The following is a 72,089-nucleotide window of genomic DNA, read 5'->3' as shown; positions in this document are numbered from 1 at the left end:
AATAGGTCTTCAATGCAGCGAGAAACTCCCGCACATGGAGGCATACTTCAGCTGGCCCCTAAAACAGGTTTAAGTTGAAGAGCATTGAGGATCCAAATTTCCAAAAAGTTGTGCCAAACACGGCTAAGGTTATCTATATCTGGGATTGGAAACTAAAGGAGTAGGTCAGGTAATGGCGCATGTTGGCCTCAAATTTCAGATTCATCTGATGAAAGATTTTGTACACTTTTTAAACATTTAAGGTCAAGTTACAGTAAATGGGCTATGTCACAGATTTAAGTAAAATTTTGCATACAACTCTTGCTCGATGAACTCCAAATAAAAATCGAAAAAATAATGCATTTATCTCATTTATCATTTTAAATATTACTGATTGAATTATTACAAAATTGATGAGTATTTGTATAGAAAGCACAAAAAATCGGCATAAAACCTTCTAAAATTTGACTAAAAATCGCCAAATCTCTTATTCTACTCCATAGATTTTTCTTAAAAAACTATATGTTGTTGATACATAAATTACCGTTATAATGATGTAAAATAAAGATAGGGTCACCGACTTCGTGTTTTCGGTACACATCATTCAATGTTGTGTTCTTTGTGAAAAAATCCTATAAAACGTCGAAATTATCGTAACGTCGCCGTGTTGCAGGCCGTAAAACGTTGATTTTTGACGTTTTTCACTACCAACAAGGTGACAAAATGATATTTAGACAACAAACGAAATCAATCTGCAATATTTCAGATAATAAAAGAGATAAATGCATTATTTTTTCGATTGTCAGTTGTAGTTCACCGAGCAAAGATTGTATGCAAAATTTGAGCAAAATCTGCGACATAGCCCATTTACTGTTCCTTGACCTTAAGTGTCTTCTTCAGTCGATTCGATTAGTAAGAGAAAGATTTGAACTGATTTAGTCAATTCAGATGCTCATATTCAAGCTTGAATATCAAAAATCAATCAAATATGCCATAAAATGCCACTTTTCAGATAGTTTTTGTAAAAAAAGAAAGTGGTCGCATCCGTGTTCATCCTCAACCATTATATATGTTACGTATTATCATCAAATACAACTAAACTTAAAATATTAAGGATGAACACGAATGCGACCACTTCCGTTTCAGACAAAAACCGTCCCAAATTTAACGCAAATGCTAAAATTGTGAAGATTTCAGTAATTTAGCACGTCTTTATGACGCTAGTACCCAATATCTGTGCATTGTATTATCAAAAACAGCCAATATTGATGTAGCAGAAGTTTTCTCCTTTCCAATTAATAGCTAAAAGATTACATTATACCAATTTTGTAAAACTGAATATTTTTGGGACCAAAAAGAGGTCTTACTGAACCCACTCCTTTGACAGTTTATCTTTTGAAACAAATAATGTGATGTTCTCTAATATATCACTACGATAAACGGACGTAATGGGATATCAAATAAATAATGCAAAGAGTTTTGGTAACACTTTTCAGCGGTAGGTCAAATGAAAAAGGACAATAACAATTAATTTTTCATATGAAAAAGTCGACAAAATCATAGCAAACCAACACTGATGACGATAATCACTGGTGTTAAACTGATCACTGTAACTGGTTATCATGGTAATCCCAACATGACGGAGCACAATAAGGTAAATACTAGTATGTCTTTGTGTAATTTATCCGTGCACACGCATTGTTTAAAAAATTTACCCAATCGCTAGTTTGATATGTACGGTATTATTGTATGTGTGTGTGTTCTTAGCATCACATGTGACCTTGTAACTGAATTAATAGCCATTGAAAATTTCAGAAGATCCAAAAAGAAAATAGTTGTAACTTGTGGACAAATAACTTGAAATGTAACCGTAACTGTATAATAATGTCTATGGTCATGGTAACCAATTTTATCAGTAAACTCTGCTAACGGAATATTTGATTAACAAACTTTGTTAAAAGAATAGGGATATCTGCCTATTTCAGTTCATTTCTACAATCGTAAAAAAGAAGCCATTGTAGGGATATTAATTACGCGCTGATAATTTAGCTGGTGAAAACAGATAAATTATCAATATTATTTATGTATGTGCCTGTCCCAAGTCAGGAGCCTGTAATTCAGTGGTTGTCGTTTGTTTATGTGTTACATATTTATTTTTCGTTCATTTTTTTTTAACATAAATAAGGCCGTTAGTTTTCTCGTTAGAATTGTTTTACATTGTCTTCTCGGGGCCTTTTATAGCTGACTATATGCGGTATGGGCTTTGCTCATTGTTGAAGGCCGTACGGTGACCTATAATTGTTAATGTTTGTGTCATTTTGGTCTTTTGGGAATAGTTGTCTCATTGGCAATCATACCACATCTTCTTTTATATATATAGCACCATTACGATCCTTATAAGCTAGTTGAATTTTAAAGACAAAATGTAATAACTAACTGATGAGCATCTGTTAAAGTACTTGTATGTTTTCATTGAAACTATTGCCTGATCGGTTGTCAGGTCGAACTTTCTAAAATTCATAAATATCTAAAAAAAATAATAGAATTAAATATTTCGTGGAAGGGCAGACTTAAAATATTTAATGGTCGATGACTAAAAACTCTTACTATCACACACATTGTATTTTTCTCTCGATGATTTGAATTTTTAAGATCCAGCCTATAAAAAGACTCTCGTCAAGCACTTGTAGTAAAAAAAAACCAACTCTGTTTTTGAAAGGTATTTCGCTTGACCCATATATTTCATGTGTTAGTGATGTAGCCTTGATATATAGAAATGAGCAAAGATTGTATGCAAAATTTGAGCAAAATCTGCGACATAGCCCATTTACTGTTCCTTGACCTTAAGTGTCTTCTTCAGTCGATTCGATTAGTAAGTGAAAGATTTGAACTGATTTAGTCAATTCAGATGCTCATATTCAAGCTTGAATATCAAAAATCAATCAAATATGCCATAAAATGCCACTTTTCAGATAGTTTTTGTAAAAAAAGAAAGTGGTCGCATCCGTGTTCATCCTCAACCATTATATATGTTACGTATAATCATCAAATACAACTAAACTTAAAATATTAAGGATGAACACGAATGCGGCCACTTCCGTTTCAGACAAAAACCGTCCCAAATTTAACGCAAATGCTAAAATTGTGAAGATTTCAGTAATTTAGTACGTCTTTATGACGCTAGTACCCAATATCTGTGCATTGTATTATCAAAAACAGCCAATATTGATGTAGCAGAAGTTTTCTCCTTTCCAATTAATAGCTAAAAGATTACATTATACCAATTTTGTAAAACTGAATATTTTTGGGACCAAAAAGAGGTCTTACTGAACCCACTCCTTTGACAGTTTATCTTTTGAAACAAATAATGTGATGTTCTCTAATATATCACTACGATAAACGGACGTAATGGGATATCAAATAAATAATGCAAAGAGTTTTGGTAACACTTTTCAGCGGTTGGTCAAATGAAAAAGGACAATAACAATTAATTTTTCATATGAAAAAGTCGACAAAATCATAGCAAACCAACACTGATGACGATAATCACTGGTGTTAAACTGATCACTGTAACTGGTTATCATGGTAATCCCAACATGACGGAGCACAATAAGGTAAATACTAGTATGTCTTTGTGTAATTTATCCGTGCACACGCATTGTTTAAAAAAATTACCCAGTCGCTAGTTTGATATGTACGGTATTATTGTATGTGTGTGTGTTCTTAGCATCACATGTGACCTTGTAACTGAATTAATAGCCATTGAAAATTTCAGAAGATCCAAAAAGAAAATAGTTGTAACTTGTGGACAAATAACTTGAAATGTAACCGTAACTGTATAATAATGTCTATGGTCATAGTAACCAATTTTATCAGTAAACTCTGCTAACGGAATATTTGATTAACAAACTTTGTGAATAGAATAGGGATATCTGCCTATTTCAGTTCATTTCTACAATCGTAAAAAAGAAGCCATTGTAGGGATATTAATTACGCGCTGATAATTTAGCTGGTGAAAACAGATAAATTATCAACATTATTTATGTATGTGCCTGTCCCAAGTCAGGAGCCTGTAATTCAGTGGTTGTCGTTTGTTTATGTGTTACATATTTGTTTTTCGATCATTTTTTTAACATAAATAAGGCCGTTAGTTTTCTCGTTAAATTGTTTTACATTGTCTTCTCGGGGCCTTTTATAGCTGACTATATGCGGTATGGTCTTTGCTCATTGTTGAAGGCCGTACGGTGACCTATAATTGTTAATGTTTGTGTCATTTTGGTCTTTTGGGGATAGTTGTCTCATTGGCAATCATACCACATCTTCCTTTATATATATAGCACCATTACGATCCTTATAAGCCAGTTGAATTTTAAAGACAAAATGTAATAACTAACTGATGAGCATCTGTTAAAGTACTTGTCTGTTTTCAGTCAAATTGAAACTATTGTCTGATCGGTTGTCAGGTCGAACTTTCTTAAATTCATAAATATCTAAAAAAAGTAATAGAATTAAATATTTCGTGGAAGGGCAGACTTAAAATATTTAATGGTCGATGACTAAAAACTCTTACTATCACACACATTGTATTTTTCTCTCGATGATTTGAATTTTTAAGATCCAGCCTATAAAAAGACTCTCGTCAAGCAGTTGTAGTAAAAAAAAAACCAACTCTGTTTTTGAAAGGTATTTCGCTTGACCCATATATTTCATGTGTTAGTGATGTAGCCTTGATATATAGAAATGATAGAATCTGATGATATATCAAATACTCTTGCTGTATACGGTTTCTAGACAAAATATTTAACTCAAACACGCTCTGACATATAATGGTGCACTCGATTTTCTCTTCGATTCTATTGTTACCTATATTTTGGAATTATTTTTTAAGATCCAACTTGATATTTAACCATGTCGTAGAATAAAAGTATAAAAAGAATAAAGTGTACTGCTTCATTATGGAATAGATCAAATGGAAACGTATGAAATTTTTTTTTTATGAAATTATCTAGTAATTTGGCCCAAAACTGTCATTTGATTTGTTTCTATTAATTTATTAAAAAAATTGTCACTAAAGTAAATATTACAGTAAGCATATATCGGTTTCCCTTACAAAAAGGTTCGATAATATGTTCTATTTCCGCCTGTATATAAATACATTGTATAACATGTATAGTTATGGCGATACATTAAAGTGAACCATGTACAAAACGGAACGAGATTTACAGCAAAATAAGATACAGTGCACTAAAACATACTTGAAAACAAACTTAATTTAAACATTATAGTTTCCTTTAATAATGTCAGAGACATATAATAAATACGTCTCTGAAATTGTAACAAGCTAAATGACTTTGTGGGACACTAAACAAAAGATGATGACCTGAATGTTCTTTGGATATTGTATGTACATAATGTTTTACATTCATTTTTATTATGTTTCTGAACATACATCGATATATACTACGTTTACTAAGTTACGAATATTCATACCTTTTTTTTTAAAAACTTGTCAATACGTTTCTTGACCATTCTCTATGACATTTTGTTAATGCTACTGTTTCAGCACCAGATGCGCCTATTGGGTAACGTTTCAGGCCAATATATATGAAGATCTGAACATAATTTGAAAATTGAAGAGCCAACACACCAAAAGAAAAAAAAGGGCAGACAAAGTCGTTCATTTAACAAGAGCATAGCATGAAAGCATTCCCTAATCTTGTTTTGGATTCAGTTGCAATGAAGACATTTACATAAATTGAAATACATCAGAACAGGAACTTACTATAATAATTCAATATGCACACAATCCTTCTTTAAATGGATTTTTTTTAATTTTTCATGCTTCTTCCCAGGCAAAATTCATTGACACAATTGAGGGATGGAATCATGTCAACAGATGTATACTGAAAACTTAGAGACAAACTCATATTTGTTACTCCCCATTGTTGACATCCAAACCACTTTATAAAAAGCACAACATACAGCCAATTTTACGGAAATAAAAGGTAAGATGATAAATAAAGATTGCGGACGATTGACAAAACTGGATCAGTGTTGGTAACTGACAATGTGTTATGCAAATTTCATATAGTTGTTTAGTACAATTGATACATTCATATGTTCTTTACGTCGTGACTTTAATATTCGTCCCTTTTCATGAATGTGGTCTACCGAATCAGACAATTTACCGGGTTTGTAATATCATGAGTCACATGACGGGTGCTACATATGGAGCAGGATCTGCTTACACTAACGGAGCACATGAGATATCCCCCATTTTTGTAGGGGGTTTGTGTTGCTTAGTCTTGAGTTTTCTATGCTATGTCATGTGTACTATTTTTTTGTAGTTTTGTCTTAAACATCTTACCCATGGTGTTTCTATCTATGAGTTTGACTGTCCCTCTTGTAGATTTTGCCACTCTCTCACTGATAGTGACTTTTTTCTTAAGATATATATGATATAGTAAGATGCTTATATGGGGTAATTTATGACATAATTGTCAAAAGATCGTTTGTATTCTTTTTATTAGGCACCTGTTTATTTTGGAAAGCCATAGAATAACAGTTATTATGTATGTTTTGTTGATGACCTTTGTTTCTAAATATCTGTCTAACTGTTTAAAAACCTTTATTTTGAAAATGAGATTATAAAGAATGGAAAAAGCTTTGATATATTTTAAAAACACGACGTTTATATTTGGTTCTGAATACTGATTCACAGAATTACATGTAATGTTTCATTTATTCGATATCAACGAAATTATGTTCCACTGTTGTTAGTCTGTAATATACATGATATATTAAGTAAGTGACATCTTTACAAATTACTATACAAACTTTCAGTTCTGCTGCTATAAAATCGAAGTTGTTTATTTAATACGTTTTGTAATATGCCCTGTTTACAAGAATATTTTGCGATATATATTTAAAAAAACATTTAAATGTATTTTTTTTGACATCAGAAGTAGTAAGTTTCAGTAAGGATTTCATAAGTAGCTAAAAATATTAAGTTAAATGATAAGACATTAAAAAAGAAATCTTTTAAGGCGACAAAAAGATGTGCGAGAAAAACAAATAGAAATACATTTTTATTTCATGGTGCTGATTTTTAGATGCATATAAGACTAACATAAAGATGTGGGTGAAATGTAAAGTTTTGTCGGGATACATTTTCTATATTTTCATTGAATTAGCTATGATGCATTGATACATTGGCTAAAGAAAAAAAATCATAATTTGACAGAGTAGCTAGAACTTATGTCCGTTTAGAGCTTTACAGATCCTAATCACTTTACTATAAACATTTGTGTCTTTTTATCGACAATGATTTGATAAATAGTTATTAAAGGTACCAGGATTATAATTTAGTACACCAGACGCGCGTTTCGTTTACATACAAAATGTAAGACTCATCATGGACGCTCATATCAAAATATTTAAAAAGCCAAACAATTACAAATTTGAAGAGCATTGAGGATCCAAAATTCCAAAAAAGGTTGTACCAAATACGGCTAAGGTAATCTATGCCTGGGATAATGAAATCCTCAGTTTCTTGAAAAAATCAAAGTTTTGTAAACAGAAAATTTATAAAAATTACCACATTATTTAAATTCATGTCAACACCGAACATCATGTTAGATTCTTACCAGATGAATATTTTACAAACTTTAAACTAATTTTGAAAACCAAAAAGCATCAGATTTTCTCGAACATGCAACTATTATCAAAACAAATTTAAACTTTTGGAAATATCATTCGAATAATATATAACCTATGCAGTTAAGGGGGCTCCTGGGTATAAATGAATTTTTTTTCCTAATATAGGATTTCGCTATATTTTTTCATAAATGAACTTTATCATATACTTAATGAAAAATGAAATAAAAAAATGGGGTCACCGTTTTTTTAAGCTAAAATCTGCCTCTGGAAGAAGCATACAGTTTTGTTAATGTCCTTTTTTTCTGTTGAACTAATAGGAGAAAAAGAGGAAATATCGCAATAAAAAAATAACCTAATATAAGAAATCGCTTAAATTTTACAATTATTTAGTTTATGTACAGCTTATTTGAAAACAATAATAAAAAATGTAGGTCACCGATGAGATAAAAAAGATATTTCAAATTTAAGGCAAAAAAATGACATTTTTGGACCAAAGGGAGATAATTTGGAGCTTTTTCAATTTTTAAAGTCATCTGGGGCCAAACCAAATCATTTTTTTGGGTTGTTTTTTGTACCATATCATAAGGTAACAACTAATAGTGTCATAAATAAAATTTGTAATGAAAAAATAAAGGTTTAATTTTTTGCTAAAATTTTTGTACCCACGAGCCACCTTAAGATGCTAAAAGAGGGACGAAATATACCAGAGGGACAGTCAAACTCATGAATCGATAATAAACTGACAACTCCTAGCTTAAAATGAAATGACAATCAGACAAACAATAGAACACATGACACAACATAGACAACTAAAGAATAAGCAATGTGAACCCAACAAAAAACTAGGGGTGATATCAGGTGTTCCGAAAGGGTCAGCAGATCCTGCTCAACACGAGGCACGTCGTGTTGCTTCTGTTTTAACGAAACCGGTAAATAGCCTAATTCGGTAGGTCACATTTATGAAAGGAGATGGGATTGTAGTTACGACGTAAGGAACTTATCCGATATCATTTGTGAAACGGTTATTCCATAACGGTCGCGTTGATTTTTGTGTGTGTGAAAACTCATCACTGTTTATAATCTTCAGTTAGTTTTATTGTTAACGCATACATGTTTGTCGATTTACTTTGTAAATTGAAATGAAAAAGTTGGTATATACATGCATAATAAATTTGCTAACAAAATCCCCTGTTTTATAGGATATCAATAATACATATTTGAAGTGTCATTGTTGTTGCAGTAAGGGACACTACAAAATCCCGCACTAGCCTTATTTCTAGGAGAGGACGTCTCTAATGTTGTTATAACTTATGTCCAATCCCTTTTGCTACTTTTGCAAATAGCATATGTTTAAACTAAAAAAATAGAGATATAGATTTTTTGTTAGAGTATGGAGGGATGTAGTATTGTTGTAGAAATAGTTTTACCGTTTATGTAATGTAACACACGGTTCTATAATTAAAATATACATTTTTGTAGATACAATGTTTGGCATATATAATTTTGTTCATTAAAACATATTAAAAGTATTCAATTATATGTATTAGTTAAAAGAGTTAATCAAAATCATTGTGGTTTATTTTCATCAAACAGATATCCGATCTGCGACTATGCCTCGTTAAGATGTTTGTTTTCCATTTAGCATGCTCAACTATTTTCAACATTTTAAAGTCCTTCTGTCTAACTGATTTTAGCTGTATGATAGTCTCTTTACTATATGAATTGAACTGACTTCCTTTTTATGTACTTTTTTTTCAAAATTTATTCGTAAATTAAAATTATGTTTTAATACCTTTGTACAATGTATAATGATGATACATGGTGTGCACTGAACTGATCAGCATAGCAGGTAATAATTTGTAGATTTGTATACCGGTATAAACCTGTTACACTGTAATCTTCAAAAGTAAAATCACAAAAATACAGAACTCCGAAGAAATCTTAAAAAAAAGTTGCAACGATATTATTCCTGACTTAGCACAGACATTTTCAGCTGTAGAAAATCGTGGATTAGTACTATTTAAGAAGATATGGCAATAGTGCCAATGAGACAGCTCTTAGATCACCCCTAGTTTTCGGTTGGGTTTGTGTTGCTTATTCTTTGGTTTTCTATGTTGTGTCATGTGTACTATTGTATGTATGTTCCTCTTTTTCATTTGTATGCCATGGCGTTGTCAGTTTATTTTCGATTTATGAGTTTGACTTTCTGGTGTCTTTCGTCCCTCTTTTAAGGTGGTACCCAACACCTTGATTAAATAATTTGGCTCGTTTAATTTTCATGAAATTTTAACAAAATATTTACATTGGCCCTTTGAAAAAGATATAAAAATTTGAACCAATCCTATCTTGGAAAAAAAAATGATTGAATAGATAGCAGTTTGACAAAAACTAATTTTAATCATTGAGAAGCTTAATATTTCCTTAACAATACGACGTGATTAAAGAATTTAGCTGATTTTACAGAGTTATCTCCCTGTAATGTTGGTACCTTATCTCCCTGTAGTGTTAGGTACCACTTTAATCACTATTAAAATTATTTTTTTTCAAATACCAGACCAAACAAAAAACTCAAATGAAAACAAATACGATAATCATTTCCAATGATATGACGTCAGCTTTAACATCGGATGATGTCAGAGCTTTGACGTCAGATGATGCTCGTCAACATCGTACTTTATTTGGCCTTTTTAACTTTTTAGGATTCGAGCGTCACTGATGAGTCTTTTGTAGACGAAACGCATCTGGCATATATACTAAATTTAGTGCTGGTATCTATGATGAGTTTATTTAATAATGTTTTAGCTTGATTAGAAATGTTTGGTTGGATTCGTGTCGATCATTCTTTTGAATGTGTATACTATTGTTTAGGTATTAGTTTTTTTTTATTTTATCTTATGGCGTTTTTTGGTTTATTACCGACTTTTGAGTCTAAATGTACATCTGGAATCTTTCGAATATCTTTTATGGCATTAATATGGCAACAGTATATATTATAAAACATACGAAACGACCAAACCTGTCGAAAGGATTACTACAACTGAGCTTAAGCAAACATTGTAAACACCGCTTAATGCTCAAACATTAAGTTGATAGTATAAACTTAAATATTCATATCTCGAAAAATCTAAGTAACAAAAACAAAAGCGAAAACAAAATTAATTGAATCCCATGGACACATGCCAGGAACCTCATTCCAGTGGTTGTGATTCTTGCCGTTTTCCATATTTGATTTTCGTTCATTGTAGTAATTTAAATCAATCAATTTTGTTTTTGATATGAAAGTTCAAGTTATCACATTTTGTAATACTCGGACCTTTAAAGCTTACTATACGGTATTGATCTCGATGTTTTTGGAAAGCCGTACAGGGATCTATAGTTAGTTGTTTTATGGTTAATTGTTTCATTTGCATCTATACTAAAACTCCTTATTTTTCAAGCATTTTAAAAATTTTGAGCGAGTTCACACATAAAAGTCTGCATCAATAATTTTCTACAAGTGAAAGGTTCAGCTACAAGTAGCTATAACCCCATGTTTAATCCATCAAAAATGTCTGAACCCGATGATTCTTTCATTTTCTCTTGATGTCTCAGAAAATAATGTGGAATGTTTCAATTTGAAAGGATAAAGCCTGTTCCTCGTACCATTAATAAAATTTAAGAATGGAAATGGGGAATGTGTTAAAGAGACAACAACCCGACTAAAGAGTAGAAAACTATTGGGTCTTCAACACAGCAAGAAAGTCACGCACTCGTAGGCGTGCTTTAGCTGTTTCCTTAAACAAAAATGTATACTAGTTCAGTAATGATGGACGTCAAACTGAACTTCAAAATATATATATAAACTGTAATTAAAAAATAATTCAAGTATACATTAATTACAATCACGGTGATTTGCCTTTCACAATCTAGACATTTTGTTTAAAGTGTTACAGAGCCTTGCACGATGGAGGTTGCACTTTCAGATGTAGTTCTACGAAATATTAGATAAAAAAAAAAGAAAGTGTCGTAAAATGTAGTCGGATTACTAATATAAAAAGTAAAATCACAAAAATACTGAACTCTGAGGAAAATTAAATCGGAAAGTCCCTAATTAAATGGCAAAATCAAATGACAAAACACATCAACCGAGTGGATGTCATATTCCTGACTTAGAAGGGGCATTTTCAAATGTAGAAAATGGTGGAATGAACCAGGTTTTATAGCGCTTAACCTCTCACTTGTACGACAGTCGCATCAGTTTTCATTATATTGATAATGATGAATGAAGTAAACGTCACAAATAGGGGTACAAAAACATCACTGACCCCACCCAAATTTACTGTTTAAATATATATATTTACTAATTATGTTTACTTAAAATCTTGACCCGAGCAGATAGACAAGTTGTCTAAGTTCTAATTAATTTTATGTTTTTTGGATTAACACTATCAATCAATATGCTGGACAATTGATCAGTCAGATTAATTACCACGACGATAATTTCTAGATAGGACAAAATTATTTAATCATTTCAATACACATTGATATTAAATCGTTTTGAATTGAAAAAAGTCCGGATAGCCGGTTTTGGTATTCAATATACGGTCCTTCCGCCGGTTAACCGGATAACCGTTTACATCATTAGTATTTTAAAAGCTTTTGATTTTGCAATTTGCTTGGGAAGTTCCGATTTCAATTACATTGAAGTTCGGTATTTGTTTTTTTTACATGCGTATTACTTATTTCAACTTAAAAAACCTCCAAAACACACACTATCTAAAACTTTGAAATAAATCCTTTTTGTAACTTTTTTAACGGGTCTATTTCTTTAAAAACTTTGATAATTGTGACGTGGTTAAACGGGTTCAAGTATACTCTGTATGGTTGCAATTACGCTCAATCACAAAATAATAAATAACACACAATACTTACATTATCTTGATCAAGAGAAAGACATTTTCCAATTAATCAATTTGTACAGAATTAAATTCAAACTTATAGTGCACATAATGATATGCAAAAAGTATAAGGAAGATGATTACTCATTCTAGAATGATGCATGTTTCATTGAAAAAAAATCATACTTGGCATGTCCTTAACAGATTGGCAATTCATATATTTTCAACAAAGAATATTTCGTCGAACTGGTAACCACAAAGATTAACAAAAACTTTATTTTCTAGAAAGATGTATTAGACATTGATAAACAATTTAATTTTTTGTTGGAATAAAACTTGCGCAAATTGTCAGTCAGGTTTGGATAGTACGGACGTTTACTGAAGTAACACATATGAAAGTAAGTATTTTGATTTCGTATAAGATTTTAGAGACGTAATATACTCGGAGAAACAATTAATAGTTCCTATTTATAATAGAAAAAAGGGCTAATAAAAGTAACAAAACTCTTTATAGGAAACTACAGATTGGGTTAGTTGATGTCATCCAATTACTGGAGATTAGGGGGAACTAAAAAAAGGATGACTTTAATTTCATGAGTTAGCTCTCTTGATGCAATAGCTATCTTATAAGCAGTAATTTTCTGTTAATGTAATCCAGTAAAGCGCTTTGGACGCATGAAGTTTTTCAAGGAATAAATTGCAGGAAACGCAAGCCTTAGAATACTGTACCAGCTAGTGTATCACCAGAACAGTAGACACTGCTTTGTCTATATGTCTTTGTGTGAATCTTTCTTACTTATGACGTGGGTCTGTACTTAAGGTGACAATAAATCATTAGATTTTATCGGCGCAACCATTTTATGAGCATAACATGGTATTCAGAATTAAGAATATAGCTAATCCTGATTGGTTGATATGTGAGTCCGTTAATTTTTGTTATTAGAAACTTCGTGCATTTGCATTATACCAAAAAGCCATATAATATTTTTTCTTAGACCTAACGAAACTGAGATGTCTTTTGAACGCTAGGTTGAGACACCTATTTTCAAGTGCAAAATTGATAGGCATAAGTACATATTGTGCTAGGAAAAGCAACGCGAACCTATATGTTGGTAACCAAAAAATACTGTCCTAATAACTTTTCTTAAATTCGAGCAAGGTTTCGTTGAAAAAATCTATTTTTAAGTCTGTGTCTCGAAAAAGACTATGATTATTGCTTATGGGGAAGTTAATTGTTTATTTCAATCTTGAATATCCCGTCATTGTGTTATTGAACCATGGTGAATATTTGTTAATATATTTGTTTGTTATTATAAAGATTAAGATTATAACACAATGATGACTATTGTATCCCTTTTTTGACATTTTGACAAATTATGTTTGTTAGTTTTGTTCACACACCGTTGTCTATATAATGTAATTGTATGCGACTGTCACACAAATGAGAGGTTTAGTTAGCTGTCAAACCAGGTTCAAGCTGGCATTTGCTTCATAAGAAAATGCCTGTACCAAGTCAGGACAGTTGTTGTCGATACGTCACTGTGTTTGAGCTTTTGATTTTGCCATTTGATAAGGGACTTTCCGTTTTTTGGATTTTTCTCGGAATTCAATACTTTTGTGATTTTACTTATATTATTTTACAAAAAAGCTTTTTCGATACATGTCATTTAAAAAGTAAAATTAAGAAAGGAAAAAAAATGTTTTTTTCATCTTTTTGCGACAGCTGCTTGATTTTCCCCATTTCGAAATGAAAAAAATCTAATTTGAATTATTCAGGGAAGTTCAGTTCTCAACTGATCCTAAATATAAATTTCTGCACGTAAATTAAGATAAGAAGCAGACTTAACTAAATGCTAGGTATCACTTATTTAAAGTGTATTGGACAAGATGCAGTCAAAATACTCATTTAGCGTTGAACTATTCAGAGAGAGGACTCAAGCTACAAAAATATTAAAGTCTATAATCAATCTTCAAGACAGATTTTATATCATTGCTGTTTTACCAAAAAAATTTAAAATGTTAACATTTTGCTCGAAACACAATTTCCTGAATTAAACTTGTTATTTGAAAATGACCAAAATCATCTACTGTTAAAGTCAATTCCAAATGTGATTTTATTTTGAGTTCTTTTCAAAATATATTTCATGTGACGAAACACTAACTAATCGAAGGACCATATCATATATTTCAAATTCAAGAACTTGCCATATTACTTTTTTCCAAAAAATCATAAAAATGCATAAATAAAATGAAATGAGCATGTGAAGTTCAAACACGAATACTACTAATTTGCTCAATATATGTTTACAGATGTGTATACCTCACGTGTACGCCGTGATCTTCTTTCTTACCTGTGTCGGCTGCAATTCGATTAATGATTTACAGAATACCCATTACGAAAAATTGTCAAAGTTTCCCTTCCCGAAAACCTTTGCAGAATGTACTGACTTTCTTGTTAAAACAAATACTCCGAAGGATATAGTACAAGCCGTACAGAACCATTGCTTGGATGGATTCGTTTCAATCGACCATACTCACAGCTGGACACAGAACTTGACAAGCGACGAACAAAACTATATCAAATCCTTGTTCAGGAAAGTCATAAGTGATGCTGATAACTTAGATAAAACAAGACATAAGAGGGACATTGAATTATTTCCAAGGAGATTCAGACAAGAAGTTAGAGCTGCACCTTACCAACACTGGGCTGATTTTGCTAGAAATGTTAGACGGCTTAAGTATGAAACGGTAAGAAATGGATGAAAATATCTTCCACAAATGAAGTAAGAATCTAGGACACATTGATAACTTATCAATGTTTTATACGTATTTCTATAGATTTGAGTCTTTAATGCGTTTTTTATGTCCTGTTGTGATTCATAGTTTCTTGAGGTCTTTGCTGTGATTGACAGTGAACGGTTGATAATGCAGAGTTTCCAAATTAGAAGTATTATAAATAAATGGTGTGTTGGGGTAAATATCAATAAGACAGCATCACAATTAGGAAAATAGCAAAATATAGCTATAAGTGTACATACAGTCTATTGGAGACCGTACTTTGATCTATTATGGTTTACTTTTATAAATTGTAACTTTGATTGAGATTTGACTCATTGGTACTCATACCACATATTCCTATATCTAATTAGAAAAGATAAATTCCTATACAACATATCAAGCTCTTAACCATAAATCTATAAATGATCGAATAAATCCAAGAGAAAAAAACAATACTTTATTCTCTAAATAACAAAGACCATTATATTCTGACATCAGTAAACAACGGGTGTAAGTTGATAGAGATATGTGAAATTGATTATATTCAGTATACAAGGAAAATTCGTCTGTAAATTTTCTGCGCTTCTGTAAAAGCGAGAAGTTTATATTTGGTATGATGCTTTATAATGTTGATTGAGACATATATTACATGCAGCCACTTCCTGTTTTTATAGTTTGGAAATTTACAAAATAAAATTGAGAATGGAAATGGGGAATGTGTCAAAGAGACTTACTTTCAAACAGAAATTTTCTTCAAACATACTTAGGTTTCTATCGGGGAGAATGAATTTATATTTGGTCATCAGTTTGATAACTGTCCATGTTAGCATATAAGCAAGTCAAATCTTTATCAAAGCTGTTTTTTTTTTTGGCGGCATGATTTTTGGAAGAACAAATGATGCCTTAAAATACATGTTACATTAATAAATTACATGCAGCGACGCCGGTCGAGACACGGTATTGGTCTTATATTAAATAGATATTTTAAATTTTGAATGCATTAGCACACTTTAGTACACACAAGTACTGTTCATATATTGTAGATTGACAAGAATGGAAGAAGTAAATACAATGTCCTTGCAGATATTCACGGAATCGCGGTAGCTAATTCTCATTTCGGACCAAACTTTTTGCCATGGCACCGACTTTACTTGATATTGTAAGTATTTTTGCATATTTTATAGAGTGCATGTGCATCCTCGATTATGGACACTCTCCACAATTGTGAACAAGAACAGAATAAAGTAAAATCACAAACATACTGAATATAACTAAGTAAAAAAATCAAAACAGGAAGTCCCTAATCAAATGGCAAATTGAAATGATAAAACACATCAAAGAAAGGGAAAACAACTGTCATATTCCTGACTTGGTACAGGCAATTTCAAATGTAGAAAATGGTAGATTGAACCTGGTTTAATAGCGTTAAACCTCTCACGTGACTGGCAGTTGCATCAATTTTCATTATATTATCAACGATACGTGAACAAAACAGACATAAAAGGTAAAAATGATCAAAATAGGGTACACCAGTCATCACTGTGTTACAATCTCAATTAGAACAAAAACAAACAACTATTTAAAACTAAGAATTGATAATTTTTTTTGATGTTGTACTGCTGAAAACATTTTTCTGTTCAAATCGATGTTCCACTTTTTTGTTGTTGACCAAAACACAAGAAGGTAAAAAATAGTCTTTACAGGGAAACCATTTCAAATCTTGTCATTTAAGATAATAAAAACTTCAATAAGTAGTCGACTGACGATTACGACCATTAGATGTTAATTTCTATATAATATTTTGCTGGTAATTATCGCGTTTCAAAATGTCAATCTATATATTACAATTTATAAAATACTAAGCAAACTCCCAAATATTTGAATAAATCATCATACATCAACACTAACCTGATGATCATATAAGCTATTTATAGTTCTTAAGATAATCTGAAAAACACTAAAAATAAATAAAAAAATGTTTTAAAGAGCATTAGTTCCAATAACGAGTAATCGGTCGGTTTGAGCTTATTTTAGTTTCCAAATCTCATTTATAGTACCGGTATTTGAGATACCTGACAGGTAAATAGACAATGGGAAGAACTCAACATACTAAACCTTTATTCTTCGTTAGATTTTTTGTTTGTTTTTGTTAGTTGAACACAAAAAGAACAAATGTTAACCATAACATACTCAAAGATTCAAAAATATATCTGTTGAACGTACAGTTCATAAAGGCAACATTAGTATACCAGTGTTCAAAATTCATAAATCGATTTAGAGAAAATAAATCCGGGTTACAAACTAAAACCGAGAGAAACGCATATGATTTGCAAAATGTTGAACAGCATATATAAGTTATCAATAATCGGCGTGCAAATAACAAAATATATGGATACACAATTAAATTGAGAAAGGAAAGGGGTAATGTGTCAAAGCGACAACAACCCGACCATAGAGCAGACAATAGCTGAAGGCCACCAATAATATGTAAACTAATACAGTGATAATGGACGTCATACGTAACTCCGATTTATACACAAGAAACTAAAATTACAAATCATACAAGACTAACTAAGGCCAGAGGCTCCTGACTTGGGACAGGCGCAATATTGCGGTGGGGTTAAACATATTAATGAGATCTCAACACTCCTCTATACCTCGAGCCAATGTGAAAAAGTAAAGGCATAAATCGATAATAAACTGACAACGCTATGGCTAAAAATGAAAAAGACAAACAGACAAAACAAATGCACACATGACACAACATAGAAAACTAAAGAATAAACAACACGAATCCCACCAAAAACTAGAGGTGATCTAAGGTGCTCCGGAAGAGTAAGCAGATCCTGCATCAAATGTGGCACCCGTCGTGTTGTTTATGTGATAACAAATCCGGTAAATAGTCTAATTCGGTAGGTCACATTCATGAAAGGGAAGGGGATTGTAGTTATGACGTAAGGAACATATCCGATATCATTTGTGAAACGGTTATTCCATAACGGTCAACCAACTCGTGATGGCGTCCGTAAAATTTATGAAAGGATGCTTTCAACGTTACCATTTGGAACTCTTGGTTTAATAGCTTCCTTGTGAGCAGCAACCCTCTATCATGAAAATCATGATAGGAAATACAAGCACGGGAATATCGTATTAATTGGGAGATATATACCCCGTATGCAGGTGCTGCTGGAATGTTGCTACTTCGAAATGAAAAGTTCATAATTGGAAAGCTGAAATCATCTCTTTTGTCGTAAAGTCTTGTTTTCATCCGACCTTCAATGTCAATTTCTAGATAAAAGTCAAGATATGAGGCCGACTTAACAGTATAGAAGTATCTTTCAGTTCGATGGGATAGATGCGTTCCACATAGTCACCAAATTTGGAATTAATTATTGAAAGAACATCATCTTTATTATATAGCAGAAAGTAGAGTTAAAGGATATCGCTAACTTCTTATCTTTCTTCCTAAGAAGTTCCTGCATGAAGTCAGCCTCATAATAATAAAGAAACAAGTCGGTAAATTGAGGGGCACACTTTGTTCTCATTTGAATGCCGACAGTCTGTTGAAAAACACGTCCTCCGAACGTAAAAAATATGTTGTCATATGATGGAGAGTTGTCTCATTGGCACTCACACCACATCTTCCTATATCTATCAATCAAGAAATCAAGCATCATTAGTTTCAGAGTATTTTTTGTTTGACTCAGAGTGGTCCTTCACAAAGTAGAATTTATCCCTTCATAAGACAAGATACTTGTATCTACATTGGCCATTCTTTGTTATAAAGCAAAGCAATACCAACTCTTACAATTCGTTTTTAGCGTGTATATATGATATAAAGCGTGCATATATGATATAAAGAACACAAAAAACCCACCCAAACCAAACGAGCAAACTTAAACAAGTTACAAATCGTCATGAAATTGAATGGCAAATAACAAAACAACGGGATCGACATTAGTTACAAAAAAATAGTGACAGGATGAAAGTCATAACAACTGAAATCAAAATTAACTAGTAATATTGTTGTCACCACATAGTCTTTTCGATAGGATACATATGAATATTTCTATCTTAGTATTATTTCTCGGTTAATTCTTTATTCTCGTATATGTTTACACTTTATATTCTTTACGAGGAAGACGGATTAAAAATGACACTCTGTAAATTTTATAGAAACTATCACGAATTGGTTAATACATACGATGTGTCTGTTTTAACTAACTAAGGATATTTTTACCACGTCTTAAATTGTGGTTTACCATTTACGGTATCTGGTCTTGTAAGTCCAGAACATGACCTATTCCAGAATATGAATGTTTTGCTGAGTGTGAATTCGCATTGCTACAAGACGTGGTATTTGTTTATCCAGCATTCATGTATTTAGTTATGATGTTGTATGTCTAGTGCTAATTCTAATGCAATTAGTTAGTAACGATAATTTTCATTGGACGTTGATAAATATCTACCAGTCCGTAACTAAGAAAGCCACCATTTTGAATTCCGATTTTTTTGGGATATGTAATTTCTAAAAAAAAATAAACGAGATATTCACATTTTGAGCCTCAAAATATTCCTTTTGTGTATATTGAAACCATTATGAAGCGTACGAAAAGTAAAAATACGTTTAGTATTCATGTTTGACATCCAGATTAGACACGTGACGTCACATTGTTAAAATGCTAAAGACAATGCGACAGTTTCGCGGACTTTTTCATTTATGTCATTTTTAAGCCAAAATATTTAGTAAATGACATTTATTTTAAAATGCGGCACTACAATGGAGATAACTGTATTGTATTTTAAGCTTGGCCTTCGTAAAACTTGATTTTACTGTCGCAAATATCCGTTTACCTAACTCCGCTCCGCGTCGCTAGGTAAACTCAATTTGCGACTGTAAAATCTACGTTTGACGAAGGCCATGCTTAAAATACAATACAGTTATCTCCTAAATGTCTTATCGTTTATAGTTTTAATTTGATTTTTTGTATTTTTTATTCGTAAGTAAAAGTACAGATAATTAATCACCCAGGTTTTGCTAGCCACAAAACCAGGTTCAACCCACCTTTTTTCCTTACAATGTCCTGTACCAAGTGAGACAAAATGGCATTTTTTATACCTTAATTCGTTTCTGAGTGTGTTACATTGTCGTTTGCTTTTTGATGCACTTCAGCGTTCCTTTTGTTCGGTTGTTTACTTTTTTTGATAGATGTGTTTTCACCGGTGTTAGTTTCTAACCCGTATTTTTCTCTCAATCGCTTTATAAATTTCGAACAGCGGTATACTACTGTTGCCTTAAGCTTATTTTGTGTACATTTTAAAAGCAAGATACTAGGAGCAAAAGTATTTTGAAATATTTAGCCCTTTGAATGTAAATGAAATCAAGCTAAATAAATTATGTGTTTTCGTTAGTGTCATGATCACTCATCTAACTTTCAAATCACGATAAAGAAATTATTTACTAAATCTTTCATTCAACATTCCCCATCAAAACTAATTTCCGTTCTTTGTCAAACTATCAAAGGACTATAAAAAACGTTTTACCTAATTGTCACATTTTGCTGTCACATTTTACTGTAACCAATCTTCTCTATCAATATATTTCTCTAAAGATATTATCCTAAAACGCTTTAATTGTTGAAAAAAAATCATTAATCAAAGACAATAATTCGGGTAAGATTCAATTGGTGGTTGAAATATATACAATGATATTATTAGAGATCCTAGATATATCCTGCATTAACTATCAGTTTTCCTGTTTACAATATCGGTTTATGTGTTAAAATCATCAAGATTATTTGCATAATCCCAGTTAATTGTTATTTTGTCAATCTTACAATATAATTTACAGTTTGTGTCTTTCCGTAATAGTTTTCTGTATCTCATACATTGTCAAAAAAAGTATGTATGGCAACATGTATTTAATTTTAAGAAATAGAAAAACCGGTTGTATTCTACCCTAGCCATTATGATCATGTTCTCTCTCTGGGTGTCGGGGATTTGGTAAACACGTTATACACGATGCACATGGAATTATGACATTTGGTCAAGTGGTTTCAGAGGAAATGACCCCCCCCCCCCAAAAAAAAAATAAATAAATAAAATATAAACGATACATACCCTAATTGATGCCAAAAAGCGTACTCGTATCTTCATTGGGAAGAATAACTGTGTGATTTATACAAATGTCATCATTATACTTGTACTCATTTCTATGGAGATTTATAATTATCTTTTTCAGAATGGAATCGGCACTTGGTTCACCTCTTACTTATTGGGATTCCACCATTGATCATGAAATGGAAGATGGTACACAATCAATTCTATGGACTGCAAAGTATTTTGGTAATGGATTTGGAATGGTCAAAACTGGTCCATTTGCCAATTTTGACACCCCTCTAGGAAAACTTTATCGAAATATTGGTAGTGATGGTTGCTTGTTTAGCAAATCTCGAGTCAATATAATTTTGTCACGATCAAGATTTCAACAAATTTCTGAACCATTTGCTGATACCGGTGCTTCTCTCGAGGGACAACATAACAGTAAACATATTTGGGTTGATGGTGTGCTAAATAATTTAGGAGAAAGTCCACATGACCCAGTCTTTTTCTGTCTTCATACTTTTGTCGACTATATCTGGGAATTGTTTAGAAAACAACAAATAATGCAAGGTATTGATCCCACTACAGATTACGTTTTGGCACCAAATGATCCAGAAATTAGTTTTCAAAATACCACCGATGTTTCTGTAGGGTTGAGAGGATATTACAATATTGATGGCTATACTAAACGAATAGCAGACATGGTTCAGTACCAGCCTCATCCAGAATGTCCAACATGTACAGGTAGTCAAGATTTATATTGTGACCAGAGTAAAGGACTATGTATCACCAGACGTAGGGATCCAAACGAATATGCTGGACAACAAGTAGAGGCTGTGGATATGGCAAATAGCAATAAAATGAACAATAATGGACCGAATAATGGACCATTTCCGATCTACGGGAGAGACATTCGCGTTCGTATGGATTCAGTTACCGTAGATTATAGTAACATATCGATAACTGCTAGCTTGGAAAGGTCACCATCAATGAACGCTGGTACCAATGTCATGGCAAACTCCCCATTGAGTGTAGATGATGAACAAAATATTAACGATAATATTAGACTTGTAAGACCACAGTTTCATCGTTTTAGCTCGGCTATTCAAAATCCAGGTCCTAGATTAGCCTTCCAAGATACTGCTCCTACCAACATAAAACCCGAAAGAAAACCGGTTCACTTATATCTTCATCAACCAGTTAGATTCAATAGACACTTTGGAGGACTCAAAAATCAGAACTATTGAATTTATAGAAACATGTTTTTTTCTGAAGGGTTTCAGTTGACATGAATAAAACACAAAGTCTTGTACTATAATTTTTTGTATATTCCTATATATAATTATTTGTTTCAAACTGGTAGACCTGTCTTTAAAAAAGCCAACTATGGACGATTCGAATTTTAGGTGAAATGTTATTCAAGGCATAAGATAACAACACATGTCAATTCATTAATTATCCCGATTAAAAGAGAGGGACGAAAGATACCAAAGGGACAGTCAAATGCAACCTAACATTGTCAAAACATCAAATTATTTGATAGTAAATAAACTCTTCATATGCGATTTCGTTTACAAAAGACTCACGAGTGACGCTCGAATAAAAAAATTGAAATGCCAAGAAAAGTATGGAGATGAAAAGTATTAAAGACCAAAAATCCAAAAATACCTAAAACTTTGCAAATACGGTCTTTTTAGTTCTTTTTTGTACATTAATAAGGCCGTCAGTTTTCTCGTTTGAATTGTTTTACATTGTCATTTCGGGGCCTTTTATAGCTGACTATGCGGTATGAGCTTTGCTCATAGTTGATGGCCGTACGGTGACCTATAGTTGTTCATTTGTCTGTCGTTTTGGTCTCTCGTGGAGAGTTGTCTCATTTGCAATTATCTTTATTTATATGTAATCTACTCCTGAGGTAGAAAAGCCTTAGTAATTTAAAATTCAAAGTTTGGTTAACAGCAGTGTGGGTTTTTGCTAGAGTTTGCAAAAGACTCATCAGTGTAGAATCCACAAAAAAATTGAAGGCCAAATAAAGACGAAATTAAAGAGCATCCAGGACCAAAACTGGCTGAGGAAAAATGTCTCTAAGTATTTGAAAAATTCAAAGATTTGTAAACAGTTAAACTGGTAATGGTTTTCATCTGTGAATTATTTAATGCTCAAAAACACTATTTAGATTGATTCCATATTCAATATGTACTTGATTCAACCATTTCTTTCGGTTCAGATGATTAATATGGTTAATAAAAAAGATAGCATTCTGAAAAAAAAAAGACATTTCGCCATGTAAAATGACAGGTAAGGCCACTAAGATTGTTTCAAAGGCTATTTCACGCTTGATGTCATTTACACTCATGGAACAAATGCAGCTAATGTAATATATTCCTGAGGTAGAAAAGTCTTAGAAGTTCACCATCAGATGTAATATAACTGTGTAATTCAAAATCAGCAAAATATTAAATATTGACACTGATCTAATTTTACCTTGTGTTGCCAGACTCTTTCAGAAAAGATGAACTGCCAGTTTATCTTTTCTGAAAGAGAACGAATATGCATTCCTCCGACGTGGACCTTATTGTGCATGCTGTTTCAGTTTGCAGCATATCATTGCATCAATACAAACCAGTCGGATTGTAACACAAGAATAAAGCTGATCTAATGACTGAGGGGTGTAGAAACTCGCCAAAGATACCACCAGGTTCATGATTTGATACGTCAGACTTTCATGCTGTCTGTAAAACACGCCTCAGTGGCGACGGGTTTTTGTGGTCTTTTTCAGTTTGTAGATCTTATCTTGGTGCTAATTTTTTTGGCTAATCAAAACTTTTCCCTATGTTTGAAATTTTCAAGTCAAAATGCACAGAAAAACAAAAATCTGTAGAAATAATCAGTTAAGGGTTATATTTGTCTTGTTAATTTCTTTTTGACGATTCCTAATTTGAATGTTTCTTTAAAATAAGAATAATAGCTAACTATGAAGCCAATTAGTAACTTAGCTGAATTTGGCAAAACTTTTAGGAATTTTGGTCATCAATGCTCTTCAACTTCGTACTTTATTTGACCTTTTTTAAACTTTTTTGGATTCTTTTGTTGACGAAACGCGCGTCTGGCATATATACTAAATTTAGTCCGTATCTATGATGAGTTTATTCATAACTGATGTTTGTAGTCGGTATATAAATTTTGTCAACATGATTGTAGGTATATTTTCAAACATTTCTACCACTTTCAGATTTTCCTTATCCATAACGGTTATAAAAATGATAGACAATACATGCACATGCATTTTACCCCTGTTTTATAAACTGTAGATTCACTATTATTCGTTGGATACCAATTTTCGTGGTTTTCGTTGGTGCAGGTGAACTACGATTTGTTAATGTTCAACGGATCACAAATTTGCTATTGGGCTGCATAAGACTTCGACAAAACTATGAAAATAAAATATCCACGAAAATGCAACAATTCCTCAATCCACGAAAATTGATACCAACGAAAATAAATGAAACTACAGTATGCCATTTTGGTTGACAGTCATTGCGATCTTCAAACACATTTTTGTAGGAATACACCCTAAGATGATCCTAGTTCCAAATGGGCAAGTAGCTTTATATGATAAAATGTTTGTTACTAATTAACAGACGATGAACACCAAGTGATGGCATTTCGTTCAAAAGAACAATCGTAAATTTCATGTCAATAGAAAACAAGTATATACTTAAGATATGTTTTTCAAAATGTTCAAATTTATCTCATAATAGAGGGGCAAAATACCAAAGGGACAGCCAAACTCATAGATTGGAAATAAACTGACAAACTTGAAAGCCATGGCTAAAAAAATAAAAAAAAAGACAAAAAGTACACAAGACTCAACATAGAAAACTATAGACTTAAGCAACACGAACCCAACCAAAACTGGTGGTGAACTTAGGCGCTCCGGAAGGGTGGGCAGATCCTGCTCTACATGTGGCAGCCGTCGTGTTGCTTATGTTATTACAAATCCGGAAAAAAAGTCCTATTCGGTAAGTCACATTCGTGAAAGGGAAGGGTATTGTAGTTACGACACAAGGAACATATATCCGATATCATCTGTGAAATTCCATAACGGTCAACCAACTTGTGATGGCGTCAAATTGTGTTTACAGGGAGTTTAATTAATCTGATATACTGCAGAATATATCTCAAATGATTATTTGTATTTGAATTATCGCCCCTTTCTCTAGAATGTTGGGGATATACCTAAATTTTATTTTGTACAATAATTGATGAAAGTAATAAAACTTGTCATAACATTTATCAGATCATTCCTTTTATTGTTTATTATTTGTGACATTTGTTTCCTGAATGTAAAAAAAAAGATATCAGTCGTAAAAAAATAATTTACAACTGCAAATTATCTACATCTATCAGGCATCAAAATATAGACATTAAACATCTCGTCAAACTGACTTATTTTCTTGCCAGACCACCAACCAATAAGGTGGAAACTACAACGAGTGGACCACATCTAGTACACGAGGGTCGGGTTTATCATAACTTTTACATTCGGTGCGTTTTGTTTAGATTTATACTTACACGTAACAGATTCTCAACTGATTAATTTTTAACATTTTGAAAGATACTACTCAATAAAAAAAAAAAAAAAAATTCCACAAATGACTTTTCTTTTTATGAATGTTTTTTGTTATAAAATTGAGAGGAGAATGGAAATGGGGATTGTGTAAAAGAGACAACTAGAACAAAGAGCAGAAAACAGCCAAGGGCCATCAATGGGTCTGGAACACAGCGAGAAAATCCCACATCTGGAGGAGAGCTTCAGCTGACCACTTTTAACAATAATGTTTGATATGCATGTTTTAGTGATAAACTATATAGTTATCAAAGGTACCAGGATTATAATTTAGTACGCCAGACGCGTCTACATAAGGCTCTTCGTCAAATGTTAGGAAATATGCCTTGATATCGATCTTTAAAAACTGACCCCACTATTCTGTACCAAGGCAGACATCTCATCAATGCTTTGAAATCATAATATTAGCCAACTTGCTTCGTATATAGTTGAAGTTATCCGTATGCCTTCCCTTTAGGAGAAGAACAAGCTTATCATTGTCTACTAATGAGGGTAATATCACAGATGCATAGATACTGTACTGAACATGAGACATACTTTGGTCCATAAAAGTGCAAAAACAGATATATTTTTAAAAGAAATTTAACCGACATTAAGTATGTCTTTATAATGTAACTTAATTTGGCGTTTAATGGATGTGAAGACAAGCTGTTTTACTTAAAAGTCTGTAAAAAGGTGTATAATAAACAACAAGCCCATAAAATATGTGTAAGTGAGCAGCAAAAAGTGTATTTTATGTCTTCTTGTTTTTCATCTTCTTTTTTTTGAATCCTATAAAATATAAAATAAAACGTTAGTATGTCACTATATCAAACGTTTTATTCTTCAAAATACTAACAAATAAAAACACGAAACACAGCGTTAAAAGTTTCCTGTTTTCTGGGTTTACCGTCATCAGAACTGAGCATCAGAAATGCTTAAAGTTTACTGATGTAACAGAACCGTCAGACCTTGGCATATCGAATAATCGAACATAGGGTATCGAAATAGGGTGCCGATGCAGTTGCGGACCCAGATCTTTTTGAAAGGGGGTAGGGGAGGGGCGCATACTGACCTAAAGGGGGGTGCTCCAGTCGCGCTTCAGTGATTCCCATTATAATCAACTAAATTTTTCACACGCAAAAAGGGGGGTGGGGCTGTATCCGCCTATGCGATGTTTTCTAATCAAAATGTTGTCTTCAAATTAAATGATATCATTTATTGTAAAATTGGTTTTATTATGTGAATGTATTACAATGATACAAAAGGATCGAAGAAACAAGAACTTTCCACAATAGAATTACCAAGTACCATATATTCTGATCACATTTACGACAGAAGGAAGGGGTCCAACACTGTACATTGTTTGGCAGAGAAAGAAATTATTCATGGCATTCCGTTGTCTAATTATTACGCTTCAACCAGGATTACACTGATTCAGAATTGCATAAAGACAACACATATGATTTCATTGACTAACTGATACATAGGCAAATATTTATAACATTCACCTGAATCTCTGTTGACATTCACGTGATTTTCGCCACTAATGAGCTTAAACGTGAAATTCGCGTAACATTTTTAACATGAATTTTATGTGAACTTGTCTTTTTTCACAATTCACACGAATTTAAGTGAACAAACGGCACATGAGTTTCATGTAAAAATTCACGTGAATTCAGATCACGTTAGTTTCATATATAATCTCGTTTGAGGTATTTACTTGAACATTAATTTACATGAAACTCAGTAAAAATCATGGATTCTTAACAATGGAAATCAATTCTTGCTCCACAAGTATTGTTAAAAGGATCTGTATCAAGGGGTTATCAATTTGCATTGGCTATAACAAAAAATGTAAAATAAATACAGTCTGGTTATTGTTTTCTGTCATCAACCATTGTTGTAGATTTTAAGAACATATATCAGCAAACTATTTAATATTAAAATTGTCTCATCTTTCTGTAACTTTGTATCTTTGTATCTGATATGATTATATTTCAAACCTAAAAAATATCGGAGGTTCTAATCGTTAGTAATGTTACACAATGACATTGGAATGCTTTAAAAATAAACATTCTAATGCAATTAGTTTGTAACGACAATTTTCATTGGACGTTGATAAATATTTTGAGGGGTTAGATTCCACGTTCTACCAGTCCGTAACTAAGAAAGCCACCATTTTGAATTCTGGGATATGTAATTTCTCAAAAAATAAACAAGATATTCACATTTTGAGCTCCGCGTCGCTAGGTAAACTCAATTTGCGACAGTAAAATCTACGTTTTACGAAGGCCAAGCTTAAAATACAATACAGTTATCTCCTAATTTGAAGACCGGTATAAATCTTTACACATTTTCAAAATATACAAAATATTTAAAAAAAAAAATCGTTAATCAAATGGCAAAACCAAAAGCTCAAAACTCATCAATAAAATCATCTTCCTAGCTGACTTGGTATATGGCATATCCTTGTGTAAAAAATGGCGGAATGAACCTTGTTTTATCGCTAGCTAAACGTTTCAGTCGCATAACAATCGCATAGATTATATTGACAACAATGCGTGCATACAAATAACAGACATAACAGGTAAAGATGTAAAAAAAATATTCACGTGGTTGGATTATGATGTCTTCAACACACGAGTTTGGTAACTTTATATCAATAAACATACAAATGCTGTAACGTGCAAGGTTCGGACTCACAACCTCAAGTTTTGACAGTCTAACTCTTGTGATAAGTATAAAGTGGCTGAACTACTTAGACCAGATGACAACCGAGGCCCCCAGTCTTTAAATAGATGTTGTTAATAGGTGCACAACGCATATTCTGCTATCTGATTTAACGTTCTACATTATATACTAAATTTGACGGGTTCACTTTCTCAGTTTTCAATTGATCAATGTTGACTTCAACTTCGGGGGAAATAGAGTATATACTTACATGAACTCGCGTTGCAGAATTCGACCACCTTGATGTGAAAGATCAAAGGGCAAACATGTCATATTTTATTCATAAACTATAGGATAAAAACATAAATTTTGAACGTGATTTTCTCCCAGTCCTGTCTGGACTTCATATATTGTATAACTATTTATACATGTTATATATATTATCTTATCTCTCCGGTGAATATTAGTGTATACAATGTTTCTGATCGGGCTAAAGGTGGTTTTAACTGTTGTGTTCCTATCATGGACCAATTTGGTGTCATGCAAAACAGGTAAAGTTTTACTTAACCCCTTGTTAAAAGTAGGTTTTGATACACAGTACCAGCTTCATTTGCAAAACCACTTATTTTCTTTTGGGAAGTACTTTGGAAGGTTTGAATTTCTTCTGTGAACCAGAAGTTCCAATCACATGCCACGGCATCATATTTGATCTGATTGTTAGACATCATAAAATTCCTGAGAATCACTTATCAAAGTGAATTTGTATATTGCAGACACGATCAATACATCAATACCAAATGATATAGAAGATTCTTGAAGACACATACAAGTGGTATGTACAACCTGGGTGGAAAACCGGGTTGCCCTACCATTTTCATCGAAAAATGCCTGTACCAAGTCAGGGATATTACTACCAATGTTGATTTTCATTTGTTCCGTTGATTGCTGACATTTAATTTTGTCAGTTTTTATGAATTCCCCCTTTTTGAATTTGCCTTGGAGTTTGGGAGAGGTGTACGTATTATAATCCTCCAATGATGCATACAAATAGCATCTCGAAAATAATCTCCAATATCTCAACCTTATAATTCAAAATCCTTAAATATAAAAATGACATTTGATGGGTTTACTACCAAATGTCTGTTTTATACTACCAAACGCAATAGGATGTGAAAAGATAATTAATTATGCGAGACATGTTTGCACTAATTTTTCATCATTAATTTGTATTAATAATTTCGTAATATCTAAATGACCCGGAAAAATGTTTGAACTGGTAAATAATTCCAAGAAAAAAGTTGGTTCTTGGAAATGTTTTGCAAAGTTAGCCTGGCGGATCAATTTCAGTGGTGCAATTTCTGTATAAGTTACAACAGAGTTAACACTTCTGCTACGCATTCAGGCTTTGTTAAAAATACACAACGTCGAAATGTGGAAATATATTGTAACTAATTCACTTTTCTGGATGTTGCATACAAGTAAGTTTATTATACACTAAAGTGAACAGTTTGAAGGTCAAAATTTAATAAAAAAAGATCAATTGACCGATCTTAATTAGTTTATATTTGTAATTTCCAAGTGTTAGCTGGTGTCACACAATCACGATAATTACTGCCGTCCTTGTTGGAGCATTCCCGATAATAATTTGTTAAAGTCTGATCAAGATCTTGTTCCACAGGACACCGTCAAGAAAACATAGAACATTGTTACGATTTTAAAATCCAATGCAGCAGAATCTGTCACGACATAATCACAAAGACAAAATCGGATGAGTTTTCCTGAATGTAAATTACTAGACGCACCTAACTGTCCGAGGGTGCTTGGCCGACCTCTTCGATCCGTAGGAATCTGTTACTAACGTATAATACAGCTTTCAGGCAATAATTGGACATTCCAGATCATTGATAGATAGGAATCATTGAGGATAGAAATTCCAGATCTTTGAGGATAGAAATCCGACTCTTTTACTTTTCGTGTCTTATCGCTGTCTGATCTCAAACGGCACTGTGTGAACGTCGCATTAAAGGGACTAAAAATCTTTGAAAAATACATTTGTGAGATAAACTGCAATAAACGGCAACTTCCTGCAAACAAAAAATACCAAAAGGTTTTCATATGTCTATTTTATTTTTGTAGTCCGAGCTAATTCCTTCTCATTCTCCCCCTATTATGCTAACCACATGGTATTACAGAGAGGAGCCAAAGGGGCGTCAATCTGGGGACATTCAACTGTACATGGAGATAAAGTACAGCTTTACGTCAACAACATCCTTTCTGGTAGTACTACTGTTGATTCTAATGGAATATGGCAATCAAAAGTGGTCGATCCCGGAAGTAATAAAGCCACTGTAATAACGGCATCATCCAGCGTGGGGAATATTACTCTTAATGATGTTCTGTTTGGAGATGTGTGGCTGTGCTCAGGACAAAGTAACATGGAATTTAATGTTAACGGGGTTGGTTATAAATTTTTATCAATAATAATAGATATATTGTTCATTGTAATTTTAGTAAATATTTCATGCTTTATTTATAGAAAATAAATTTAATAGTAAGATATATCTCATTCAAATAAGGGAAGGGCATATCACTTTAACTTATGTGTGTATTAATTATTTTCAAGAACAGATAAAAGTGCCAGTTATACTAATTCGATTTAGGTAATTTTGAGAAAAAAAATTCTAAATACAGTGATTCAGTTATCAGAAAGCGAGTTCTTATTATTGTGATTCTCGCAAAGTTGCAATATTGCAGTAATAAAAACCCTGCAATCTGATTTTATAGTATCTAACTTATTTTTTTTTATTTTTTTTTAATTTTCCACCGCATTTCTCAATTACCCTCTTCTGAAGTTATTTTATTTGTTTTTTTGTTCCAAAGCTAACCTTAAACACTAGTAATTATTTTGTTTTACTTTAGCTCGCGAATAGCAGCGAGGAAATAAGTGATGCAAGTAATTACCCGAATATAAGATTGTTCCATGTTGGACATCATACAACACTAACAGCAGATGGAGACCTAAACAGTATCGCAAAACCATGGGCCAAACCAAATATTGGTAAGCTATATCGTAATGCCCACAAATCAATTTGACTCGGCTTGGTGGACTTTTTGTTTGTACTCATTTCTACATGTATTCGAATTGTGCTTTTGAATGTTTTGGTATCCATGGCAAAAATGCCAAAATTCAAAGAAACATTGGAGCAAATTCTGAAACGCAATTTACAAATGCATGTTTGATATAAACATTGTAATTGTTAAAATATTTTAAGTAGGTAGTTTAAAGGATTTTAAATATTGTTTCTTTTGTTTGCTGATTTACTTATTAGATCGTTTACCCCTTTTGTATCAAATTTCTGATTGTTTGGTTAAAATTATTTGATAAAGCAAAGTTAAAGAAAATAATGCCTTCATGGTTTCTTCTCGCTATCATTATTAATCATATGTTTTGTATTATTTCCAGCCTCATTACCAAGTTTTTCTGCAGTATGCTGGTTGTATGGTAAATATCTATCGTCACACATCAACCGACCAATAGGATTGGTGGAATCTAACTGGGGAGGAACTAGAATTGAAGCCTGGTCGTCACCGGATGCATTAAAGTCATGCGCAAATACTGGGAGGAAACGGTATAATGGGTTTCTTCATTGGTGTTTAACTGTAAATCTGAATCGTATGATCTTCAATTTTAATATTTAAAGCTTGACTTTTAGATTGTTTGATTTTTACAATTGATTGACTTGAATTATTATGCACAAACTGTTTGACCAAGCAGCATAACAAGATACATTGTTTAAGTGGTGTATTTGTCAATAAGAAAATAACCACACGACACATACACTAAAAATATATAGGAGTTATACACAATGGTTGTGTGTTAAACAACAAGCAAGTTTTATTGTTTAGGAATATAGGAATAGTGATACATTATGTAAAGTAAATTTGCTACCGTCCAGCATTGTACGTAATAAGAAATAAACCCTACATAACTATACGGTTAATATGATAAACGACCTTGTTTATATTACATTTTGTTGAAAAGCATTTTAGTATGCTTTGCTGTAAAAATCATCTCTAATGTAAAACATAACAATAAAAGCTTAACTTGATGACCAGGATAAGTGGCTGCTTAAGGTGGTACCTAACACTACAGGAAGATAACTCTGAAATATCAGTTAAACGTTTAAATTACGTTGTGTTGTGAAGGCAATATAAGACTTCTCAATGATCAAAATTAATGTTTGTCAAACTGCTATATAACCAGTGTAATTTTTCTGATAAAATGTTTGGTTCAAATTTTTAGATTTTTTTTTATGTTTTTGTAAAAGGGTCAATGTAAATACTTTGTCAAAATTTAGTGAAAATTAAACGAGCCAAATTAATTTTAGTGAAAGTGTTGGGTACCACCTTAACGTCAAGCAGCAAATTAATATGCATATTCAGGAAGAGAACATTTGTAATAAAATATGAATATTGAAAATACAATGAAATGAAAGAAGACATGTATGCATACGATTAATAAATTTAAAACACTTAAAATTATGCAGCTTGACTTGAATCAAACGCTGTATTCTAATCATCTTTTGAATAAATTTCAACCTCCTCATACTGCAATTATGTAAGTAAATATATTCCCTTGTGAGAAAAATTACCAATAAAAATAAAAAAAGACGAACCGAATAAAAATATGTATTGGCCGATACATAGTATACATTACTAGCAGTGTTAATGTTGATTTAGGTCTAAGTAAAAATACAATGTAAAAAAAAACCAAACATATTTCAATCACTACAGAAATCATGCAATGTTGATAATAAAAAAACAACGATGATACTTAGCATAAAAAAGTTCTCATCTTCATTCATTTGCTTATGCAACTCTTTCGTTGATCAAGATTCGTTCAATGGATTATAATTTGATTTGCTGATATTTATAGACGGGCAGTTAATCCAAACGCAGAGTCTGTCTTGTGGAATGGTATGATCAACCCACTACTAAGGAATACTATCTATGGAGCTATTTGGTATCAAGGTATGTAAACCATTACTTTGCACTAAACCCACCATACATAAGTACAAACAGATTTCTTTATCGACACGAGAATACCTCACATTTTTATTAAAACATAATCAATATATATAAAATAAGGAGATAATTATAGATGGCAATGAAACAAAATTCCACCAGAGTCCAAACGACATAATATAAGCCACTGTCGGTCACAGTACGGCCTCCAACAATGAGCAAACCCATAAACTGTAAAGTTAGCTATAAAATGACTCATCATGATAAAATGTGAAATAATTAATAAACAAGAAAAACAACGAACTGATTTAGGACAAGACGATTAACGTAAAAGAACAAACAACAATCCCCGAATTACATACAGGCTCCTGATTGGAAAAGACGCATTTATAATGTGGCGGCGTTACACTAATCATTATAACCATATTTAATGACAGGAGAATCAAATGCAGGCAATTCTGATGGCTACAAATGCATGTTTCCCGCCATGATTGATGACTGGAGAAGTAAATTTTATGCAAATTCACTCCATACAACTGATCCAAAATTTCCTTTTGGATTTGTTCAAGTAAGACGCTTATTAATGATTATTTTACAATAGAATTTCGTTTGCACCTGAATGTGAATTTACTTTTTATCTTAATGTGGTACCTTACACTACAGGGAGATAACTCTGTAAAATCAGCTATGGAAATAGTAAGCTTCTCAATGATCAAAATTAGTGTTTGTCAAACTACTATATATATCCAACCAATTTTTTCCGAAAAAAAGATTGGTTTAAGTTTTTTTGACAATTTTTTTTTTTCAAATGGTCAGAGTAAACATTTTGGCCAAACTTTATTAAAATTATGATTAAACTAGCCAAATTAATTTTAGTCAAAGTGTTTGGTACCACCTTAGTTATCACTAGATTAATAGTGAAACATGTAAGAAACGCAAATTTTAGAAAGGAAGCAAATGAGAAAGAGTCAGGGACACTACAACTCATAAGTGGAAAATAAACTGAAAATCTCATGACTAAAAGAAAAAGAAATTTCAGACAAACAATAGTGATCGAACAACGCATAACATATAAAATCTAAGACAGCAGTCAAGGTGTACTTCGTATATTTGAACGTGCTAAGCCTGAGGCATATAAAAAATGAACCGCTGTTTGACTACAACATATATCCTTGTTTTGCTACGTGATACCAAACAAATCTGTTTTGTTTATTTATGTATCCATCACAGTTACTTTACTCAAGGACAGAATCAAAAGCGTAAAAGCTATATCGCAGGTTGATTGCATATATCCATCACTTTTTAATTCGTTCAAGGATATGGTTAAAGTGCTGTGCAATTTTTTTTCGTCTGGTGCATTTTATATAGAGAGAAAAATAAAAACCAAAAAGGTGTTTGGGTGCATTACTATATATGTAGTACATCATTTTGATTAGTAGCTGATAATGACATTGTGTTTCAAAGAAATGTTTTATATCACAATAAAACTCCACATCCATGACTGAAAGTGGTTTTAATGATTCAACAATAACACGTCAGGAAATTAAATAAATGAAAAAACTGATTTTTTTTTAATACACTCATCATAGATATTGTTCCGCCATCTTCGTTTATACGTTTAGAAAAAAGCAGAAAACAATCGATCTATTCGTCCGTTTATAACAAAATTGATGAAAAAAATCTTAAAAAATTATTCAGTATTTGTAAAAGTAAACAGTCTAAAAATATGATAAAACACAGATTTCCTTCTTTATTTATATGAAAGTCTTGCGAATTAATTACATACTTCTTTCAAAATTTGAACATTTCATTAAAGATGTAGATTGGTCCTTAATGCTCTTCAGCTTCGTACTTTATTTGGTCTTTAACAATTTTTGATTCAATATTCACTGATGTGTTTCTTGTAGACATTTCGCGAAAATATTATGCATACATTATACGTCTATAAATATCAACTAGACAACTGTCATTCATGGAGGTTGGAAATACAACTGTTTAGACTATAGTAATTTAAATTTGTTTTGTTTAAAGTTGGCAGCTTGGCGACCATCTGCGGCTAATTCTGGATTCCCGGATTTACGATGGTCTCAGACGGCAAATAACGGCCAAGTCCCGAATGCGAGACTTCAGAACGTGTTTATGGCTGTGTCGATGGATTTACCCGATTTTTCCTCTCCTTATGGCAGGTATATATTCATTAATTAATATTTGTTTGATAACGTTCTCTAACAAATGCGCTCATGTATATATAAAATCCCGCAACATTCTATATCTTTCAAAACGCCAACTATTGTACACATAACAGGTACACCCAAGCCTTTCTCTACTCATGTTTATACTGCAGTTCGTACACTTGTTTTTAATATTGGCCGACTATGTATACATATCATATATGTATGTGCGTTTGGAACCTCTAATTCAATGATTGTTGTTAGTAACTGTCTTTTATACTTTTGTTTTCATTGTTTACTCATAAATCAGGCCGTTGGGTTTTCTCGTTTGCATTGTTTCACATGTTGTCATGTTGGGGTCTTTCCTAGCTGACTAAACAACATGGGTTTGGCTCATTGTCGAAGGGCACGCTTTTACATTTACATGTAATTTCTTACATCAATGTTATTTGGACTCTGTCTGAGAGTTGTCTCGTTTGCAATCATACTGCTGTCCTTATTCTTTTACTGTATGTAAATACTGAACAATTACCTCTTTTTTTTCTTATCAACTTTTGCAGTGTTGCTCAAATATTAATAAAAAGATAAAAAAAAATAAAAATGAGACATTTTTTATGTTTCGAGTGTGATTTCTTTGAGTAAAACATATATGATTACAAAATTTGAGTGATGATATATTTTTTTAAACATCTGAGTGCAAGGATTTGATAGATTTGAGATAGTTTTTTTATTCAAAGGAATCGTGTTGGAAGAGTTTCATTCTCACAAAGAAACCTCGCAACAACTCTCCGATGTGCCGATTTTGAAAATCTCCTACTCAATCAATGACATTTCTTTTAACAGTTGCAGCCTATTTTCATACCCATCACAAATGTTTCTGAGCCTGTCCGATTATTGTTCATTTGATCTAGTTTTGAAAAAAGAAAAACAAATAATATTACAAACAAATATTGCGCCCGAATACTCATTTTTAGGAACCTTCGCTAATAACGGTCAAAATCAAATAATTTGTGAACCAGGGATACTAATATATACCCATAATAGAGAACATGTTTTCTATGTTGTGATGTTATGCTATTGTTTCAGAAAAAGGGAGAAGGTATGGATCCTTTAAAACGTTTAATCCCGCTGCAAATGTTTGCACCTGTCCTAATCTGATGTACAGTAGTTGTAATTTGTTTTTGTAATTTATACGTGTTTTTCGTTTCCCGTTTTCTTTATATATAGATTAGACCGTTGGTTTTCCCGTTTGAATGGTTTTACACTAGTAATTTTGGTGCCCTTTATAGCTTGTTGTTCGGTGTGAGCCAAGGCTCCCTGTTGAAGGCCGTACATTGACCTATAATGGTTTACTTTTTCAAAATTGTTATTTGGATGGAGAGTTGTCTCATTCGCACTCACACCACATCTTCCTATATCCATAATAGAGAACATGGGAGAAATCATAAGCAATCGAAATTAGAAATATCGTGATCTAAATACTAGCACTAATAGATATTTGATTGATTGTTGTTTGACAGTTTCAAGTTTTGGTATTCCCTGCATACTCAGAAACGAGAATATATAATCAATAGATACAAGAGTTATACATTGTAAAAGTGGTTGACTAAGATAAAAAAAAAATCAAAAAAAATCCCATAATCAACAAGTATGCTCGATAGAGGGAGCAAATTTAAATTACAGCATACAACATAAGAATCATGCAGAGTCAAGTGGATGTTTCTTTTAAACAAGTATTGTACTACCGGATAAGAGAAGTCTATGTTACTATTTTGTAATACTCCTGTCAAGCCTTGAGGTAACCATTGATAGAAAAGAAAGGTACATTTTGATATGACAGTAGATACTCTTCCTAAAGCCATAACATAATTCCTTAATGTTTTTACCACTTTAGCATCCATCCGCGACTCAAACATGACATTGCTGCAAGGCTAGTGTTGTCTGCGTTAGCAGTAGCTTATAAAGAAACAGGTGTTAGCTTCCAAGGTCCATATCCCACCAGATTTACGTCACATCATAATACCAACACAATCATTATAGAGTATGATCATGGTACTTCACCACTTGACATAAGGTCCAGTGACAACTTCGAGGTAAGTCAAATATTGACGAATTCCTTTGAGGAACAAAGCGATTTTCTTACTTTAGAGGTCAAAATATATTTTGGATCCGGATCCAAGATGTCAAAATAATTTAAGTATTGGTAAGCTTTAAATTATCAAATAAAACAATTTCAAAACTATATAAAAAAAAGGCAACAGTATTACATCGCTGTTCAAAAGTCACAAATCGATTGAGAGAAAATAAAATCGGGTAACTAACAAAAACCGAGGGAAACACATTAACCATAAGAGTAAAACTACGAAACAAGGAAACTACAGAACCCTGCAGTGCAACAAAACACAAACGGCAATACAACATACATAGACACGAACTATTAGATAACAACTGACATATTCCTGACTTGGCACATTTTATTTAAAAATGTTTTGGTAAGATAATGATATAAAAAGAACTTATTCAAACAGTCAAATTAAATTGTACATTCATTTCGCTTTATGTTATATATATATCAAATAATAGTATTGGTGTTTGTTTCAGATATGCTGTACAACAACGAACCACGTATGTGTGAAATATGATAAAGGCTGGATATCTGCGCCAATGAAAAGTCATGACACATCTTCTGTTACGATAAATACTTCCGGTTGTCAGCTTGGACAACATTATATAGGAGGAGTTAGATATGCGTGGAAAGAAAGTCCGTGTCCAATGAAACAATGCGCCGTCTATGGAGCAGACAATGGATTACCTGGACCACCATTCACTTATTCAGCACATTTGTAAATGAAGTATTGGAAAGCATACAATAAAATGGGTAAACTTCGGACTCGAACTTCATTTGACCTGACTTTTACTTTGCGTATTGCTGTGTGTTTGTTTTTCTACAGTGGCTAGAGGTATAAGGGGGGGGGTTGAGATCTGACAAACATGTTTAACCCCGCCGCATTTTTGAATCCTGTCCTAAGTCAGGAGCCTCTGGCTTTTGTTTGTCTTGTATGATTTTTAATTTTAGATTCTTGTGTATATTTCGGAATTTAGTTTGACGTCAATTTTCACTGAACTCGTATACATATTTGTTGATGGGCCAGCTGAAGTACACCTCCGGGTGCAGGAGTTTTCCGCTACATTGGAGACCCATTGGAGGCATTCGGTTGTTGTCTGCTCTTTGTTTGGGTTGTTGTCTCTTTGATACCTTCCCCATTTCCATTCTTAATTTTATTCATTTAAAATTATTAATAAGAGAGGCAGAAGATACCAACGCATATTCATATTCCAATCTCAGAAGTCAAAGAAAAACTGACAACACACTCATGATAGATAACGTAAAACGTCGGAACTGGAAAGATTGTCAATGAGACAATGTATGGTTTAAATGGAGTGTATTACAATTTTCAGTGAAGTTTTGTTACTTTTTTTTTGAAAAGTTGATAGCATAGATATGCGCATGCTGTTCCTTTTTTTGATACCCTGGAACGTTCAATATGTTTATTATCATTATCTATGAAAATAAATATTTTTTTCTCTGCTTGTCAATGACGTCTTCAAACTGTGGATGCAGTAGAATGTGTCTCCGTGCTTGTAGTGTATGCCCTTATATATTTCAGTTATTGGTTGTTTACAGTAGTTGTCGTTTTTTTATGTAATATATACGTGTTTCTCGTTTCTCGTTTTGTTTATACAGATTAGACCGTTGGTTTTCCCGTTTGAATGGTTTTACACTAGTAATTTTGGGGCCCTTTATAGCTTGTTGTTCGGTGTGAGCCAAGGCTCCGTGTTGAAGGCCGTACTTTTACCTATAATGGTTTACTTTTTAAATTGTTATTTGGATGGAGAGTTGTCTCATTGGCACTCACACCACATCTTCCTATATCTAATCCCATGTAGCTGTACTTCTTGATATTTTAGATTTAAGTATATGATTATTGGCTTTAAACTAGCTACCAGAAACTGTTAGTAGTCTCAAATCTGCACTTCTTTTTTTTTTGTGATGGATATATACCCTACCAGATCCGGTCTGTGTTTTGTAGGATATTTTTTTGTTTCGATCTTGTGAGTTGCGACCTTTCAAACTGAATTTATAGTGTGTTTTTATGCTATTCTGTTACACCACTGTCCCAGGTAAAGGGGAATGTTGTGCCTTTCAACCTGCATTTGAACAAGTTGCAGGTGTAGCTAGAGATATAATCAGGTTAAAACCACCAATGTAGAAAAATACCTGTTCCAAAACAGGAATATGATAGTTGCTTTCCATTCTTATCGTTGTTAGAAAAATTCTTACGATTGTTTTTTTTATTATTATAATAATTGTGACAGATTTTTTATTCGCTATTATTGCAATAATGTTGCAAAAAGAAACATTCTAATGTCTGAAGCCTTGAAAAAGTATAAGTGTTCAAATCCGACAGTAAGAAGATGCGTTTTGAGTGCCAACTAGACGACTATTCATCCACAAGATATAAAATTTAACAATCATAAGTCAAAGCATTGCCTCAAAATGCTGAGTATTGTATTTACCGAACAGCAAACAATAAAAGGTAAAAATTGAGTAATGTAAATCATTTCAAAGAGGAAAACCAATTGTCTAATCTAAATATTTTGATTTAAGCGTCAATGATGAGTCTTATGTAGACGAAACGCGCGTCTGGCGTACTAAATTATAATCCTGGTACCTTTAATAACTATATAAAAAACGAGAAAGGAGAAAAAATGTATGATTCAAACCAACAAACGACAACCAATGAACAACAGGCTCAGGACTGGTGCATATAAAGCAACCTCACCCTAAACTGCCTACAATACATGCATAACACAAAGAAACGTGGTATTATATTCATTGCGATAATTATCTATCAGAGATTAAATGGCGTCAATATAAGCAAATCAAGGCCAACTGACGACCGTTAAAAATGAGAAAAAAATCATACCGCACAGCAAACAATAAAAGCGTTGTTGTTCGTTAAATTGGAATATATTTCATTCACATCTGATAAATGTCGATCTGATCACGGTTTACATGTTTGTAAATAGATAACAGTTTTTGTGTAATGTCAGTGTCACGATTCGGGTTGAAATCTGTTTACAGAGAGAAAACAGCTTGGAAATGAGAAAGGCTTACATTATTGATACTTTGAGGGTCAGTATACATTTCCTCATATTTCACTTGCGCACAACAATATAAAATTAAAAGATTTGAAAAGAACTTAAATCGTAGGAAAATTTAAAAGGAAAAGTCCGTTATCAAATGGCAAAATTAAAACACATCAAGCGAATGGATAACAACTGTCATGTTCCTGCCTTGGTACAGGCATTTTCTTATGTAGAAAATTGTGGATTGACCTGATTTTATAGCTAGCTAAACCTTTAATTTGTATTATGAATTTTTGCATGTGTACTATTATTCACGCTTTGATCACAAGAATATCACCAACTCGTTATTTTACAATTGTGTGCTGACATGTAATATCATTGAAACAAAAAGGTCTCTACCCCATGTAGATTTCAGTAGCACCGGCTATGTATAATAATTCGACACCACTGCTAAATTTTATGTACAGAATTAAGTCTTTGATGTGTTTTTATTAAGATGTTGTCGATATAGGACCACCTTTGCAAGATTCGAACGTGATACTGGTCCTTTACAAAACGATTGCCTTATTAACTGAACACAGATTGTAATTTGACATCTACATTTTCAAAATTTAATTCAAAGTCTCGGTCTGCCAATTTTGGAGTAACAGGCCATCGTTAAAAAGAAGGGCGAAAATTACCAGAGGGACAGTCAAACTCATAGATCGAAAATAAAATGACAGCGCCATGGCTAAACAAGAAAAATACAAACAGACACATAATAACACACAAGACACAATATTGAAAACTAAAGACTAAGCAAAACGAACCTCACCCAAAACAGGGGGTGAAAATCACAGAACCAAATGTTCATAGATGTACAACAGCTTACACATCATATCCTCTTTGTCTCGGATATACTGATACGGTCGAGTTCCTGCAAGGTACAGTCAGTATAAAGAAAATACAGAATATGTTCACTGTTAGGTATTGTAGCTTTAATACCGATAAATATGTTGCTCTTCACTTCGAATACAGATCTAAATATATAAATATCCTATTAGAAAGGCGATTTTGCAAAACACTGTGCGAATGAGTTATTCAGGGTAAAGTTAATCTGAAATTACGATATTCTGTAAAAATCTGATGACTTATTATTAAAAGAGGCTTTCAACCTCTCAAAATCTCTACATGATGAGCAGAAAAAGAGCTGGTATACCAGTATTCAAACTTTATTTAAATACTTTAGCATCAATGAAAATTATGCACTTAATTTAAAGACTAAGTTAAAAAACTATTTATATAAAAAGATGCAATCAAAATATGATTTAATATGGCAAACTGAGCTTAATAATGATTTCAGAGGCAATAAACTATATGGTAACAAGCTCAGAACTTATAGACTTTTTAAAAGCAGATTTTGCTTAGAAAATTACCTTTTGCAGGAAATTTTTAGATAAAGACATCATTTAACAAAATTCCGTAACAGTGCTCACGATTTAGAGATTGAGAGGGGAAGGTACAAAAATCTGACAGTGTCTGTAAATTGTGTGGTACTGAGGTTGAGGATGAAATTCATTTTCTTCTTCAGTGCCACAAACTTTCAAATATTCGTTTCAATTTTTTAAATGAAATAAAACAACGGTTTAAAAATTTTAGTGGTTTAGATATTAAATCACAATTTATTTGGCTAATGTCCTCTGAAGATACTTTCATACTCCAGAAACTCGGAGAATTATTGCAAAATTTATCCTCATTTAGAAAAGTTTCCTTAAATAATATATAGATATAGAAATGCCCAGTGACCCCCCTCCCCCCTTTATATTGTTAAACACTGTGCTTGTTGTATTCTTGTATTTGTGTTGATAGATATTTTTTTTGGTTTATTTTTCTTTTATAACATTGTGTCTTAATCATATTGAATTACTTGTAATCATTTGTATGTAATTAATGTTGATTGTTCTGCTCCTTGTGGGCGCTTTGATTAGCAATAAAATATATTTGAATTTGAATTTGAATTTGTTGTCTTAATTTACATTTTTTTTTATATACAATTCGATAATTCTTTTAGTAAATAACAATATTCATAAAGAAAGCAAATTCTTCATTCTTGCCTGATCAATAAATATTTTCTTTGTTTACATGCAACCCATATAGAATGTTACAGTAACAATTTTTTTTTATAATCACCTAATAGATAACAAGATTGCATTTTTTGTTATTTACCCACAAAAAACAGTCACCTATTATAAATACAAACAAAATATAGTAAAAATCGGTTTTCTATTGAAGTACACAAGAATAGAAATGAAAGTGCGGATAGGCCTATAATGACAAACCTTTTTTTAGCTTACTTGTTCAACCTTCTTTATACAATAATCCAACCGTTATTATGTTTGTCTGATTATTGCTGCTTATACCGTTGTTATTTTTCTTTTTTTGGTCTATCTACAGCTTCTAATACTATATTAAAAAGAAGATGTGGTATGATTGTGAGAACTCTCCATAAGAGACCAAAAGACCACATTGTTATTGATGTTGTATTGTTTATCTGTCTACTGTTATTGCTTTTATTGTTATCGTTTTGTTTATCTGCTTCTTATAATTTCGCTGTGTTCGTTTTGCAGTCTACTGCTTCTTATCCTGCAATATGTTTGTTTGTATATATACTTCTAGTACTGATACTGTGTTGATTCTGTGGTTGTCAGTATTAATGTTATGGTTCTTTCTGTGTCTCATGCTTTTCATGTTATTTCTAAATATGATTATATTATAATTAAATTCTATATTTCATTGTCATTTGAGTTTATATATATTATTATCATTTGATTTATTTTATATTGTTGTCATTTGAGTTTGATTTGTTCTTTATCCAGTCTCATACATCAAGCACTAGTCACGAAATTATAGTCATACGAGTATATAGATATAGGAAGATGTGGTGTGAGTGCCAATGAGACAACTCTCCATCCAAATAACAATTTAAAAAGTAAACCATTATAGGTTAAAATACGGCCTTCAACACGGAGCCTTGGCTCACACTGAACAACAAGCTATACAGGGCCCCAAAATTACTAGTGTAAAACCATTCAAACGGGAAAACCAACGGTCTAATCTATATAAACAAAACGAAAAACGAGAAACACGTATAAATTACATAAACATAGTACAACAACAAAAACTTCCTTCTGAAACATTGTATCCTGACATATGCAAATTCTGCGTCTTTTCGTTTCAGATTTTAGCAGTTTTATTCGTTATCTATGATGGTGTTAACTGTAGCAATTACAGAAATCCAGAGATCATGCGTCTTCAACAGACCATGTGCAAGGTATAGTTCACACCGGTATATTTAGATTTTGCAAACGTATGAATAATAATCAATGTAGTCAGAAAACAAAACTAGTCTATAGTCCTGACACTTTTGAACATTTCTGGCAATTTCAATTCTAAATCCACGAAAATCTCGAAGAGCAATTAATGATAAGTTTGATTATCAGATAAATTATTTACTTATCCACTGTTTCGAACTTTTCATAAATATCTCCTCGGGATTCGGATCACTTCGCAATTTCGGATCCCATTTGACTGTCCCTCTGGTATCTATCGTCCTTCTGTTAAATCTGTGGTTTTCTTTATATTTCAGTTTTTAAAATAAGGGTGGTGCTGAAGGAAGATATTTGATAGTGTTTGTTAGAATAAGTAAATTTTTAATTAAGGGTGATTTTAAGCTTGACATATTTAATGGAATTTGTCAGTAGTTGAATATGCTCTCTATATGTCTATTTGTTATTTCTAAAACTTGTTTTTATGATTTGGTTAATATCGCATTGAAGTGTATCCTACATCTCTCTTTGTGATAATTCATTTTGTTCACTGGGGTTTCCCTGCATCTAATTTTCATATCATAAGTAACAATAGATCAATTTATATGGTAGGCAAAATGTGGCAATTTCGAATATTTTATGGAAATGTGGAGACAGAGGCAAAACATATAAAAAGACTTTCAAACTTTTAAAATGAAGGGAAACAAATGACAACGCCATGACAAAGAATGAAAATACAAAAGACTAAACATTCCTCAAACATAGATACCTCAATGATTAGCGACATAAACTCGACAAATAAATGAGGAACTCAGTTGCTTCGGAGGTATAGCAGATTCTTCTCCACATGTGGCATCCGTCATGATGCGAGTGGTAAACACAAATTGGGTAATATCACAATCGCGAAAAAGAGGAGTGAATTGAGTTACGACATTTGGAACATATCAGTGGTTCGAAAGTTCGAATGGATTGCTTAAACACTTTATAACACCGTGATACGAAATGTTAGCAGTTTCGCAATATCAATGAGCTCAAATGGAATTCATTGGTTCGCTACTCTTTTCAAAAGATTAATATAAATACACAATCACAAATAGTTCACACATAGTGTTTATGACCACATTTTGTTTTATTTCCGACGAAATCGTGGGAGGTCACCTTGATCGTTAATAAAACGGCATGTACTAGTAACCTAAAATACATTCAAAATGCTTATACATTCTATTTACTAGCTGTCAGTAACTGCGAGTACTCTCAAATCGTATTTTCTTGTTAATTCGACCTGTTGATACTGTTTATAATGCTTTTTTGTTATTTTTTATTTTATATGGATCTTGTCTGTACACCAGCTTTGATTATTTGTAATATCTTCAATTTTTCTCTTATTCTTACAACATTTGTATAAACTTCAAGATTATAAAAAAACGTTTTTTTCTAAAGTGAACATTGATTGGTTAAATATTTCTCAGTGTGTTTGAATTTGTTTGTTAGCTTTTTGGTCATGAATGTTTGTCTCTAATATTTAATTAACTGTGCATTTGTATTCAGATATCGCAGATCAAATTTATTCGTTCATTGTGTAATCATACGTTTTTTGATTGAGTTAAGTCTGCCAATTGATATTTTATCGTATGTTTTTCTATGTTGTGATGTTATGCTATTGTTTCAGAAAAAGGGAGAAGGTTTGGATCCATTAAAACGTTTAATCCCGCTGCAAATGTTTGCACCTGTCCTAAGTCAGGAATCTGATGTACAGTAGTTGTCGTTTGTTTATGTAATATATACGTGTTTCTCGTTTCTCGTTTTGTTTATAAAGATTAGACCGTTGGTTTTCCTGTTTGAATGGTTTTACACTAGTAATTTTGGGGTCCTTTATAGCTTGTTGTTCGGTGTGAGCCAAGGCTCCGTGTTGAAGGCCGTACTTTAACCTATAATGGTTTACTTTTTAAATTGTTGTTTGGATGGAGAGTTGTCTCATTGGCACTCACACCACATCTTCCTATATCTATTCAGTCTATCAATGTACTAAGATCATTAAGGAGCTTTCATTTGTAATCATTTACATCATACTTGGACTATTATTTCTTCAGGATACCAGTAAACACTGTATATTTGAACAAGTATGTGAAATCAAAGTAGCACAGTGTTTGATCCCACCATGTCATGACATAACCTACTGTGTCAATAGTAAGTATCAACTATATAAATAAAAATTATCATCATACACTTAGGCTAAATAACATATAAATTTTACCGTATGATAATAGCATTAAATTGACGTACATTTCATATTTTTCGAATTGGTGCTTAGCGGGCTGATATGAAAAGTTTATCACATGCTTCGATTGTTAGCACATGCCTTTCCGTAACGTTATCACATGGCATTCCGGTGATACTCGGCCAATTCCGGAAAATACACTTCAACGCTACGTTTTCAGTGAAAAAACATTACAAAGTAGTGTACAAAACAATTATAATGGAAAGTATATCGTGTAAAATAATAAAAATAGTTAAAAAACAAACAAATTATTAAATAAATGCATTTTTTATTTTTTACTGAAACATAATAGTAGAAAATTGACTTTTCCAAACAATGTTCATAATTATGTATATTGTTGAATTATTTTTTTTGTCGATTCGTTTATATTAAACTGTTGGTTTTTTTCACTCTCTGTTGAGGCATATGATAGAAAAAGTTCATATTGAATGTATCAAATGTTAGGTCCGACGTTCGTGAACGTTATTACTCTTTAAAGTTCGGGAACCACGTAAAAGGATCAATACATTAATCTGTTATTTTTCTTTACGGTTGAAGCATATGCTTAAAAGATCATAACATGTCATTTTTCATATTACATGTATTATCAACCCTCAGTCAATATCAGCCCTCGAGCCATGCGGCTTTTGGGCTGATATTAAACCTAGTGCTGATAATACATGCGATATGAAAAATGCCATGTAATAACAAAATACTGAACTCCTAGCAAAATTCAAAACGGAAAGTCCCTAATCAAATGGCAAAATCAAAAGTTCAAACAAATCGTATGAATTGATAACAACTTTCATATTCCTGACTTGGTACATGGATTTTCTTATGTAGAAAATGGTGGATTGAACCTGGTTTTATAGCTAGCTAAACCTGTCACGTCCATGACAGTCGCATCAAATTCCAAATTCAATTATATCGAAAACGATGTGTGAACAAAACAAACACATCAGGTAAAAATGCCCCAAATAGGGGTACAACAGAAACACGAACAAAATCAAAAACTGGAGGTGATGTCATGTGCTCAAGAAGAGTAAACAGATCCTGCGTCATATTTGGCAAACGTCGTGTTGATCATGTTATTAAAAAACAGGTAAACAGTTTGAATCGGTAAATCACATTCGTGAAAAGGGAACGGGATTGTAGTTACGCTGTAAGGAAAATATCCGCTATCTTCTGAGAAACGAAAACACACCTATACTAGTTATTATTTGATAAAAGAAACATTGTAGTTTAAGAATATACATATCATAAGGTCATTCAATAGTTTGTGAATATTTTTAAGATTTTAATTTTTACATATTTGTTTCTTATTGTCTACATACAAACGATGCTGTTTTTGTCTAAATTACCTTATGTTTCATATTCTCAAAAATAATCATAAAAAAACCGTTAAAACCATAAAAGATCCATTTTCAACTTATAAGGCGAGCAACCCTCCCCTATCCACATACAAATTTACAGCTTCAAGTATTAATTTCTTTACAAGTCTTTTTTAATATTTCCAGCATGGGGATCTTCGTCCAAGGGTGGCGCCTGTCCAACAGCAGACGACAAAAGTGCCGGTAGAGTTCAGTGCTTTGGAGATTTCGGATGTGATTTAAGTAACAACGATGTTTGCTGTCATAATCGTAATACGAACACTTCGTACTGCCACACACCTAAAATATAAATAAATAAAAAACCTCGTACTGTCACACACCTTGAATATGAATAAATAAAAAAACTCGTACTGTCACTCACCTTGAATACAAATAAATATAAAAACCTCGTACTGCCACACACCTTACATTAAATAAATATAAAAACCTCGTACTGCCATACACTATAATTGGAAATAAATATAAAAACTTGTACAGACTACACTTTAAATGTAAATAAATATAACAATACTGTTAATTTTCATTGTTGAAGGCCATACGGTAACTTATAGTTGATACTATCTACGTTATTCTATCTCTAATTGATATATGTCTCGTTAGGAAATTTTCCACATCTTATTTTTTGATAATTATAAATACTTATATGAAAATACTTTTTATAACTACACTCGGAGTTTTGTCCTGGTGAGAGCCTCCTCCGTCGTTTAATTTTAAGAGAGATCCATGATATTCGATAGATCCTGAAAGTGGCAAAGATATAACAGTCTTATTCTTGGCGTCGAAAGTAGAAAATTCATCTTAAGAATGTGTTTAATTATGAAGCAAAGTTTGAATATTGTAAAATTTATTTGAGCCCCAGTATCCAACCAACTGCTGTTAGTAGCTACCTTATTTAGCTAGCTTTCTCTAGAAGCAAATTTGATCACAGATTTTTAAATTATGAGCCGTTTTCAATCTGCTATTCAAGGTACTTGTCATCCGGATGATAATATAACATGCTGATTTTTTCTGAACACTAAGATTTTCTACCCAAGGTATAGATTGCTGTAGCAGTATTTAGAACATATTTTTTACAAAGTCTACATCTATTATTACTTTTGATTCGAAGTCTCGATCCGCCGATAATAGAATTGCAATCCTCAGAACCAAATGTTTATAGATTGAAAACAGATCAAACAACATATCCTCTTTGTCACGGAGGAACTCGTACTGTTGAGTTCCTGTAGGTACAACATATATGTTGTAAACCGTATGAGCATTTGGACCATACGCGTACGGTCTTGACCGTATGCGTACTTCTTCAAAATACACATGCGGTCGGACCGTACGCGTACGGTCTGACTAATATCAAGAAGATAGTCACGTTTATTAGATACAAATGCATATAACAGATCAACATAACTTTACTCTGAAATTAATATAAAAAAGTGAATTGAAATAAAATATGTTTTAACTATTTAAAAAATTCCTACCTTATTAAATCTGTTAATCTCTTGTATTAGGCATGTCGATCAGCAATACATTAATTGAATTATGATCACTGAAATTGACGATATCTGAAGTAAGTAAAATGCGGGAGGATAATTGTTTTAGAAATTTTATCAACTTTAAAAAAACATTCAAATGCAAATTCAACTACAAGAGGACATATTAGCGCCAACATTAGAGCCCATTTTAGCGCCCGACTAATCCGTGCACCTGTATTTTCAATCGCCTATTTTAGCGAAAACTTACCTGGTTGAATGATACTTTGGGCAGCTTTGGGCAGAAGTTAATTGTATTTTAAAGGGAACAAATAATGGTCCATAGTCGTTCTATGACTAAGATAAAGAGAAAGAACAGTTCTTAATGAAATTTAACAATATTGAACAGAGGGTATCCAAAACCCATTGCGTTCTCTAGGACATAAAATCCAGGCTAGAACGAACTTTTAACATTTGATTAAATGATTTAGACATTTAGTGCTGTATTTTAACGGAAAACATGTGTTTTATATTGTGCTGTTTTGAGTCTATTAAAGTTTTTTTTTAATTTATTATTTATTATAAAGGGTTAAGATATTTCGCTGAAATGAGATTTGACAATTTGAATTTTTCGCTGAATTGGTTAAAAATCAGGCGCTAAAATGAGTTCTACATTGGCGCAAAAACGTCCAATGTTTTCGCACAAATGTCCTATTAATGCGCTAAAATGTCTTCCGCCGTCAGATTCACAATTAAAAAAATATTTAAATTCAATTGTTCGTTTGTTCATTTTATTAATTTAAATGTAATAATAACAATTTTAAAACTAAATTAAAGATTGTGATTAATGTTCGTTTAAATGTAACCCATATGATCCAATATCATGTATGGTCAGTTCGTACTGGACCGTACGCGTATGGTCGGACCGTACGAGTATACGTATACGGTGTTGACCGTACGGTTACGGTCCATATACTCCTATGGTCTGAAACATATATAAAGAGGACTAATGATGATTTCACTGTTCAGAGAGCTAACTTCAATTTCGATAATTCTGTCGCTGTTCATTACAGAGGTTAACAGCTAAATGTTCTATGATATAAAAAATGAGATCCATTAATTTAAGATGAGTGATTCAGTGTTGTGCTCATCGATGCATTTTGCATTGGTTATTTTATTCACATCAATCATCTTAAATGCTTCAAGATGTTGTCAATAATAAGATATAAATGGGGCGATAGATACCAGAGGAACAGTCAAACTTATAAATCGAACATAATAGTACACCAGACATAACATAGAAAACTTAAGACTAAGCAACATGAACCCTTCCAAAACAAGGGGTTATCGCAGGTGCTCTGGAAGGGTAAGCAGATCCTGCTCCACATGTGTCACTCTTCGTGGTGCTGCTCATGGTAATACTAACTAAATAGTTTAATTCGGTAGATCAAATTCGTGAAAAGGGAAGGGGATGTTAGTTACGACATAAGGAACATTTCCGGTATAATCTGTAAAATGTTAAGTCCATAACAGTCAACCAGCTCTTGATGGCGTCCGTAAAATTTACGAAGAGATGATTTCAACTTCACCATTTGGAACTCTTGGTTTAATAGCTTCCCTATGACACTTCTCATGGTTTCATTATAAATCCAAAGAATACACAGTTATCATGGTTTCATTATAAATCCAAAGCATACACAGTTATCATGGTTTCATTATAAATCCAAAGCATTCATAGTTATCATGGTTTCATTATAAATCCAAAGCATACACAGTTATGGTTTCATTATAAATCCAAAGCATACACAGTTATGGTTTCATTATAAATCCAAAGCATACACAATTATCATGGTTTCATTATAAATCCAAAACATACACAGTTATCATGGTTAAAGCATATACAGTGATCAAGGTTTCATTTAAAATCCAAAGACACTCAGCTCAGAAGGATATATGTAAACACGAATACAATACTATTACAGTTCCAAGCTTCCATTTTTAATGTTTTATAAAATGTTCACCATTTTGACGGTTTATTAAAGAATCCTAAGAATGTCAAAGTCACGTAAATTCTGTTTGGAATGGAAATATCACAAAGATTTGTAGAACCACTCGATTTATCTATTCCGCCGATATCAAATCGACAAGCACGTCTACTTTTGCGTGTGAATCTTAAAAAGAAGGGACGAAAGATACAAGAGGGAAAGTCAAACTCATAGATTGAAAATAACTGACAACGTGTTACCTATGTTATTATTAATTCGTTAAATTGTCTAATTCGGAAGGTGCATGTGTGAAAAGGGAAGGGTATTGTAGTTACGACACAAGGAACATATCCCATATTATCGGTGAAACGGTTATTCCATAAAGTTCAACCACCTCGTGATGGCGTCCGTAAAATTAACGAAGGGAGGATGCCAACTTCAACATTACAAGCTCCATGTTTTCTATTTTACATACTGATCATGAACTCATGACATGGAAATTCTTAATTGACATAGAGTGTAAATACCAAAGTGTTATGAAACATATCAATTCTTGGCAGAATAAAACCCAATACTTTAAAAGCGATCATATAAGATATGCGGTTTAGTTGGAGTATTTGAACATGATAATTGATTGAACAGAGAAAATATCATGCATATAATGTTGAAGTGCATAAACTCATCATAGATACCAGGATTTAACTTTGTAATTACATCAGACGAGCGTTTAGTTTACAAAAGACTCATCAATGACGCTCGAATCCAACAAAGTTCAAAAACGCCAAATAAAGTACGAAGTAGAAGAGCACTGACTTTAGATAATAGAAATCCAAAATCATTTAGTATGTATCCTTCACATTTTAACGAATTAAAGTTTTACGCTTTCCTAATTTATATGTGATAGCTCGTAATGCACCGGGTTCGCTAAATATGGACTTTACTCAAATAGGATGTTGCACAGACATATATATATATATAGCTCTTAGCTAATACAGAAACATATTAAATCAAACAATTATCACATATTTTGACGGAGAAGTGTACAAAAACTCAAATGACTCTCTTATACATCATTATTTTAATCAAGTAATTTCTACGCAAATCTTATTAACAGATTAGTCGAAGTTTTTTCATTAGTGCTATTTGATCCAGGCTTGTTAACTCGATGATTATCAAAAGTTCATTCAATAATTCATTTTCCACCTTGTCGGCGAGAGAAAACGACTCAAATGGTGTGAGTGCATACGTTAGTACCACGACCGTACAAGTATGGTTCTGTCATGTCTTTTTCATCAATACAATTCAAGTCCATCACTTAACATTCAATCGTTTCGTTTAAAAAAATATTTATTTGAATTCCAAATACAGATAAAAAAGAGTCTTTTTCATATCTATTTTAATCTAATTTTCTGAAAGTAAACAGATAAATTCTATTAGTATATCTAGCATTAGTTAACATTCCTTTTTCTTGTCGTTCAGCAATCATCTTAGTCGACGGCATTGTTCATAGGAGAAACAAATTCTCTATCATGGTCATAGGCGTAACAATGAATATTTACTTCAAACTTACATTATAATTTATATGCAAACCGTGCACAATATTGCCAAATGTCAATCTGTAGTATGAATATGCCAGCATTACCTGCCCGCCCAAGATCATAAAGTTGCACAAGGCCACCATTATAACTTCAACACGGCAAGAACAATTTCCGTATGCTGGCTTCAGATGGTCCATTAACAAAAGTATGGACTCTTTCAACGTTATTTTGTAATAGAAGATACGAAGTCTGTATTAATAAATATTCAGTGTCAACTTCGCAAATAATATATGATGGTCTTCAAGAATATACATGTATGATGTATTGTAGATAAACTTTTTTCCTCAATATTTTCTAGCACAGACGATGTGGAAAATTAAATTGTTGATCGTGAAATTGGGTAAAAAATCTAATTTGGCTATATAATTAGAAAGATCTGTTAACATATTATATCAAATAATTATCACATATTTTGACGGAGAAGTGTACAAAAATTCAAATGACTCTCTTATACATCATTTTTAATGAAGTAATTTGAGTCGTTTTCTCTCGCCGACAACATGGAAAATGAATTATTGAATGAATTTTTGATAATCATCGAGTTAACAAGCCTGAATCAAACAGCACTATTGAAAAAACTTCGACTAATCTGTTAATTAGATTTGCGGAGAAATTACTTGATTAAAATAATGATGTATAAGAGAGTCATTTGAGATTTTGTACACTTCTCCGTCAATATATGTGATAATTATTTGATATAATATGTTAACAGATCTTTCTAATTATATAGCCAAATTAGATTTTTACCCAATTTCACGATCAACAATTTAATTTTCCACATCGTCTGTGCTAGAAAATATTGAAGAAAAAAGTTAAATTACAAAAATACCTAAATAAAAGCAAACGTAGTATACTGATGTTCAAAACTCACAAATCGATAGCAAAAGAAAAACAAATCCGGGTCACAAACCCAAACCGAGGGAAAGGCATTAAATATAAGAGGAGAATGACGACACAACATTTAATCGATAGAGTTCAGTCATTTCTAAGAGTAAGAGTACGGCTGACATTTTGTTGACATACATAACTCTTGTCGTTTTCTTTTATAGTTCAAATTTATTACAATCCCAAAAATCCTCTTGGCCGAAAGCAATATTTATATAGTAAATAAATTATTCTTAGTGTTTATAACCCCTAAATAGCGGGATCAAAAGACATTATCTTCAAAAGTTACATTTTAGTTAATATTTTTATCGTGTATAATGTTGCATAATTGATTTATAATCAGGTGATAAATTACTTTATTTCCATTGTTTTACGTCTTTTTTTCCAGCTGTCATCTATTATAAATACAAACCATAACTTCGTATAGGTAATTTTTACAACTCATGAATACAAGGAATAGAAATGAAAATACTGGTAGGTCTATAATAATATTATTATTATCAGATTTATTTTTATTATAGTTTATACAGTATCATAACCTATATGTTGTAGGTTATTTCGTTTGTTTACTGCTACCCCTTATACGTTTGTTATCATTTTTCTGTTATTACTTAAACTGGTGTTGTTGGGTTTTTTCTTCCGACATGGAAGATTTTTTTTTTTTTATTGATAACTGTATATCATTGACAGTCGATTTTTGGTTCTTATCCATTGTCCAGTCACACACATTGATTTTCTTTCTTAAAATTATGATTTTACGACTGTACTAGTATTACTAGTCGTCATCAAACTTTCCCATGGCTAACACTGTATCTTGACATAAACTCATTCTTCGACTTTTTTATTTCAGATTTCAGCAGTTGTATTCGTAATTATCTCTGTTGATGTAAAATGTAGCAACTATAGGAATCTGTACATCGAGAATATAAAAAAGGCCATGTGCAGGGTATAAATCCTGTAAAATAATGCCAAATAAATGCAGTTTTTACAACTAAAATGATAACTTTACATGACAAGATAACAGGACAAATAAATTCAAGAACGAAATACACAAATCCACAATATAATAGCCAAAATTGGAAACTCTGAAAAGATCTATGCAGACAAATAATGAAAGTACATACTAGAAGCAGCAATTAATTTCATATTCTAATGCTCTTTGTTCAAACGAATTAAATTACAGTGATTTTTGTTATTGTTTTTGTTTGTCTGTCCACTGCTACTACATTTACTGTTTTTGTTTTTGTTTGTTTGACGATTGCTACTTCTGCTTCTGTAGGTGTTTTTGTTTGCTTATCAACTTCTTTTACGTTTGTTGTTGTTTGATTATCTACCGGTACTCATACGGTTGTAGTTTTAGTTTGTCTATCTATTGCTAATGCCTAACCTGTTAATGTGTTATTAGTCTGTTTTCACTATTTATATTGTTGATATTATTGTTGTCACTGCCAATATTATCGGGGATGTTATATTTTCTGCTTCTCCTGCTTTTAATGCTATTTGTATATATATGATTATTTCTTTTTATCAATTTTTATATATATAATTGTCGTTTGATGATGGTTCTTGTGCATTGTGTAATCTCACACATTGCATTTCTTTCTGGAAATTATGATATTAAGACGACTATAGTACAACTACTTGTCATAATATCTTCACGCTGCTACAAGATATCTTTACATAGATAAAGTCCTTTTTGTTACAGATTTTAGCAGTTGTATTTGTTATCTCTGCTGGTGTAAACTGTAAAAACTATGGGAACTTCGGGAACTTCGGGAACTTCGGGAACTACAAGAACCCAAAGATCCTGCGTCTTCAACAGACCATGTGTAATGTAAATGTCATAAAAATATTTTAAAAATGAAACATTTAACACAGTTATTTATACATACCTCCATAGTTTTATTGCATTATGTTCTTTTTTTTTGGTATCGTTGTCCTTCATTTGTGTTTCCGTAATTTGTCTAAAGACTATATACAGTCAATTTTGTGTTTCGTTGTTTACATAGTTATTTGGTTTTATTGTGATTAAGTCACCGTACGGACTTCTAAAACAAGCAAAGTCCATATCGCATAGTCAGCTCTAAAAGGAGGAAAAATCACAAATGTAACATAATGTGCCGGTGGGATCCCAACCATCCCCTAACCGCGGACAGTGATGGAACAGTACAACATAACAACGAACTATAATTATCAGTTAAAAAAGACTTAACTCATCATATGGATACAAATAGAGAGAAATATAAGAATATACCGATTTTCCATTTCTCTGCAGTATCATATCATCTGCTCCGTCGTATGGTGTTAACATATCTTAATTGATACGTCATGCTCGTGGAGTGTGCTCCTTACGCAGACACTGTATCAACAGAGTTATGAGGAAGAACGATGATGACATTCCGCAAATATTATGGACAACATTGCGAATTGGTTGATATACGACGTGTCTGTTTCTAACTTAACTAGCTAAAGACAGGTTTGTCACGTCTTAGATAATGGTTAACCATCTACGTCGTCTGTCTGCTAAGTACCACACAACACCTTTTTATGAATACGTCTGTTTTGCCGAGTTAGAATTCGCATAACTATAAGACGTGTTGTTGTATTTATGCATCCGACATTCCTTTATTTAGTTATGATGTTTCTTTTGTAATTTCGGTTAGTTATTGTTATGCCTTTTAGACTGTGGTATTCCGTATTTTCTTTTCGATTTCCATATGTTTTATTTGTCAGCATTGTCGAGTGAATTTTCTTCTACATGGATAAAGTATTGTGTTAGTCTAAATTACTATGACGTCATCACAGCATTAATTCAAAACAACCTTTCATTACCGTTATAGTCAGGATAATTACTTAGTCTAGTACTGGAAAATAATGGAGATCTTTTAAATCTCGTTCCATATAAAATTTTATGTTTTTTTTTAGATATATATGTCCTAAAATCCATCACTGTTTGTGGTGCCCTGTGCTGTCGTTTACGGGAGATGTCCGCTGCTATTCCGTTCTTTAAAGGTTACAATGTACTATCATATTATTTCTTTACTGATATCTCTGAGCTTTTATTGGTAACCATACAGATCACACTTTGATTATATTTTTTCTTCAGGATAGAAACTGTGGGTTTGAACAAGTATGTGAAATCCGAGTAGCACAGTGTATATTCCCACCATGTCCTGAAAATACCTACTGTGCTTCAAGTAAGTATCAATTATATTAAAACAAAGTGATATCACAAAGATACTGAACTCCTAGGAAAATACAAGACGGTGGGCCCTAAACAAATGACAAAATCAAAAGCTCAAACACACATCAAACGAAAAGATAATAAATGTCATATTCCTCACTTGGCAAAGCGTTTTCTTCTGTAGAAAATGGTGAATTGAACCTGGATTTAGCAATGTTTAACCTCTTACTTGTATGACAGTCGCATCAAATTATGTATTTTGACAACGATGTGTGAACAAAACAAACATACCACATCTTCTTATTTATACAATAGGTAAAAATGTCACTAAAAGGGGTACAACAGCAATACGAACACAATAAAATACAGGGGGTGATCTCATGTGCTCTGAAAGGGTAGGAAGATCCTGCTTCACATGTACACGGTATTGTTGTGACGACAAACGGAACATATCCGATATCATCTGTGAAACGAAAACACACTTATACTAGTTATTATATGAAAAAAAGAAACATTGTAGCATAAGAATATATATGTCGTAAGGTGAAAGGTCATTCCACAGTTTGTTAATATCATTAGGATCTTAAGTTTTTACAGATTTTTTTCTATTGTCTATATACAAAGATGCTGTTTTTGTATAATTGATCTAAGTCTTTATTAAGGTTATTCATATATATTTTTCTCCAAAATAAATCATATAAAGACGTTTAAAAACACAAAAGACCTATATCCAACTTATAAGGCAAGCAGCCCTCCAAAATCTAAACACAAATTTACAGCTAAAAGTATTAATTTATTTACAAGTATTTTTTTTTTTATATTTTCAGCATGGGGATCTTTATCCAAGGGTGGTGCCTGTCCCGCAGCAGATGACAACAGTGTAGGTACAGTTCAGTGTTTTGGAGATTTCGGATGTGGTATAAGTAACAACGATGTTTGCTGTCATAATCGTAATACAAAAACCTCGTACTGCCACACACCTTGAATATAAATAAATATAAAAATATTGTTATTGCTGTGTGTTGAAGCCAGTATGGTGATATATAGGTGCCATTTAACTCTAAATGTCCTTTTAAACATTTTTTGATTCGAGCTTCACTGTTGAGTCTTATGTAGACGAAACGCGCGTCTGGTGTAAATATGAATTTTTAATCCTGGTATCTATGATGGATAGATGTATTATTGAGAATTATACCACAAATCTCTATGCCATAATCGTCAATAAGTATGAGTTATTGTGGCCATTTGATAAGGGACTGTCCAATTTCAATTTTCCTTGGAATTCAGTGTTTTTTTTCTTTTACTTTTTTCAATTAAGGCTCAATCAGATGTTACTACCTTAGCACATTTAGTCACGACTTTTCAAATAATGTGGCGTTTATCATTTTCTTATTCAAAGTTGTGATCATAATTTTGGTAGTTGAACATGTTTAATTATTCAAAACACTAACTTAAAAGTATTTCTACCCTAGGTTTAGATTGCCGTAGCAAGTTGTAGCACAACCTTTCAGAAATTTTTAAATTTAAAGCTCTAAAACGTTTTGGTTTCGACTTACACATTTTGATCCGACACCGCTGATGCAACTAATATGTCTTACAAAATTACAAGACTTGATAAGTTCTTAGAGAGATGTCTCGATATAACATGAAGGGTCACCTTTGTACATTTGGAATGTATTATCTTTCCTTTAAACAGCAATTCCATACTTACCGAAAACATGTTGTATGATTTTACAAAGTTTATTTCTATCAAAGTTTCAATTGAAAGTATTGGTTCGCCAATTTTTGGATTGCAATCACCCATTAGATCATAGAACCAAGTGTTTATAGATTGAAAAAGGCAACACTAGTTTGCAGCTGTTCAAAGTCATAGATCGATCTCATACCGCAGTTCCACTAGACCATGATCGCACTACGATCTGTGAAAAAATAGAAATTTTGATGATTGTAGTACGATGGTGTGAATCGCAGTAAGGTCGTATCACGGTCGTGGTGAGGTCTTCAAGACCGTGATGAGCGTGATCAACTTTGAACATGTTCAAAACAATCGTGGTGCGGTCGTGGCAAATCAGGTCGTAGAAGAAGCGTAGTGAGAGCGCACTAAGGTTGTAATAAGATCCCAAAGGTCGCTGTACCATCGAAGCGAGTGCGTAGCGAAAGCGTGATTCTATTCGGAGAGACTGCGCTATGATCTCACAGTGGCGTTATTTCGACCTCACTACGACCAATACGTTCTCACCGAGACCCTACTATGCTTCCACTACGACTACACCACGCTGTTCAAGACCATATTACGATTCTACCACGCCCTTGTCGTTCTCACTACGCGCTTCGTACGACCTGACTACGTTCATACTACGAACATCATTCTCATTGTTATTTTCACATAAAATATATTGAATCTCTCCAGTTTTTGTTTGTCTGTACGTAATTGGACTTCTCCATTTTCTCTAACGACTCAACCATGCTACTCGTTTTTATACAGACTAGACTGTTGTTTTTCCCGTTTAAGGTCAAGGAACAGTAAATGGGCTATGTCGCAGATTTTGCTAAAAAATTGCATACAACCTTGGCTCGTTGAACTACAACTGAAAATCGAAAAAATAATACATTTATCTCTTTTATTTTCTGAAAAGTTGCAGATTGATTTCTCTTAATATGGGTGAACATTTGTATAGAAAGCACATAAAATCGGCGAAAAACCCTCTAAAATTTGTCTTAAAATCGCCTAATCTCTAATTCTACTCCATAGATTTTTCTTAAAAAACTATATATTTTTGACACATAAATTTCTGTTTTAATGATATAAAATAATCATAGGGTCACCGACTTCGTTTTTTGTCTAATAATCAATTTGTTACCTTATTGGTAGTGAAAAACGTCAAAAATCAACGTTTTACGGCCCGCAACACGATAACGTTACGATTATTTCGACGTTTTGTTGGTTTTTTCATAAAGAACGCAACTATGAATGATGAATACCGTAAAAACGAAGTCGGTGACCCTATCTTTATTTTGCATCATTATAACGGAAATTTAGGTATCAACAACATATAGTTTTTTAAGAAAAATCTATGGAGTAGAATTAGAGATTTGGCGATTTTAAGACAAATTTTAGAAGGGTTTTCGCCGATTTTATGTGCTTTCTATACAAATGTTCATCCATTTTGTAAGAATTCAATCAGTAATATTTCAAATTATAATTGAGATAAATGCATTCTTATTTCGATTTTCAGTTGAAGTTCATCGAGCCAGAGCTGTATGCCAAATTTTACTGAAATCTATGACATAGCCCATTTACTGTAACTTGACCTTAAATGGTTTTACACTAGTAATTTTTGGGGCCATTCATAGCTTGCTGCTAGGTGTAAGCCAAGGCTACGAATTGAAAGCTGTACCTAGGCCTATAATGGTTTAATTTTATAAATTATTACTTGGATTGAGAGTTGTCTCATTGGCACTCATATCACATCTTTTTACATGTATATATATTACCACATCTGTGTCATCTCTGCTATCTTTCACTAAAATATCGTAATTTGAGCTTTATGGACCAGTAATAGGTTTTAATTTCGGTTGGATTTGTCGGTCGGACATCTCTGCTTGATCAGGATTCGTTACTATCAGAGTTCCTTTTGCTTCTACATCAACCCCTACCACCGCGCACATTTCTTCTAGTAGATTTTGGTGGCATGACTGTATTTTTTCGTCGAAGTCTACGTATTAATCAGAAAAAGAAAGGATGGAACTGCATTGATTTGGAACTCGATCTTGACGTTTATGCTGAGAATGAAGTAGGATCGCGGATTTAACGTTGTATAATCGTGGTAAGAACGTGCTATAAACGCAGTAGAAGCGTGGTAAGGTCGTTTTGCACTCGGATAACTCGTGGTATGGTCGTAGTGAGAACGTGATAAACGTAGAAAGATCTTGATAAGCGTAGTGAGACCGCAAAATAAGCGCGGAGAGAACGTGGAATAATCGTAGCGTAGAAGCGTAATGAGGAGGTAGTTACATCGTGAAAACAAAGGAAATTTACATTTTCATGCCGCTCCTGCCACGAAATCATCACGGTCTGAATTTATTTTAGATCGCGCTGAGCGTGGTGCGATCGTGGTCTAGTGGGACTGGGGCTAAAGCGAAACAAATCCAGGGTACAAACTAAAACAGAAGGACAGACATCAAATATAAAGACAACAACATTCCAACATAAACACTGAACTGAAACACTGAACTTCAAACGTCTTACTCTCTTCGTCAAGTCGATACACGTACGGTCAAGTTCATCATGTAAAGTACGTAGTGCAAACAAGATATAATTACTGTTCGGTGTTCTGAATTCAAAACATAATATTCTGTCTAAGCCCTTTTTCAAATTTCAAAAAATACTTTATGACAATTGTAAGATCATATCTTGCTAGCAAGTTTCATTGTGTTGCACACAAAAATCTATACATATTTCCAGACCATCCTTGAAGAACAATTTCCAATGTCATTTTTCCAAATACACGTACCAAACTGCAAATATCACAGTCGTAAATCAATACAAACTTCCCTTCAATATTAGACAAATATTGCGTTTACATTTTCTCGACATGCAATCTTCGGTTCTTGTAAAGTCTACATAGATCTTGTAGGTTTGTTTCTGTGGATGCTGCTAGATTTGCTTTCATGAGTCATTTTTAGAAAAATGTTCAAAAAATTACAGAATGCTTTTAAATTCCCATGGTTCAAGTTGCAAAATAAAATCTGTATGTTGTCGGCTACCACCACTAAACAAATACGATCTTGTCTACATTTAGATTGACTTTCGTTTCCAAAGCATTACGATATGATGTAATGGGCATCGACGGTGCAAATATTGGCGAGACGACAATTTAAACCATTAGTATGCATAGTTTTATGGCCATATATTTCAGATTCTTTCAGATTATATTTCTGTCTTATGTACACTAATTTCAATGTTCTAGTCAATCATAAAATATACAAGAAACATATCGTTTAAGAAATGGTTATTTAAGTTTCAATTTATGGTCGAAAACAAAAAGTTCAAATGTTCTGACTGTAAATAGATCAACTCGAACAGCACATCTTACAGTAGGTTGGCATACCTAATTATTTTCTTATATCATTGATAATGGAAACAGAAAATGTATTAAAGATACAAAAAAAAATCACGATCGAGGAGAAATAGAAGCCCAAGGCCACCCGTGATGTTCAACAAAGCAAGAGCAATTCTGCATTCGAAGTCTGTACTATTTTAATTATCTTGTTTTTTTTTACAACCCGACAATTTTAGCTGGAGGCAATCTCTCAAAGTAAACATATTTTTCATGTTGATAGACGGATTGAAAAACATTTTCTTTAAATTTTACATTATATTTTTACATGCAAACCAGGTAAAAAGTTACATAATGGATTTATGTTCGCTTGATTAATTTCTGACTTGCATTTTTATCTTTTTTCTCCCAAGCTGTCACTTAGTATGAATATAAACTAAAACTTTGTAAAGGTCATTTTTCATCTGATGTGCACAAGGAATAGAAATGAAATTACTGGTAGGTTTATTTTGACAATTTTATTTGTATGTATTTTTACTGATACTGCTACTATACACATGGAAAAAAGTATTGCAACACCTTGATTTTTCAAAACTTAAAAATCAGCCTTTCTTTTTAGATGATATATAATAAGATATTTGTATAATATTATTGAAACATAGTTTATGATAACATTGGCATTGAAACGAACAAAAAATGTTTGAAAAAAAAGTGATTTATATAACCACAATATTAATAACAAAATGAAGTGTTTTTTGTACAAAAAAAAGTATTTTACAACTTTTACTGTAGTCGAACTTTACAATGTCAGATATTTCAAAATTTATCTTCAGATGACTGTTCACATAATGGTTGATCGTTATACGCCAAAGAATTAGTACTTTGTGCGCAGCGTCCATTCAAACGGATAACCGCATCTTAACGTCTTCTGATTCCTGCCAAAAATCGACTAATTTGTTGTTAAGGTAGCAGCAACCATTTCTGATGAAGGGCATTGTTTACTTCATGATGTGTTTGAACTGGGGTGTCCTTTCGCGCACTTTCCGCCCAAAAGTGTCCCATATATGCTCGATATGGTTCGAATCTGGGCTACGATCCGTCCAAGGAAGATGACCCGAATTCCATTGGAACAATGAATCTTCCTCCACGATGATAATTTTCAACTTTAGCGAGATCTGCACTACATTGGATACGGAAAACTATGTGTCTGTACGAAAGCAAAGGTCTCTGAAATGGTCTTATCGCACGATAACCAGTAGCGATGAGTCGATCTCGAACAGTTCTTGTTAAAAGGCTCCTATATGCCCACCACTCTCTTGTCGGGATTGTATTGTATGCAATGGGTTTCCTTCTGACCAACCTTTATTATGCTTGATTTTACCTAGCAAATGGTATAAGGGTCTTCTTTATCTTGAAAGGTCTTTAACATCGTTTAGTGCCATTTTTTATTCTCAAAACGAATTATAGTGTAATGATGATGACCAACAATACGTGCAGTTGCTACAGCGACATCCCTGCTTCTCTCATGCTGATAAGCTGTCAACTTGCTGCAGTTTAGAGTTACAAGGTGTCAATCACATAACTTTAAAAACTTGGTTATTTAAAGTGTTGAAAACAATGAGGATGAAAACATCTGTTTTGCTGTTTACGGGTACAGTAACTGCATGTGCAGATAAAAACTTACCGAGTCGATATTTATTGATTAAACTCAGGTGATACTTAAATAATGTTTAAGTTGTTCTATTTTACCAAATTATATCACAAAAAAATAAAAAGATTTTTTTTAATTTCAATTTCAATTTTGTGTTGCAATACTTTTTTTCAATGTGTATATTTTAAAAACTGTCTTTTTTGGTATCTGTATTATGCAATTCCATCTGGTGGCAACGACTAAATACAATTGAATGGACAGTGTTCGTCTATGTTTAAACTGAATATAAAATGAAATGAAACTTCGTGAAAGTGGATAACCGCATGCCAACTGATTTCACAGGACCAGTCGACAGTGAATGCACAAATTCCGATAGAAATGACATTAAAGTATCTTGTTACTTGGAAAACAATTATCATCATTACTTTCCCATCGTTATTTAAGTAACGAAAATATTAAGTCACTAATACACCAATCATCAGAATCAATAATACGGCTAATAAACTCTACGTTTTCATTCTCTGTCTCTGGGCCCTGAACAAATAGTAAAGCTGAAACAGTTTGATAAAATTCATCTGAAATGTCTTGTAAATGGTCCTTGTTACTGAGTTTCGTTGTAAAACTAAAGCAATTGTAATTGTGTGTAAATCATTTTATTTTGATTGTCATAGACAAAATCTAGTAACAATTAGAGTATATTTCTATTCGCTGGTAATTGCTTCCATGCCAAATTATGTTTACGCTTTAGATTAGTACTAAAAGAGAGACGAAAGATATCAGAGGGATAGTCAAACTCATAAATCAAAAATAAACTGACAACGCCATGGCTAAAGATAAAAAGACAAACAGACAAATAATAGTACAGAAGACACAATATAGAAAACTAAAGACTAAGCAACACGAACCCCCAAAACCTGGGGATAATATCAGGTGCTCCGGATGGATAAGCAGATCATGCTCCACATGTGGCACCCGTCGTGTTGATTATGTTATTACAAATCCGGTTAAAAGTCTAATTTGGTAACATCCGTTGAAAGGGAAGGGTTTTGTAGTTACGACAAAAGGAACATACATACCATTTGCAATGTGTTTTTTTTGGTTCTCAACAATGAACACTGTGTTACTAACATCGGTATAAACAATGGTATTACACGACAAATCAAGAGGAAATCTTTTAAAATTGAGAGGTAATGAGCCGATACTTTGCTCTGATAATTTGATGTAGATGTCCCATGATAGATTGCAAATGCATCCATATTAAGATACTTAATCCTATAAGAATAAGCAAGTTTGCCTATGACTTAAAGACAGAACATACAATGTACTGAATAATTTTCAATATCTAGAAAGGTTTGAGATGAATTTGAAAAATTACCAGATGGTATACTCATCAATGTCTTTATGTTTTCAATATTGAATCCTCTACATCTCAATTATCTAACAGGCTACCACATTTTTTGTTCTACATTGGGTACGAAACTTGTTTCAATTGAATTACTTGTAAAGAAACATAAAGGCAAACCTAAGTACCTTTGTATTACATGGAAATTAGAGATATATTAATTTGCTTTTAATTTGCCTTTTGTTTTGAGTTTTTTGCGCCAAATGTGTTTGCTATATTTACTTCACCATTAATTAAGAAGTTAAAAGCGGGGATGTATACAAAAATAATGTGATGTTTGGGTCATAAATGTAAATATCATAAAACACTGAATGTATATCATACTTGAAACAGTAAGCAATTGCTTCTTATTAAATACATACTACTAATGTCTTCAAATTAAAACAAGTCTTCCATAAACGATGGATAACACATCGACGATCTAAAATAAGCTTTTTCTTGATGGTGCTTTGAAAAGATACAGTAAGTGTTTTTACTATGAAAGATTTATCATAACGTTCTTAAATAAGTCAAAAGATTGTCGATTGCTTCAACAACGAATTCGTTGTTTTTGCATTGATGAACTACTTATATGTATAGATTAGAACATGCCTTTTCCATATTTGCCCTAGTATCACCGCGAGACTCTCATATCGGCCTATATATGGAAAAGACATGTTATAATCTATTTATCACATATTTAAGTTTTGCAGAGAGGAGAAAAAAAGTTCAATTACAACACCGTCATTGTTCGCCGTTGTCGTTAAAGACACAATGACGTCACTTCATTTGGAATCCGGGTACAATATCAATATACTCTTTTTTGCCCCGGACAATTTTGAGGTTATTGCATATGCAAAACCTAAGGTATTCATAACAAATATGTGATAAGTAAACAAACTGACTGACGTGTCGTATAAAAGGGTATGTTATAGCCTAGTGAAATAGAATTTAAAATAAAGATAAACAAATATCCATGCATATATTTATGATATCATAGTGCTTTTATTGGCTGTTTATATATATTGGAATGAACTTGGTCGTAATCATGAGTTACATTTAAATCGGATATATTGTTTTCAGAACTATGAAAATGAAAGATGTATTACCAATATGTTTTTAACTGATCGCGCGGAACTACGTTTTTTAATTTGCATAAAGACAGTCGATTTGAAGATGTGTGTGATAAGGATGATTGTCGGTACAATTATAATGATTTTTAATCACCTATCAGTATCACAAAACAGTATATACAAAATAAGAGTATACAATATTAGACCCAAAAAAATAGTTTAAGATTTATATCGTTTATTTTTTGCTAAACCAGAGTATATTAAGTATCGGCTATTGTCTTATTCGGTCTCAAACTTTTTTCACTGCAACTTATTCCCGTGGCCCCCATAAAAGCCTTCGGAATATAAGCAGTGGCAGATCCAGAAATGTTCATAAAGAGATATTAACTGCATAATAGGGGCGGCGCCAGTCATGTTTGAGTGATTCCCCAAAAAAGCCAACCAAATGCTTTTTCTCACAACTCAAAAGGTTGGGAGGACGTTCCCCAAAATCCGCCTCTGGAAATGAAGATAAAAGTATTTGAAAACGTTAAAGAATAATGACATAAGCATATTTGCAACTGCTGTCGTCATAATTTTATTTTTATATTCATCAATTCTATAGTGTGACAATTTTTATATGTTTTTTAAACCACGCTTCACAAGAAAAAATAAACGACTGTGTATCATTGATTTATTTTGCGAATGCACATATAGTGTTTACATATTTTAACAGGATCAATGACTAAAACTAATTGGACCTTTCATTGATGAGTTTTTTTCCCAGAATACTTATCTATAAATGGACTGGTCTATAATGAGCGAATAGGGTAAACTCTGCCCAGTCAAGTAAAATAATTTAAGCAACCGTCTAGGTTTTTTTTGTATCTTTTTTGTTTGATTGAACTTGCGCTTACGACGCGCCATGAATTCAGCCTTGATGATTTTATTTTAATATTCCAAATAAATTGGCACGGGATTGACCTCATTTTTTTTCCGGTTACGCAATGGGTTGCATCACTATCGGCAATTTTAATTAGCTAAATAAAAATTCAGAACTTGTCAACAATTTCATTTACATTTTCTCCATCGAGATCCGTTTTAGAAATGTCAATAGCCCAAACAACCTGACTTTATCCTTCATAATTCCGAATTCAATTAAAATCGAATGTTGTTACTTTCATATTTCCATTTGCATTATTGATCTTTTTTTAAACTTCGGATGTAACAGATACAGTTGAGCGCCTCGATTGTCTATATGATATCTCGCAAATAACATCATCACCAGGTTCTATACGCTATTCTCCTCTATCCTCAGATGGTTGTTCAGATCACAGGAATAAACTTATATTAATAATCGAACAGTGAAACGTTATCTTGCTGAAAGAAGAAATATGGTGAAAATTCCCGCGAAACAATGTCAAAAAGCGGGAAACTCTGAAAAGATCTATAATACTATAATTTATATGGTTCGCTACTGACCCCGTACGGATCCATAGGGGGTTAATACAATCCATAGGGGATGAGGCCGGACGAATAACGAATTTATCGCACGCTGGACTTTTTGTGCTGCGTGTTTGTTAAAAAATAAACAATGAAACACAATAACATTTATTGATGACTTCACAATTAACGCGTCATGAACCCCCTATATGAAATTTATTAACCCCTTTCGGTCTCATATGGGGTCACCAAGTGACGGCGTTAAACCAATCACAGCGTGATAATTTACCCGCGGTGCGATAAATACAAATAATGAGAGCATATAGGAGAAATTATTTCATTGTAATTTTCTTTGTTCAAACAAATGAAATTATAATGATTACTTTGTTGTATTTGCTTGTTCATCAACTTCTTTTACATAAATTTTACTGTTTTTTTTTACTACATAAAAGAGGGGCGAACGATACTAGAGGAACAGTCTAACTCATAAATCGAAAATAAACTGACTACGCCATGGCTTAAAATGAAGAAGACAAACACACAAATGACAGTACACAACAAACAACATAGATAACTAAAGACCGAGCAACACGAACCTCACCAAAACCTGAGGCTGGTCTCAGGTGTTTCGGAGGAGTAAGCACATATCCTGCTCCACATGTGGCACCCGTCGTGTTGCTTCTGTTATTAGCCTGTTGTTAGATATAAATAGATGTGGTATGAGTGTAATTTCTGTTTTTGTTTCCTTTAATCATTTCCTTTTATTTATTTCTATAGATAAATATGATTGTCATCTGGTGTTGGTTCCTATTCATGTTCAGTCTCATAAATTACATTTTTTTCTGAACATTTTGTTCCTACGACGATAAAAGTACAACTACTTGTCACAACAACTTGCCACTGCTATGTAGTATCTTGACATAAACAAAATGTGGAACTTTTCGTTTCAGATTTCAGCAGTTTTATTCCTTTTATTCGCTGGTGTAAACTGTAGCAACTATAGGAATCCATACATCGAGAATCTAAAACAGACCATGTGCAAGGTATGTTCATAAGAAGTCTATTTAGAATTTGTAAACTTACGAACAATTAAATTAGTTATTTATACATCCCGCCATTATGTTATTGTATTATAGCTATTTTTTATTATTGTCTTTCGCTTTTGATAACGTGATTTGTCCACGAGTGTATTCATGCAAGTTTTGTTTTCCTGTGTTCACAAATTTGTTTGGTTTTATAGTGATTGCGATTATGACAAAATGTTGACCGCTGCACTCTAATTTTTTGACATCCTTCTCTATGTTGTCTTTTTGTTTTGATAACACATAATTGTCAATATATTGTAATGGTATGCCACTGTCATATACGTGAGAGGTTTAACTAGCTAAAAACAACTTATTTAATCCACGATTGAAGGGACTTACGTTTTTGTTTTAAATTTTCTCTAGAGTCCGCTATTGTTTTATATTACTTTAAACTAACGTGGTTAAAGAACTAGTTCACATACCAATCTAGAATCTTAAATCTAAAGCTTAAAATCTATGACAAATTTACATTTCTCATCAGTAATATACTCTCTGCACCGTCGTATGCTGTTTACATATCTTAGTTAATACGTTATGCTCGGGTATGTCGTGCATGTTCACACTTCACGGACTTCGAAAAACAGGAGTGTTATCCTTACGCAGAAACTGCGTCCACAGAGTTATGAGATGGAACGATTACAAGTTACATTCCGTAAATTTTATGGACACCATCACAAATTGGGTGATCTATAGAATGTGTCTTTATCTCTAACTAACTTATGACATTTTTACGTAGCCTTAGATTGTGGTTTACTATCCACGTCGTATGTTTCCAAAGTAAAAAAACGTGACTTATTCCCGAATATGCCTGGTTAGCCGAGTGTGAAGTTGCATAGCAATAAGACGAGTCTCGGTATATAAATATCCAACATTCATGTATTTAGTTATGATGTTTCTTTTGTAATGTTATTCCTTATCGTTTATGATAATCTGTATTTGTGGTACAATTTACACATAGCACATTTATCAATAGCCTTTTAGGATCATATTAGGATAATTATTTGAGCAAGTATTGTGAAAATAATTTAAAAACAAAAAATGTGTGGCTCTCGTTCCATGTGTAATTGAATGAGTTTTAAGATACTGTTTGTGGAGTCCTATGCTGTCTTAAATAGGACATTTCCGTTGTTTTTCTGTTCTTCATATGTGGTAATGTACTATCATATTACTCATCTACGCATTTCTCTGTGCTTTCTTTTGTAACCATATAGATCATATTTTTATTGTTATTATTTCTTCAGGATAGAAGCTGTGGATTTGAACAAGTTTGTGAAATCATGAATGTGCAGTGTATAACCGCACCATGTCCCCCTTTAACCAGATGTGCTCAAAGTAAGTGTCAATCATATTAAATAAATTCAAATACTTCATTTTTTGTTCGTTTGCATAAGGGAACATTTAAATACGACAAAGACTCTGATAAAGAAACCTTTTTCTTGTGATTTTATTTTATAAAGTCCTACTATGCGTTTGTTGCGAACAACCCTTCCCTTCAATAAACAAATTTACTCTTTATAAAGTCCTGTGCTTAACAAGTCGTTGTTTTATATTTCCAGCATGGGGAGCTTCGTCCAAGGGTGGTACTTGTCCAACAGCAGATGACAGCAGTGTCAGTATGATTCAGTGTTTTGGGGATTTCGGATGTGGTTTAAGTAACAACGATGTTTGTTGTCATAATCGTAATACTCAAACCTCGTACTGCCACACACCTAAAAAATAAATATATGAATACAAATATTGCTACTGTTCAGTGTTGAAGGCCATACGGTTGGTTATAACTACGTAATACTGTCTCTGATGGATATATGTCTTAATAAGAAAGTTTTCACATTTCTTAAGTTTTATAATTATTAATATTTATGTTTAATCATTTGTGGTAACTACACGTAGAGTTCTGTCCTGTAGAAAGCCTCCTCTGCTGTTTTTTTTTAAAAGAGGGGCGAAAGATACCAACCGAACAGTCAAACTCATAAATAGAAAATAAACTGACTATGCCATATGGTTAAATAAGAAAAATACAAACAGACACATGATAGTACACAAACACAACACAGTAAAGTAAAGACTAAGCAACACGAACCCAACCAAAAACTGGGGGTGATCTCATGTGCTCCGGAGGGGTAAGTAGATCATGCTCCGCATGAAGCACCCGTCGTGTTACTCATGCTTTCATGGAGATCCCTGATATCCGATAGATCTTACAAGTAGCAAAGATAAAATACTCTTATACCTGAGGTACAAAATAGTAGATTCATCTTAAGACTGTATATGATTACTTTGCAAAGAATGAATATTGTAAAATTTGTTTTTTTACTTGAGTCCAAGTATTCAACCAACTGCTGTGTGTAGCTACCCTGATCTTATAATTGCAATCCAAAGAACAGAACCAAATGTTTGAAGATGGACAATAGATGAAGCATCATATCCTCTTCGTCACGGAAATACTCGTACGGTCGAGTTCCTGTTGATACATTATGTATAATGAGTACTAAAGATATTTTCACTGTTAAAGAAACTAGCCTTTATTTCGATTTTTTGTTGCTGTTGATGACAGAGGTTAACATATCGGTGTATTATTACTTATTATGCTCGTCGATACATTTTGAATTGATAAAATAATTCATATAATAATATCTTACATATATTACAAACAATTCTATTGGATAACAACTTATCACTTGACATGGAATAATTCGGTTAATTTTCATTTAATTGCAAGGGAGGACGAATAACCCTTAAAATGTACACCAGCGGTGAATAACCCTATTATTCACCGGCGACTAACCTTTTTTAGTGTCTAGATTTGCACTCGAGTTACCTCCCATGAAAATGACGTCACAGACGGAAATAAACAAGATGGCAGCGTTCACGTTACACCGATAACCCATCGAGAGACGAGGAAAATAAGGCCTTGGAAATGAATAGGCCTATATTGCAAGCAGCCGATGTTTTCTCCTATAAACGGTCCCTTTTCAGGACCATTAATATTTTACAAAAAGATTCTACCTTTGTTGTACATCCGAGAAATTCTAGAACACAAACATGACAAATGTATTTTCCTGAGCTATTTTCAAACGTCAGCTTGTGTTTGTTATGTAAAATATAATGTTCAAAGGGCCCTTCCACCGTTAATTCGGTATAATAAAACAATTGTGGCCCCTTAGAATCGATGAATATCCAAAACTGTCAACCCTTAAAAGTTATTTCACTTCGGGTTGCGCCGTCATTGAAATAACCTTCTCATGTTGATAATTTTGGATATTCACCTTTTTAACGGGCCATAATTGTATATTCAAGACAATTGCAGTTTATAAGATGGTTGGCA

At 32.7% G+C, this 72,089-nt stretch overlaps 4 protein-coding genes across 5 annotated transcripts; all 4 read left to right on the top strand.

Annotated features, from left to right (window-relative positions):
- The first annotated feature begins 12,781 nt into the window (after positions 1 to 12,781).
- On the top strand, positions 12,782 to 22,707 carry LOC134705450 (tyrosinase-like protein 1). Its single transcript, XM_063564177.1, has 4 exons — positions 12,782 to 12,913; positions 14,826 to 15,263; positions 16,337 to 16,452; positions 21,535 to 22,707. Exons 1-4 carry the CDS (start codon positions 12,908 to 12,910, stop codon positions 22,640 to 22,642), a joined length of 1,668 nt encoding a protein of 555 aa, XP_063420247.1. The 5' UTR covers positions 12,782 to 12,907; the 3' UTR covers positions 22,643 to 22,707.
- Positions 22,708 to 29,139: 6,432 nt separating this feature from the next.
- On the top strand, positions 29,140 to 38,763 carry LOC134708122 (sialate O-acetylesterase-like). Of its 2 annotated transcripts, none has more exons than XM_063568426.1 (9): positions 29,140 to 29,228; positions 30,814 to 31,133; positions 31,597 to 31,735; positions 32,141 to 32,306; positions 33,614 to 33,708; positions 34,140 to 34,270; positions 35,734 to 35,888; positions 37,768 to 37,966; positions 38,475 to 38,763. In XM_063568426.1, the coding sequence occupies exons 1-9, from the start codon at positions 29,153 to 29,155 to the stop codon at positions 38,718 to 38,720; spliced, it is 1,527 nt and encodes a 508-aa protein (XP_063424496.1). In that variant the 5' UTR covers positions 29,140 to 29,152; the 3' UTR covers positions 38,721 to 38,763. The 2 variants fall into 2 exon arrangements, with proteins under 2 accessions (XP_063424496.1, XP_063424497.1); XM_063568427.1 differs by lacking the exon at positions 29,140 to 29,228 and adding an exon at positions 30,003 to 30,155.
- A 2,117-nt stretch (positions 38,764 to 40,880) lies between these two features.
- On the top strand, positions 40,881 to 48,292 carry LOC134705449 (uncharacterized). The gene is made up of 4 exons (XM_063564176.1): positions 40,881 to 41,070; positions 44,242 to 44,334; positions 46,420 to 46,516; positions 48,104 to 48,292. Exons 1-4 carry the CDS (start codon positions 41,038 to 41,040, stop codon positions 48,265 to 48,267), a joined length of 387 nt encoding a protein of 128 aa, XP_063420246.1. The 5' UTR covers positions 40,881 to 41,037; the 3' UTR covers positions 48,268 to 48,292.
- A 14,253-nt stretch (positions 48,293 to 62,545) lies between these two features.
- Positions 62,546 to 70,503, top strand: LOC134705448 (uncharacterized). Its single transcript, XM_063564175.1, has 4 exons — positions 62,546 to 62,650; positions 68,630 to 68,722; positions 70,006 to 70,096; positions 70,321 to 70,503. The coding sequence occupies exons 1-4, from the start codon at positions 62,639 to 62,641 to the stop codon at positions 70,482 to 70,484; spliced, it is 360 nt and encodes a 119-aa protein (XP_063420245.1). The 5' UTR covers positions 62,546 to 62,638; the 3' UTR covers positions 70,485 to 70,503.
- Positions 70,504 to 72,089: the final 1,586 nt, after the last annotated feature.

The sequence above is a fragment of the Mytilus trossulus genome, chromosome 2 (genome assembly GCF_036588685.1).
Source record: "Mytilus trossulus isolate FHL-02 chromosome 2, PNRI_Mtr1.1.1.hap1, whole genome shotgun sequence".
NCBI classification, from domain to species: Eukaryota; Metazoa; Mollusca; class Bivalvia; order Mytilida; family Mytilidae; genus Mytilus; species Mytilus trossulus.
Note: the sequence above shows the minus strand (reverse complement) of the source record. Positions and strands in the feature narration are given on the sequence as shown.

What these genes read in the sequence shown, in the direction of transcription:
- LOC134705450 (XM_063564177.1), top strand. An exon ending in GACGGCTTAAGTATGAAACG is followed by an intron (nt 15,264 to 16,336) that starts GTAAGAAATGGA and finishes CATATATTGTAG; the next exon opens with ATTGACAAGAATGGAAGAAG. An exon ending in CACCGACTTTACTTGATATT is followed by an intron (nt 16,453 to 21,534) that starts GTAAGTATTTTT and finishes TATCTTTTTCAG; the next exon opens with AATGGAATCGGCACTTGGTT.
- LOC134708122 (XM_063568426.1), top strand. Translation starts at nt 29,153, where the DNA reads ATGTTTCTGATCGGGCTAAAGGTGGTTTTAACTGTTGTGTTCCTATCA. An exon ending in TTTGGTGTCATGCAAAACAG is followed by an intron (nt 29,229 to 30,813) that starts GTAAAGTTTTAC and finishes TTATTTTTGTAG; the next exon opens with TCCGAGCTAATTCCTTCTCA. An exon ending in TTTTCCTCTCCTTATGGCAG is followed by an intron (nt 35,889 to 37,767) that starts GTATATATTCAT and finishes TTACCACTTTAG; the next exon opens with CATCCATCCGCGACTCAAAC.
- LOC134705449 (XM_063564176.1), top strand. Translation starts at nt 41,038, where the DNA reads ATGAGAAAGGCTTACATTATTGATACTTTGAGG. An exon ending in ACATTATTGATACTTTGAGG is followed by an intron (nt 41,071 to 44,241) that starts GTCAGTATACAT and finishes TTTTCGTTTCAG; the next exon opens with ATTTTAGCAGTTTTATTCGT. An exon ending in CATAACCTACTGTGTCAATA is followed by an intron (nt 46,517 to 48,103) that starts GTAAGTATCAAC and finishes TAATATTTCCAG; the next exon opens with CATGGGGATCTTCGTCCAAG.
- LOC134705448 (XM_063564175.1), top strand. An exon ending in TAAAACAGACCATGTGCAAG is followed by an intron (nt 68,723 to 70,005) that starts GTATGTTCATAA and finishes TTATTTCTTCAG; the next exon opens with GATAGAAGCTGTGGATTTGA. An exon ending in TTTAACCAGATGTGCTCAAA is followed by an intron (nt 70,097 to 70,320) that starts GTAAGTGTCAAT and finishes TTATATTTCCAG; the next exon opens with CATGGGGAGCTTCGTCCAAG.